General features: G+C 41.0%; 1 protein-coding gene across 1 annotated transcript; it reads right to left on the reverse strand.

Annotated features, from left to right (window-relative positions):
- Positions 1 to 16,133: 16,133 nt before the first annotated feature.
- On the reverse strand, positions 16,134 to 18,225 carry FAM216B (family with sequence similarity 216 member B; the record flags this gene model as incomplete). The annotated part of the gene is given in 2 exon segments (XM_060129568.1): positions 16,134 to 16,351; positions 18,060 to 18,225. Coding segments are annotated over 2 exon segments (384 nt in total), but the record flags the coding sequence as incomplete, so codon positions are not given.
- Between the last annotated feature and the right edge of the window lie 53,864 nt (positions 18,226 to 72,089).

A 72,089-nucleotide genomic window follows, 5' to 3' on the forward strand; every position in this document is an offset into this window, starting at 1 on the left:
AAACTGCTAGAAATTAATAGCTGTGTTTATGACCTTATCCAGTTTACCACTAAAGAGAAATAAGTCTTTTTAAACTCTGCTTCCCCCTTCTTCTGTCCCCTAAGAAATACTGTGTCCTCAACAGCTTAGTTCCTTGTTGGGGCAACAAGGAAAGAAAAGTAGAAAATGGAGAACAAGGAATGTATCAGAAAGGCTGGAAAAGTGTTTTTCTATTGTGGGAAAAGAAGAAAAAACAGAGATGGAAAGAAGGGGGAAGGGAATGGAAAGATGAGCATCTTAAGAAAGGGTGAGGTTTCAGAGTAAGACTTAGAGTTTAGGGAAGGTAGTTGAAAGTGAATAGAGATGGGCTGAGGGCAGATTCTGGGAGAGGAAATCTAAGCTGAGTATTCAGGAAAAACAAGACATGGAGAGAAGCTGAGTGAAATTGTTCTGATGTTGGATTGACTGCTTTAACAGTGACCCAAATAATAGTAGTGTAAAAAAGATGCAAGGTTTTATTTCTCTCACAAAAAGTCTGAGTTGAAAGCAGTCCAGGAGGAGAAGGGTGCTCTATGAGGTTGAAAGGCGGGCCAGGTTCCTTCTGTATTTTTGCTCCCACATACATTGTCCTTGTCTGTGAGATCAAAGTTGGCCCCTCCCTTCTACATCCATATTCCAGCCCAATGGAGGGAGGATAGACGAAGTGAGAGCACTGAGTTTTATTCCAAGAGCAGAAACTCTGAATTACACATATCACTCTGCTTACATTCCATTTGCCAGAACATCATCAGTTGGCCATACTAGCTGCAAGAGAGGCTGGGCAATATTGTCTCTAAGCAGGCAGTCCTGTGCCCAGCCCAAACTCAGGGGAGTATGTTACTAAAAGGAAGAAGAGAAGCCTGTAAACTGAGGAACAGTCGGTCTCTGCACTCTTAGTTAGATACCATAGTTAGATAGGCAGAAGATCTTAAATAAGTGAGCTTGAATAGGTTATGCAGAATTTGAGGGCTAATCTGAATTCAGATTATAGAAGTGGGGTATGTTGGAATAGAAGAGGAAAGCTTGGAGGGTTAATCTGTATATTGAGTATGATTGACATTGTAGGACAGCAGGACACATTCTAAGGTCTCTGAATCTGGCCCATAGTACGTCTGTAGTTCAGGGATCTTCAAACATTTTCTGGAAAGGGACAGATAGTAAATATTTTAGCCTTTGTGGGCCACATGATCTCTGCCAAATCTACTCAACTCTGATGTTGGAGCATGAAAGCAGCCTAAACAATATGTAAGCAAACAGGTGTTTCCCAATGAAACATTATTTATAAAAACAGGCTGTGGGCCAGATTTGATCTTGGCTGTAGTTTGCTGATCCCTGCTCTAGTCTGTTGTTTTAAAAGTACAGTCTTCTGAAGTTAGCATCTGACCCCATTAATCATAACAATTCTATCTACCCTTCACTAATAAATTTATTTAACTGAGTGTGTTCTATGCTAGCTTCTGGGATACAAAGGAAAGTGAACCATAGTGACTGAACATATAGGGAAGTTATCGTCCAAGGAGATATATAAGGAAGTAGTTTCAAAATACCATGATAATTTCTATAATAGGTATATTGGTCAGATTCCATAGGAGCACAAGGGAAAGAGTACGAAAGAGGTTTCTCAAAGGCAAGGCTTATGCTGGAGCCTGAGGATTAATAGAAGAATCCCTGGCTCACCAAAGAGGGAAGGGTATTTAAGAGAAGGCAATCCAAGGGAATTTAAGGACACAGTGTGTGCATAAAAATGGGAAATAAGAGAATTTGGCATGTTTGGAGCACACAAGCGTTTAAGGAGCAGAGAGGTCAAGGCTTAGAAGTTCAAACTGTAAAACGCCATTTACAAGTCATTCTAAAGAATTTTGTTTTATCTCGACGGGAGAACCATTGAGAAAAAATGGAGCCAGGGGGACTTCCCTGGTGGTCCAGTGGTTAAGACTTCACCTTCCAATGCAGGGGGTGCGGGTTTGATCCCTGGTCAGGGAGCAAAGATCCCACATGCCTCACGGCCAAAAAACCAAAACATAAAATAGAAGCAATAGTGTAACAAATTCAATAAAGACTTTAAAAATGGTCCACATCAAAAAATCTTAAAAAAAAAAAAAAAAAAGGAACCAGGCAGTGACATGACCAGATTTGAGTGTTAGAGAGATCCCTCTTGCAGGAGCGTGTGCCATTGACTGGAGGGGAGTGAGACAAGAGCAAGGAAGCTGGTAAGGATTATTATATGTTTAGGCAAGGGAGAAGGAGGGCCTGAAGTTAGTTACCAGCGTTGGGAAGGGAAAGAAAGGAATAGGCTCAGGAGATTTTGGGGAGTCAATATGACAAGAATTAGAGGTTAATTGGAAGCTAATTGTGTGGGGAGAAAGAAGAATCCAGTATGGGACCCAGGATTCTGACTTGGGTTTCCAAGCATATAGGGGCACTTATCAAGGCAGAGTATGGAATACAGAAGGACTAGGTTTGGGGAGTTTGATATGCCTACAGAAAATCTAGGTGAAGTCCACAATGCAGATGGATGTTTATGTCTGTTGCTTGGGAGAGAATCTGGAGTAGAACTACAGACCTATTCGATAAGATGCTTCAATTTTGGGGAGATAATTACACTCTGATACATCCTGAAAAACCAAGTTACAAGACCAAAGCAGGCAAATACAGAAATCAGGGGAAATTCAAAATATGGATCTGAGATATAAAATCAAACCAAAAACTGCCTATACTGACAGTAGACTTCAAACGTTGCACTGAAATTCCTTACGACCAGTACAAAGAATGAGGCAGTAGCTTGAGTCTATAGAATAAACAATCAGTTATGTAGGGGAAGCCAGTTGGTCTTGGTACTGAAAGTTGAGTTTCCCATGTTATGTGGTGAGCAATTTCTCCAACGATATCCCCATAACAAATAAAATGACTTTCATTGAGCTGTTTCTTCTTTGGCGCTCGAAAGGGTCGTACTAAAGCAAAGCTGTACCAGAGCAGTTTTATACGGGTCAGTCATTCTCAACTCATCTGTCATCTTCATAAAGTCCCTAGGTCAGTAACCCTTCTCTGGCTGTGACAGAGAAATTCTGAACCAGTAGAACCTATATGTCCTTCTGGTTCCTAGAGTGGGCAACATCAAGTAAACAATGGCCTTAGTGACGTCTTAAAAACACAATTTTCCTCTCTTATTTTATGGACTTTGTTAACTTCATTCTTCTAGATGTATACATTGAAGAGATTTCTGAGTTAGGTCAACATTATAGTGCAGGTATTTTCAATGTCAAACTAGGTTTAGGCCAGAAAAAGCTTTTCTTGTTCAAAATGTTACAAATAGATCAGCAGAATACTGTTGCTTTTAGCCATTATCTGGAATATGGGAATGAACTTGTCCTGAACCTTTATTATCCAGGACTTTTTCCTGTCTCTGTAAAAAGGTGAGCTAAGTACACTTAAGAGTCTGAAATAGAAGCGGAGCAGATTATCCAAATTAGAACATACATTTGTCAGTTTTCTTCTCAAAGAGAGCATCTCGCAAGAGTATGTTTCATCATCTTGATGATCCAGGTTTTATTCTTTATATCTGTCAATGAAAAAATTAATTAGTTGATCTAAGAAGGAAATGGAAAATTCTATTAGAGCCAAATTGAGGATTATAACCTGGGAATAGCTTATCAGACAGCTCCAAGAATTGTTCTGCCCGTTAGAGGTCAAAGCACAGTTATATGTTGTTTGTTCTTATTGAAGTATAGTTGATTTACAATATTGCATTAGTTTCAGGTGTACAGCAAAGTGATTCAGTTACAAATCTATCTATCTACCTATCTGTTCTTTTTCAGACTCTTTTCCCTTATAGGTTTATAAGGTTTTGAGACAGAGGGCTGTGCATTAAATGCTATATTATTGGCAGTTTACACAATCCAGATCTACATGAACAAAGGGAGTAGTGGGTCATGGGTTATCACTGCCCCTTACAAGATTAAGAAGGAAGGTTACCTCTTAAGGAGTTGTGACCCTTGATGAGATTAAGAAGGAGTTGTACAATACATACAAAGGGCGAGGGAGGAGGCCCAAACAGGCAGACAACAATTTTATGTTTAAGTTTTTCTCATCTTGCCATAAAATATGTATTTTCTTTCCTTACATCTAAGAATCAGATCCCTTATGCATGCTGTGAGAATATCCTTAGGCATTGCAGTAAGCTGGATTTATTTATAATTATCCTTCAATCTTTTATGGTTGGAGGTGCTGGGAATTGAATTGGTGAAGGGAACAAAAGATTTGGAGAAGTAAGTGCAGAAAATGATGCTCAGGGTGGAGTATATGCATATAACAAAGAGACTTGCTTTGCTCACATCCAGCTTAGGTTCCTAATGTCTTTCCTCATAACATTTTTATTTCCATTTATTAAAAAATTCCAAACTTACATCTGGGATTTTAAAGTATTTTTTTGTAAACTATGGTGCATAGAAAGAAAAATGATCAAAACATAAATACATAGTATTACAAATTGTTATGAGCAAATAGTTAAGTAGTAACCAGCCCACAGACCAAGAAATAAGGTATTGACAGAATTCCAGAAACAAGCTCTACACACACACCTGCCCCTTCCCATCACCAACTCCTTCATTCTGTGGTAGTCATGGAGTATAAGTGCCTGGCATTAAGCTTTTGATTGCCAAGGCATCCCTTTCAAAGACATCCATCTCAAATAAACATACTGCCGGCTACACAACTAGATGTAGAGCGCGGCTGCCTTACTCATGGAGTCCCCTTTTAGAAAACCCGGGGTAACGTAGATAACTGACCACTTGAGTGACTTCACCTTTCCCATCCTGTGACCTAACTGCCCCTCCTATGCTTTAAATTTGCCAATAAAGAGTGAACCAGTGAAACCGTAAGTATCCCACACTTGGATCATTGGATCACTTGGGTACAGCAGAGCTCCGGGTCCTCACTCCCTCCTTCTCTCTCAACCCACAGTCTCACTGTGGCCCTTGGGCATGCTGTATACCCTTTAGGAGCTATGCGTAATAAATCTTGTTCTTCAAAGTTCCCTGATCGTTTTTTGGGTGAGGTGTGTTTTACAATTATAATAAGAACCATAAGGGCTGGTCCCTTGTGGGACATTATGGAAAAACCCAAACGAACTTTTTGGCCAACCTAATATGCCATATCATATCATATATATGTCATATCATATCATATATATGTCATACCATTTTTTGTGTCTGATTTCTTTGACCCAATGTTATGTTTTTATAATTCATCATGGTTTTGTGTGCTGTAATTCATTCATTTTCATTGCTATGTAATATTCTACTGTCTGAATAAACCCCCATTACTTATCTCTTCTGTAATTGATGGACAGCTGGGTTGTTTCCAGTTTGGATCTTCCCCGCACCCAATTTCTCAAGTCACTTCTATTGCTTTTCCTTCGTAATGTATTTTCCAAAATATAATAGTATTTGAAAGAGGAGATGATGAGAATTTACCTACAGAGAGACATTACAAACTTTTTCTGGAAAATTACAATATATTCAATAAACTCATTTACCCAAACTTACCTTTTAATTAAGTGTGACACATATAAATGTGCCAAGTAAATGGTAAAACATTAAAAATATTGAGTATTAGTTGTTCTGTTACCACAATTAGTATACTTTTTAAACCAAGGTAATTAGTTAGCTAACATGAATGAACACATATAATGTCGAGGATTTTGTGTTAATCGGCCCAAAACTCTACAAAGTAGGAACTGTTACTTTCACCATTTTACAGAGGAGAAGACTGAGGCACGGAGGTGGAATCCTTCACCTGCAGTCACATAGCTGGTAAGTGACGTAACTAGAATTCAACCCAGATGATCGGACTCCATAGTTATGCTCTTCATTATTGTATTAAGTACCTTAACTAAAAACAAACATGGGGAGAAAAGGTAAAACATACTTCTGACCAGTTTATGTTTGCAAGATCATATGATACTTAGTTCTGATCCAAAACAACCCTGTCTGTACAGCCACAATAACCTGTGTCAGGGCAGAAGGATTTGTAGGTAGGCACCTCTGCAGCTTGTTTGGAGTCTTCCCTTTGTTCTCCCGCTGGCCTTAGTCCTGCACAGGTAGAGTGGCTACAGAGGATGGCCTCACTGAGCCCTCACATGAGTCTGCAGCTGCCACTCCCCAGCACCTGTGGAGAAGGTCACCTTGGGCTTGGTCACAGCCCATGGTCTGAGAGTGGGGGCCACAAAGCTGCAAGGTAAACAGCAAAGACAAGCTAAGCAGAAGTATTTCATTCCATACACAATTTTCAGTGCCTTCCCTAGGACCTGCTTCCTCACCGACACTCAAGAAATGTTTGGTGGTGGATAAGCTAGAATAAAAAATAGGAAGCTGCTTTCACTGGTGTTTATGAAACTGGGTTCTTTTGCCGTTAATGAGCATAATCAGAATGTCATTCTGAGCAAAGCTCTGATTTCCATGCTTCCCTCCTCTTTGGAAACATTTTATTCTTTGGAACCTGCTGTGGGCATGCTCATAAACAGGGCTGCACACGGGGTTCTCTGCCAATGCATTTGTTTGTGGTGGTACAGGCACAGCCATGAAGGTGTGGCGTTGTCTTTTTGCATCCAGGAATGAAGGCAGTCAGTTAAAACCCTGATTTATTTATATAAATAAATATAATTTCCTTCCATTGAATATCTTGTTCAGAAGAATTCTGTTAATATGATTTATCACAATGAACAGCACGGTTCCTGCTTTAATTGATTTATTTTTTTCTCCATATAAAATTTCCCCTGTATCTCTCTTCTGCACCAACTTTTATTGTCCTTTTCACCCCCTCCCCTGCCCATATCTGTGTTGGCTCTAGGGACTAGATTTTTTATACAGTCTGCATCCTAAATCATTCATTTTCTCATCCCTTACATTTACTGAAATTAGCATGGGTTTTAAACCATTAGTCAAAAAAGAAGGGGCTTCTTTTCTAAAGCTTCCTGCTGTTCTTTGTGGATGAAACAGTTGACATTTTGTTAAGAGATTTTTGTCTGACTTCAATTCTCTAGCTTTAATGTATTCTTAACAGTTATAAATGGAATGGTTTGTCCTAAATGGAAGTATATCTATGGTAGCATAGTTATATCCAGTCTTTAAAACGGATCATTGCATTTCACACATGCTATAGAATCTTGAATTTCACCTTTACTCATGTCAATTTCTTTACTAAAAATGACACTGTTGCTCCAAATTCCTACCTCAATGGATTGGGTATCTCACATTGTGGTAGTAATTGTTCATAAGTACATATTTCATAACATGTACTAACAGAGTAATAAAATATGTTGCAATAACAATGTGCTCTGCCTGATAGAATTTCATCATGAGACTCCATTAACACATTCAGCTGGTATCAGCTTTTGAAAATGCCTTCCATTTTGGTGGAAGAGAGATACTCTGTGTAAATGAATGGAGAAAATGGGATTCAAATAGGAATTTCTAGGAAGGCTGAGTAGAATGAAAAAATACAGAAACTTGAATGGATGCTGACCAAGCATTTTTTGACATTGCTTAAAAATCTGAATTCATTCTGGCTCCCTGTACTCTCCTAACACCAGTCCAGCTGCCCGCCTCGTGCCTGAATGACACTGCCTTGCTAAGGTCACCAGCAGGCTCTTAACTGGATACCCCAGTGGTCATATCTCAATCTTTATCTTCCTCATGCAGGCATTAGCTCTTCTTTTTCCAGTTTCCCCCTTTTTTTGGCTACTTTCTGAAGGATCCCTTTCAAGCATACTTTTGTCCTCTAGGGTAACACACTGCACACTCCTGCCCCATTGCCAGGGTCTGTCCCTGGCTCTGTTCTTGCACATCTGCCCTCCCTCCCTGGGAATCTCCCCTCTTTTCACGTCTTCACTGCCCCCAGGATTGACTTCTCACTCCATGGCAATACCCTTGAAATGCAGAGACCTCAAACTCAACTGGCCCAAAGCCAGACAATATTTCACTATCCCTCAAATCAGCTCTTCTTCTGAGGGCCATTTGCCCTCAGAAAAAATTTGGGTTTCCCCTGTGATACCCTCATTCTCTTCTGTTACACCAGACAAAGTCACTGATTCTTCAGTCACCACATCTTTTGCTTTTGTTCCCTGTATTTCATTCCTGAGTTTAGTCCTCCTCATTTCTGCTCCTGGAATATTGGGACAGATTCCTGAATTGTTTCTCTAATTCCTTCCTCTTCTTCTCTGTTCCAACCTGCTCAGTATTGGAAATTGGTCCTCCTAACGTGTACTCAGGCCAAGCTCCTACTAAAAACAACTCCAGTGATTCCCTATTGTATGCTAATTAAAGTTTATTAAAATTTATCTACAACTGGGCTATAATTTCTTCCTAGACTTATTTCCCACTACTTGTGTTTATATATGCTCTGCACTTCAGCCAGAGCGTTGTGCTTGTAAACATAATCATTAATTGCTGGTAAACATAATCATTAATAAATACTATTCCCACTAGCTCTCAGGTACTGCAAATATGTGAACATATAAATGACTAAATAGCATAAGAACTGCCTGATATAGCCCATCTCACCATGAGATATTAATCATAAAATTATAATTTTGAAATAATATGCAAAGTTTTTTTTAAAAAAATTCTTTACTTGTTCCAGTTAGGTAGGTTATCTTAAGAATTGTGGTCAATTCTAAAATGACTTTCTCTTTCTGTGTATGCCTGTGATATTGTGATTTATAATAAGAAATGCACATTTGGTCTTCATCCTATTTCTGCCACAGAGCTCCTAAAGCCCTTGGAATTTCCTGTGATGAGAGCAATAAAGGTATCTTTGGTTATGTTAATGAGGTGATTTTTGGAAAGTACCCAAGGAGCCTTTGGAGTCAATCTTGTGATTAGAGGGTTGGAGCTTTCAGTTCCACCTGCCCGTCCTCCAGGAACGGAGAGAGTGGCTGGGGATTGAGTTCAATCACCAATGGCCAATGATTTAATCAATCATGCCTACTTAATGAAACCTCTATAAAAACCCCAAAGGACAGGGTTTAGAGAGCTTCCAGTTTGGTGAACATGTGGAGATGCAGGGACAGAAGTACCTGGAGAGGACATGGGAGCTCTGAGCCCCTTTCTGTATACCTGGCTCTATGCATCTCTTCCATCTGGCTGTTCCTGGATTATATCCTTTTATAATAAACCAGTAATCTAGTAAGTAAATATTTTCCTGAGTTCTGTGAGCTGCTGTAGCAAATTAATTGAACCTAGGGAGGGGTTCATGGGAACCTCTGATTTATAACCAGTCAGTCAAAAGGGCAGGTAACAACCTGGATGCCTTGGGATTGGCATCTGAAGTGGGGACAGTCTTGTAGGACTGAGTCCTCTACCTGTGGAATCTGATGCTAACTCCAGGTAGATAGTGTCAGAATTGAGTTGAATTTGTGGGACAAATTCCAGCTGGTGTCTGAGAAGTGCTTGGTTTGGGGGAAAGTCCCACACATTGGAACTGGGAGCTGAATGAGAATACCCTTCTCCTTCTTTTGGAAAAGTGCCTGACAGCTTGAACATTAACACCTGACTTTCTCTCCCAAAATGAAAGGCCGTTTAACTTACATAGATCATACACTTCTCAGCTTTTTCAGCTCTCAGACCCTTCAGTTAGGAAATGGAGCCACATTTTACACCTAGTCCCTGACTTTTACACACAATCTGGCCCATCAGCAGCCTCCCCCTCCTCCCTACCTCCCCCTAACCCAATCTTAGATGTGCTTCAAACAGACCCCCTGACTTATGGGACTTTACCCTCTGATCTTTCCTTATTTACATAAATACACAATGCGACACATACTGCAATAGCTGATTGAGTTTAAATAAGGAAGATATTTACAATGGTGTGATATTGTTCCTTATACAGAGCTGGGCTTCTGAAACATCACTGACTTTCTATGATACCTTATCAAGTCATTTTGATCATTCTTCTGGAGTCGTTAGATTTTTTTTAAAGTAGGAAATTTCTTTCTCTAGAATCTTCTGTTTATAAACAGGTCCTCATTTCCCCTCAGGTCTGTGCTGTTCCATGAGCCAGAGGGGTGCTTGGGAATTCATACCATGTAGCATCTCATTGTTTGGCTTGGTTACGGTTGGGTAATTGCCTCTGACACTGCACCTAAGCTTTGATTTTCAAAGCAACAGGGATTTCCTCTCCTTCTGACCTGATGGAATCCACTGTGTAACTGGCACAGTATGAAAGCCCTAATATGAGAAAAATGAAGGACAGTTCTCTGGAGGCAGACAAGGGATTGATTTCTAACATAGGGATTGATTACATTTCAGACAATGGACTATAAGGGTCTGAATGCTGATATAATGGTTTCTTCTACAAGCACTGATGCAATTAACAACTCATTTTAATTGAGAAGGTGCAAAAACTCTTGGACAGGTTCCTATAGCCTTCGTCACAAAATAGGAAATGGGAGAGAAAATCAAGTCAGGATTCATTTTGGTGGAATTGTAAGGCATATACAGTAATACCAGGTCTAGGAAAACTAAATCATTTTTGTTGATTCAAGTACTGTTATACCATTGGTTTGACCTAGCTTTGAGTAAAAATAATAAGCAGTTTATTTACATGAGTTACTGCAGGTTACTAAGGGGATACTTCCCTAACTCCAAAAGTCTCTCTCATCATGGAGTCTTGCCCCTAAATTTTTGCTGAATTTGCCAAACAAAAATTCAGTTTATTAAGGTTAAAGCGTTATGTCTACTGAGGTCACTCCATAAGTGCAAAGGGTTGTTACACTTTAGTAATCGTAAGTATCACCTGGGATGCTATTGTTCAGATTCTGATTCACTGGGTCTAGGATGGGACCCAAGAATTTGCATTTTCCTTAAGCACCCTCAGTGAGTTTGGTATATGGATTGTATTTTGATTAATACTGCTCCAAATGTATAGATTATATATGAATTACATATTAATTATTAAATCTCTTAGGCTTATCTGAAATTACTTTTTCCTCAACAGCATGTTGGAGGATTTGGACAAAAAACAGCCAAGTTTTGTCACGAAACCAAACTTGGGTCCGCTCACCCATGTGCACTAAATTCCATCTACTGCCACCGGGTTGTGGTGAAGGAAAGTGCAGCATTTATTGCAGGGTGCCAAGCAAGGAGTGCTCAAAAGACCTGAACTCCCTGATGGCTTTCAGGGAAAGGTTTTTAAAGACAGGGTGAGGGAAGGGGGTTGTGGAGTAGACATTCTTCTGATTGGTTGGTGATACAGTAACTGGGAGTCAGCATCATCAATCTTCTGGTTCCAACTAGTCTGGAGTCTACATGCTTGTGGGCAGCATACAGGAGGCTAGAGATTTTCTACAGCATGGGACAGTTGTCTGAGAAGACAGGCTCAGACCAGATGTCTAGGCAAGGAGCCCTGACTGGGTGTTCAGAAGTCAACATAAAGGTATTGGGTGCGTGTGGCAGACAGCAGAGCCAAGACTAAAGTACAGCAATGAGGTGTCTAGGTAGGGACTACATGGGATTCACACGCAGGATCATGCAAGAACAAGTGTTTCTTTCAGTTTTGCACCCCAGGCACCTCACTCAACTTACCCTAGTCTTGGCTTCGGTAGATAGCTTCTTAAATGGTTCCCAGTGATTCCCCCCCCACAACCCCAATTGTGGTATGCCTGCCATTGTGTAATCCCCTACCCTTGTGTGTGGGCTGGACCTAGTGACTTGTTTCTAAGTAGTAGAACATAGCAAAGGTGTTGGCATGACACTTCCAAGATCAGTTATAGATGACTGTGACTTCCACCTTACACACCACTCACTCTTGCTCTCTTTTGTTTTTTAACTCAGATGAAACAAGTTGCTGTTTGTGACTTATTGAGGTGTATTGATATTTCTACCCTATTGAGGGACCTTTATGGCAGGAAACTGAGGGTGGCCTTCAGACAACCCCCAGTAAGTAATTGAATCACTGAGTCCAACAGCACCCAAGAAACTAAGTTCTGCCAACACCCACAAGTGTGAGCTTGGAAGTAAATCCTTCCCTGGTTGAACCTTCAGATGAGACCAGAGCCTCAACTCACACCTTGATTGCAATCTATTAGAGACCCTGAGTCAGAAGCCCCAGCTAAGCCATTCCCAGATTCCTGACTACAGAAACTGTGAGATAGTAAATATTATTGTTTTAACTCACTAAGTTTTGGAGTAATGTTTTCTGCAGGAGTAGGTAACTAATACAGTGCTTAAAAGATTTTGGTGGTGGTGGTGGGGTGCTGGTTGCTGAACCTGAAGAAAAATGTAAACAAGGAAAATGAAAAGGTACTAAGGACACACTGAACCACATCATGGCTTTGACCAGGGGTGGTCCTTTCTGCAGGGGTTGCTTCTTTTTCTTCTTCCTCATCTCCTCCAAACCCTTCCTCCTTTAAAATAAGCTGGAAAGATTGGTTCTTAAACTTTGAAATTTCTGCTATTAAATCTTCATGATTATTGCCATCACCACCCTCATGTCTATCTATGACTTCTTTCCCTGAAATTTGCCATGATTCCCAGTAGGATTGTGACCATAACTGATAGTGACGGTATGTCCCACTTATCCAAGTTCTCTTCTGCCCAGCAGCTACAGTCACTAAAATACAAAAATTAAAATGTCTGACATCGCAAGGGTATAGAGCAATGAGAACTCATACGTTGCTAGTGGGAATGCAAAACGGTGCCACCACTTTGGAAAACACTATGGCAGCATCTTATAAAGTGAAACCTAAATCTACCATAAGACCCAGTAATCATATTTTTAAGTATCTACTCAAGAGAAATAAAAACTTATGTTCACATAAAAGCTTACATTAAACTGTTTATAGCAGCCTTATTTGTAATAGTCCAAAGCTAGGAACAATCCAAATGTTCATAAACTAGTGAATGGATAAGCAAAGTGTGATGTGTCTATACAACGGAATGCTACCTATGCAACACAATGAACCTCAAGAGCATCATGCTAAGTGAGAGAAGTTGTATACAAAAGACTGTCTACTCTGATTCCAATTATGAAAGTTCTAGAAAAGGCAACTCCAGTGATAGAAAGCAGATCAGTGATTATCATGGGCCAGAGTTTGAGGGAGGAGATTGTCTACAAAAGGACACAAGGAAGCTTTTAGGGTAATGGAAATGTACTATATCATGATTGTGGTGGTGGTTTCATGACTGTATGCATTTGTCAAGACTCACTGAACTTTAATTGACTGCATTTACTGCATCTAATTTGTACCTCAGTAAAATTGTTTAAAAGAAGAAAAATGCTAAGTGGCCACATAGAGTAAAGAATGAAGTAATTCAAGTTCTTTTTCTTGTCTTTACGGTGATGGTGTAACCATTGTTCATTCAAGAATACGTAGTACCACAGTGGTTGGGGATATGTGAGCTGATATGGTTTTGAAGTTCTCTGAAATACTTTCCATGCGGAATAAACTGATTATTAAAGGAAAAGCAATAAGAATGTGTTACTTTGAAGCTTACATATATATTATTAAAACTCAACGGTAACTTCAGCAATTATTTAGACCCTAGGCCAACAAAAGATTTTTGGTAGAGGAATATTTCATCACTCATATTGTTTAGAATTGCTGGCTTATGATGATAATAGAAAGCGACCAATTTTATTTTTTTATTTTTTATTTTTTGCGGTACGCGGGCCTCTCACTGTTGTGGCCTCTCCCGTTGCGGAGCACAGGCTCCGGACGCGCAGGCTCAGCGGCCATGGCTCACGGGCCCAGCCGCTCCACGGCATGTGGGATCTTCCCGGACCGGGGCACGAACCCGTATCCCCTGCATTGGCAGGCAGACTCTCAACCACTGCGCCACCAGGGAAGCCCAAAGCAGACCAATTTTTAATGAGCTTTATTATTGTTTTAAAATCCTTTCCAGACAATTCACCCCTATTGCTGGCACCTGGATGAGCTGCTCCTGTGCACTTAATAAACTGCTTGTACTCCTCACTAGTAGTTGCAGCATCCTGGGACCCTAGAATAATAGCACAAATTCACAGGCCAGTCTGATTTGCAAAATCTTTCAACATTTTATAATTATTCAACAAGTATTACTGATTACCTACCACAGACCAGGTGCTGTTCTAGGTACTAGTAATTACACTGAAAATAGTCAGTGATCTCAAGGACTTTAAATACTGATGGTGTCCACTGACATTGTGAAGGCAAGCAATAGAGTCTCCAACAGGTCAAAGTAGTAGAGTTTCCTAAGAGTCACAGTTTGTCCTTTGTTTCCCTTTGATCGTCTTTCTTAGCATCCTCCCAGGTGAGCACCTTTCTTCCAGCACCACAACCAATCATATTCCTCATAAGCTTTGGGTGTGGGGCTCAAGAGGTAGGCCATTATCTTCTCAGAAGGGAGATCCAACAAGTGGGACCTTCTGCACCAACTTAGATTTATTCGTTCTTTTGTGCCTTGTAATATTCACCTGACAATTAGCTTTCAAAATCCTCTATCGGAAACAAGGTACTTCTGAAATTTTTGTTGTAGGGATGCAGCTCAGAATTATAAGTGGCCTCCTTGATATTCTGCATCAGTAGCTAAGGTTTACACAGCAAATATCTGTGCCCATCAAGAAAAACGTCTAAGATAAAAGCGATGCAAGAAGTTCAAAAGGATAAAAGCTCCATTGTGGGAACAAAGGGAAGGTTAATACAGGCCAAGTTAGGTCGACCACAAACCTCTATTCCTTAAGAGGGCTATGCTATCGCCCACCCCAGTTTCATTTGATTTTTTTCTTCTTTTAAGCCTACCTAACAATTCTTAACTTAGAACCATAGGGCTGCTTAGAGTACCTGAATTGGGGCCCGGATTTACAGAGGTCAAGAAGCTTCTTTATGATTAAGTGAATGAACCCAGCAACATCAGCATTGGCTTACCCAAGTCTTCCTGCCAACCATGCACCCTTGTCCCTCCCAAAGAAAAGTAGATCAGATATCACAGCCAGTACTGGGAGTTTTCAGAATCTCATGAGAACTTTTACATCTTCTGTGTTAATAGTTGCAGAGAGAAGATGATAATAATCATCAATGAGGTTTTTTTTCTTCTCGTAATATTGCAGCATCTTCCTTTCAGATCAGTGTTAGCATATTCCTTGTCAGGCAAGTTAATATTCCATCTCAACCAACTCCTTTTTAAAGTCTCGACAAAGTCATTGTATGATTTGAATGAGAGAAGAGGTTGAACATTTAGAACTTAGATGAAGAAAGGCATTTTTAAATTTTGACTTTCTGTGAGCTCTGGTTACTTATTTTTAACACAAAAAAATCACTAGTGATGTAACTAACATAATTTGTATGATGATCTGACTCACTGTTAATTGCGGTTTTTGCATATTTGTGTAGTCTTAAAACCATTAAGGCCAAAGAAAGGTTGGACTTGAGATCCGTTCTTTGGGGCTATTTCTTCTTCTGCTGAGAATGTATCTTCAGCTGCCAGGGGGAAGATGTGTGCATGAATCCTCTTACCTGTGTCAAGGTCAATTACAGCTGTGTAGAATGAAGCGAGCTGTAGCAGGTTGATAAGTCCAAGTTTCAAGAGGACACAAAGTGACTGAGTTAGGCAAGAACCAGAAGATTTGGGGCCAAGTTTAATGCTGTTGTTTGATGGGCAAGTTGAGAGCAAGGAGGCCATGGGAAGGTACAGTCCAGTAGCTGCTGAGGTGTTATGGTCCAGAAGCCCTGTGTGCCCAGTGTCCCATCTGTGTTGGTTTGTGTATTTTCAATATGCACAGTAGGGGGCTTGCAAAATATGTTCACCCAGTGACAGAGGACCTGAATCCTCTGGTCACTTGTCCCCTTCCACTGTTCTTGGGATTTCTCTGGGATGTTCTAATTCAAAGGAAGCTTTTACTTTGAAAGCTTCAAAAGTCATTTTACTCTACAGATTCTGTATGGAATGAGAGGCTTGCTGACTCTTAGCTCCCATTGCTCTTAAGCCACTCAGCTTGTTCTTGCTAGTAAAATGTATGTGAATTGGAGAGATTATTTCTAGGTATGGTGTTTGTATTAGATGTTATTCTTTTATTCATTCCTATTCAACAAATATGCACTAACTACTCACTAGGTGCCAGGGGTGTATGGGTGAACCCCCTGTTCAGAGCTTGTGCAAAGCCTTGGTCCTGAGGGATCGGAGCCCTGTGCTTTGGGTCCTGAGTGGAACCACAAACACAGGTAGTGCTGAGGGCCGTGTTCTTGTCCTGCCTGAGGCTATCTGGGAGACGGTTCTCTGACAACCTGCCTTGGCTAAGGCTCTTTTGGTTGAATCTCTAAGTAAGGCAGCACAAGCCAGGGCCTCCTGTTGAGTAATATAGCCTGGAGGGAAGAAATGAGATAAACCTCAAAGTCAACAGTTTTACAAAACAAACAATTCTGCAAATATCCACATCTGCACAAAATCCCTTCTACTTTGTAGGGCAGAAGCAATTAGGTTTAGCACACTCAGATTGTATACTTTTTCAGGATATGAAGTATATTTTTCTTCTATTGCATTTCTCATTTAATAAGTTAATAAATAGTCATTGATTAACACAACAAATTATTTGGAGAGGGACTTGAGCCATGTGGAATCTTCACATGAATTGCTTATCTTCAATATCAAAACTTTCTTCAAACAGAAACAGATATATTCAGTCTCTCTCTGTTTTTAAAGTGTAGTCCGCAGACCACGCACTACAGAATCGTTTGGCTGAGGCCACATTAATAATGCTTTTTAAAAATGCAGATTTCTGACTCTATTCCAAAGAACTTCTGAGTCAGAAACAGAGAGTTAGGCCTGGAAGTCTGTATTTTAATAACATAGACAGGTGGGTTTTACGTGCTCTAAATGTTGCATATCTCTGTTTACGGTTTCATTGGCCTCTATGCAATTTTACTGTACAAACAAAGCTACCAGATGATGCCTGTGTAACCCTTCAGTTCAAGCATGGGGACCAGGCTAAACCCTGGCTCTGCCACTTACTAGTTGCACGACCCTGGTCAAGTTATTTAACTTACTCATGTCTCAATTTCCATTTCTGTAAAATATGAGTTATAAAGGCACCATGTAGAGGTGTTTGAGTTTTAAATAAGACAATACATGTAGAGCACTTTGAACTATGCCTGGCACGTAGGAAGCCCTAATAAAAGGTAGCTATTGTTGTTATTGTTCTTGATATTAAATCATTTGCAAAAACCATGTTTTCCTTTTGTGGAAATACAGGAGCAATACTAATAAGGTTGATGTGCTAATGCCAAGTGAGTGTTTACAGAAGAAAGGACCTGTTGGAGTTAGAAGAGTGTAATAAGGGGGAACCGGAGACTGAAAACATCTCCTGGAAGAAAAGAGATTTAATAATAACTACACCTTTCTGTAGGTTGTTGCTTATGGTCTGTGAAAGTTTTTCACAACCATTCTTTCATTTGTGGTTCATAAAATCCCATGAGGTTGGTGGAAGAAGAGAGATGGTAGAGTATGGGGTGAAGGTGCATGGTCTTTTGGGGTGATGGTCCTAACTGACATTTACTATCTGTATGATCTTCTTCAAGTCACATAACCTGTCTGAGCTGCAGTTTCCCACAACAGTAAAGTGGGGGAGAAAATGAAATATTCTATGTAGGGCTCGTAGCACAATGTTGGAAACATGGTAAATACTCAATAAATATAAATATTATTGCTGTGAGTCAAACAAGCCTTTGAATCTGCGTAACCAGCAATGGGCTGAGCTGTGGTTTGAGCCCGGACCATCTGCCTAAGCCCATTGCCAGTTCTACTAGATCAAGTTCTTGCAAATCTCAGAGAGTTGTTGACATTTTATAACAAACCATACTCCAGTTTCTTTAAGTCCTCTCAATTTCCCCATAAAACCTTGCTTTTTATTGTCAGAGATAATCATTTTTAAATTGACCTGCCAACCATGCTGATGAAATATCAGGCTGACAGAGGTCATTCTACTTGAACTATTTACCTGGAAACTTGACTGCCAGCTGCAACATACGAGTCCCTTCCTGAGATGCCTGGTTCAGGTCGGGTAGTTAAACTCACCAAGCAGCTGCTGTTGCTGGAGGCCGTGAACATAGCAGGTCTGCAGGGCCACCCACTGGGCCCTGGGATTATAAATCCTCATGCTGCTGTAAAAGTAGCGCTGCTGCCCTTGGGTTAGGTCCTGTCAGAGGAGAGCAGTTGATTTTGATGAGTCGGTGGAATTTGATAGGATTAGAGTGGGATGTATTCAAAGCTGACTTCCACAGAAATAAGATGCTTCTCTCTCTCTGTCTCTCTCACCTCCCTTAGTTTACTTAAACAGTCTTCCACTGACATGTGTAATGGTGAAAATGAATTAAAAAAAGATTCTAGGTAAGTAGGTCAAAGTATTGGGCTGAGGGAGATCCAAGGATTTTCAATATCTGATAACTGTACTGATCTATTATAATCCTTGTTGAGGAAGGTAGGCTATGAGAATCTACACAGGGCCTGAAGTGTGCCAGGCTCTGGAGGGTAAAAGAGAACTTTCCACTGAGAGTTCTCAGTGAGCGGGGAGAGAGCTAGGTAGATAAGTAGATGGGTAATGTGATAAGGGTGCAAGGTCATTAGTGAAAAGGTGCTATGAAAACAGAGAAGGAAAACAAGCTCTGTGTTAGCAGTCAAGGAAGCTTCCTGAAAGAGATGACCAACACATCTGAGTCTTCCAGGTAAGGAGGGATTCCCTAAAGGGACTAGAATACTGGTTCTCAAAGGGCATCAGCATCACCTAGAAATCTTTTAGAAATGCAGATTCTCAGGTTTCACCCCAGACCTACAGAATCAGAAACTCTTGGGGGTGGGGCCCAGCCCTCTGGTGCCCTCCAGGTGCTTTTGATACACGCACAGTAAAATTTGGGGACCACTGGACCAGAAGGAAAAGAAAGGCTGATTAGAGGGAGAAAGTGGTACAGATTTTCTTATGGGACACAAAATATCTGAATATATTGGGAACTAGACTTTCGGCATTTTTTTTACTTTAATCAGCATATAGAGTCTGAGCTGGAAAAGCCTCTAGAGTAAGTAAGGCAGGGGAAGATCATGGAAGCCTTTTCTGCTATACTAAGGGTTTAAAGATTTCCTTTTATATGAGGAACATTGGTCTTTATTTAAAGCAGTGGTTATCAACACGAGTGATTTTGACCCTGAAGGGGCGTTTGGCAATGTCTGGAGAAATTTTTGGTTGTCACAAATGGTGGGAGGGACGATGGATGCCACTGGCATTCAGCTGGGGAGAGGCCAGGGAGGCTGCTGAATAGACTACGGAGCATGAGACAGCCTCCCAGGGTCCTGCAACCAAGAATTACTCAGCCCCAAGTGCCATTCTTTAAGCTGACCAGATCTGCATTTTACAAAGATCGCTCTGGCCCTGCTGTGGACAATGGCCTCAAGGGAAGACAAACCACTGGTAGGGAGACGATTTGGGAAGCTACCATGTAGTGCTAGGGAGGAACAAGAAGGGCTGGACTACAATTACTTTTATATACCTGATATACCGTAAGTGCTCACTGTATTGAGATGGGGAAACAGAGGTAGTGGCATCAACATTTTAGAAAAATCAAAATAAAATAAGTTCCCCTTAGGCTAAAAAATTCAAAACAATGACAGAATTTCAAAACTAGTTGATAACCATGTAATACAAACTAAACTTAAGATAAATATATATAAGCTAAGTGAATTTTATCTGCTAGAAATTTTGTGTGAGGTTGACATCTGTGAGTCAGATTTTTTTGGTGTCTAGAGACCTTAAACTTGATATTAAAAATATGTTCAGAGGGAAAGTAGCTGAGCCAAGTACTTCACACTTTGAGACATCATTTCAGCTTTACAGTTTCTGAATTAGATGTTTTAAAAGATAATATATTTGGGCTTCCCTGGTGGCGCAGTGGTTGAGAGTCCGCCTGCCGATGCAGGGGACACAGGTTCGTGCCCCGGTCCGGGAAGATCCCACATGCCACGGAGCGGCTGGGCCCGTGAGCCATGGCCGCTGAGCCTGCGCGTCCGGAGCCTGTGCTCCACAACGGGAGAGGCCACAACAGTGAGCGGCCCGCATACCGCAAAAAAAAAAAAAAAAAAATCATCCATAATTTAACAGTGCATAACTATTGTTGGCATTTGATTGATTCCATTTTATAATTTTTCCCCATGTACATTGTGTGTGATTTTAGAACAGGGAGATAATTCTCTATGTGTTATGCACCTTCCCAGAACATTAAATATCCTTTGAAAATATGATTTATCTTGACAGTATAGTATATCTTTACATCACTCTCCATTTCTTGCACATTCAGATTTGCAATTTTCCAGCCTTGTACTATAAAAGAAGCTATTAAATCTAGTCATGCTTCTAACCTGACAAAGATACAGAATGAAGGAGCCACATCTGCTATAAGTCTCGTTTCCTTTCCATGTAATTTAGGGTTTAGAATCTGAGGTGTATAGCATAATTTAAAAATTAACAATCAAGGAAGAATGGACATATTGGAATAGGGTTGCTAAGGCAGAGTGGAAACCCCTAACATTTTCTCCTCTGCTCACTCCTTTGCCCTTGTTAACAACGCCTACCTCATCGGGTTGTTTGATTACCTGAGAGGTTTTTAAAAATTTATTTTATTGAAGTATAGTTGAGTTACAATGTTGTGTTAATTTTTGAAGTGCAGCAAAGTGATTCAGTTATACATATATATACATTCTTTTTCCTATTCTTTTCCATTATGGTTTATCCCAGGGTATTAAATATAGTTCCCTGTGCTATACAGTAGGACCTTGTTGTTTATCCATTCTATATATAATATTATTAACTGAGATTTGAATACAGAATGCTCTCATTAGGCCAGTTCCTCTTCTCTCCTCTACCCTACTGAATGCGCTTAAGAAGGATTTTAATGCATGAGAAAACTCTGGTTCTGAGTTCACAGAGCTAATTGCTCAGATCTTCCAGAAGAGAAATTTATCTGATGAAAACATCAGTCAACATCTTTGTGTGTCTTGTTTCCACAATATAAACTTTAAATTAAACTATAAATACTGCTTTCCTTCCATGTGCACTCCAGAAACCATACCAACCAAGATATACTCTTTTAATATTGTCCATGATTAGAAGCCTACACTCTATCCTGTAATCAAATCATCTCAGTATCCCTCTTCCCATTTTCCAGATCTGTAGAGCAGAACATAAATATTCTTCAAAGCTGGGAAGATTTCTTCTCTCCTCAGACAGCGTAAAGAAATGACTGATGATCTTTCTTGGGGCGGCAATTCATGTGTGATTTTCTTGGACTGTTGCTGAGGAAATCCATCTTACCTATTCAAGTGGTCTGTACTTGATAAAGTTTGATTAAAATGCTTGCAGAATTCAGGGAGGAAATATCTACCAAAAAAAACTTATATCTGAAACAAAAAGATTTGTTTAAAAGAAACTTAGCCTGTATTGTAATCTCCCCTTTTTTAAAGGCTGGTATTCATATTCAATGTAGTTTTCTTGCAAGGTCCCTCTCTTCATGCAGTGGTGGCGGTAAAATTCAGTTTGTTGATAAGCTGATATCCAAACAATGTCATGTGATGAAGCAAAGAGCTGGGGGAGTTTGGCTGCATGCCTTTCCCTGCTTCTGGACAGCATGGAACTGCACAGTTTAATCGTTTTTCTTCCAAACTTTGTATCTAATCAAGTGTCAACTTTTAAATCTACCATATCTGCATTATATGCAGACATGGGGGAGAAAAGTGCATGGAGACAGACACTCTGGCCTCTGCCGCCGCAGGCTCGCCGTGCATGGAGACAGAGAAGCTGAATATTAAAGGTCAAGAAATCCATCAGGGTAACAGGCCATTACATGTGTTCTTCTCAGATTTGGAGTCAGTAACCGCCATCCCCGTTGCTCAGAATGATGAAGGAATAATTCCTAAATATAGAGGTACAGGCATACATTTGACTGTGGTAATCTATGGAGTTGTCCCATATATTAAGATATTGTTCCTTTCTTAATTTTTGGAGGAGTATGATATTCTCCATATTTGATCTTGAATAGAGGCCGCATGATAATGAACTTATGGCACAAGATTCTTGCTCACACTGATGTCATCAGCATAAGCCTCATTTTAACCTGACTCATGAGAGCAATCTTATCCCTTCCTCTGGGCTAGCATTATTATTACAGACTTCTTTCTTTCTTGAGAATCTGCTCTCTGAATGCTACATTATCTGTAAAAATGAAGAGTTCCTAGGGAAAATGGAAGAAGAAGTACCAAAAGAAAACCACAAATTGAAAATTCTTAGGAGACTAAGGGGAAGAAAAATATAGGGAGATAAAAGTGATGAACTGTATAGCTTAAAAAAGAAAGGACTCAACACACAAAAAAGTTTGCATTTTTTCCCAATAATTTAAATGCAAACCTTCTGGGGAATAAAAATGGCACAAGTAAGTGTGTGTAAATGCCAGTGAATACCACAAAACCTCTCAGATCTGGATCTCAGAGGTTGGTGATTCTCTACTGAGAAATAAAGAACAGTTGTCTGCAGAGTTGGCATTGTCAGTTGAGTCTCCCTTGAATGTTTTTCCAGGATATGATGAAATGCCTTCTAGAGCAAACCACATCTGCTGACTGTTACACACACATGCTGATTCATAACAGCATGCATTACTCCCTGCTCAGTCAGGAAAACAGAAACAAATCTAGGTGTTTGACAGAGAGGGAATTGAACATAAGGAATATAAAAGTTTTGGAATGGGCTGTACAGGAGCAAAACAAGAAAGGTTAGCTTATCCAAAGATTGGCAATTGCACTAAACTACTACCACACCGAGAGCTGGGGGACAAAAGCGAAAATGATTTCACCCAGAGTCCATGAACACTGTGCCATTGAGCCTGCTTCTGTTGGGACATTGCTGCCTGAGTAGCACCCCAGGACCTGGTACACACCTGCTATTCTTGCTTCTGTGTTCTTTCCAAAACTTTAAATATTACTGTTGCTATCACCACTGTTATTGCCTGGCTGCTACTATTGCTGATGCTGCCACTGTTACAGATGCAAGCAGAAACCATTCTCCTTCTCCTTTCCCCCAGCCTTCCATATCCTGCATCCCATTGGATGCCAGCTCGTGAGGAATTCTGCAAAATGTATTTTGCAGTCTTCCCACTACTGTGGTAAAGAGAAGGATATAGAAGGGTAAGCGTGAAGCTGAGTGATAATGGACACCACATACAGCCAATGTTTGCCTAATACCACTAAAGTTTGGAATTTTGTTAGAAAAGACAAAATAAAAGATAATTAACTAGCTCTATAGATGGTATCAAAGAATAAGGTATAAATTTTGGGACAATAACTTAAGACTTAGGAATGATGAAAAAAATGTATATCATCAATTTTGGACAAAGAAATTGTCTTCCCAATGACTAGCTAGACTTTTCAAAGAGAATTAAAACTGACTACAAAAAAAAAAAAGTAGAAACACCCATCATATAATTACTATAGAAAATACAATTTTGACTAATGAGGAAGGTGCATACTATTTCATAGATGAAACATTGGTACAACAATGGGACACAATGCTTACGACATTGGTATGTCTACATTCCAGTGCTTAGAACATGGGTCATAAAGTGTCTTTATAGAATAGTAGGGTAGATATGACCTCATGGGCATTACCAAGTGAGAAAAAGGGACCCATGATTGGAATCCAAGATGAGGTTAAACCCTAATTCAAAGAATCCAGTCTGCTAGAACAAGAGGCAGAGTATCACTGTATATTACAGAGATAAGTACTTCCCAGGAAAACCATGAACCCAAGAGGAAATTATCTGCTCATATCCTTCTGCTCCTGCTGCTTCTCCAGGATCCTTTTAGCTGCAGGGCTAATTCTGCCAGGGGATAATTCTGCCAGGCACAGATGTCCTCCCTTGGCTACCCCAAGCCCTCAGAGGGCATCAGTGAACCATAATAAAGTGAAAGAAGTATCCTTCCCCCCACTCGGTGCTGCTGTTTATCACTTGGACTCCTGAGTGTTTCCATTCAGAGCTTTCACAGTCTTTGTTGGACTTTCTTTCACAAAGAGCTGTGTAGTCCACTGGGCGCAATCCTGTTTGGTGGGGTTTTTCATGGAGGCTGATTATTCCTCTGTTATCCTTTGTTTTTTTCATGCCATCTCTTCACAGAAAACTCCTATTTCTCCAAGATCCCCAAACCAAAGCTCTTACACATACCGACCACTTTAGGGTCACTGGTCTCAATAGCAAGAAAACTAAGAATCCCGGTTTGAGCTGTAAGAGCCACTTTCAGTGAGTGAAAACTACTTTGGACACTTAGAAGCAGTGATTAGCAGCAAAGGAAAAGCTGGGTATGGTCATATATGTGCCAAGGACTTTGGGAAAACAGATTCATAAAGTTCAGAAAATAATCTAAAATGGAATAGAACTCAAGGAAATACCCAGAGATTTAACTTTGACTCTATAATCCCAAATAACTCTATGGAATAAAAAGGTAAGAGGTCAAAAGGAACTAGAGTAGGTGCCCTGGGTACTTGTAGACAATTCTAGACTCAAGGGCATGTTATTTTAAAAAATTCTAAGAATTTACAAAAATGTCTTTTTCACTGGGGATTAGCGCTGGTCCTCTGAAAACAGATCCTGTGGCATAGCTATTAAATAGTAGAGCCAGGACTCAAACCCATGGTTACCTGAAGTCTATGATTTCTCCCCTTGGACTCCGGAACTAAAAGGGGATTCAAGCAACGTATATGTTGCTGTAATAGAAAATTATTCCTCTTATCCAGCCATTACCCACAGACAAAATTCATGCATCTTGATTCTTTCTGTCCTTGGAGTATATTTCATTTCCATCTTGAATACTACTTGGTTGAACAAGGGGAGGCTTTAGTTTCACAAAGACTTATGGTCATAATTCTGGAGCAGGATATTAGTCTTATTATACTGCATCATTGACCTTCTAATAAGGCTCCTGGAAAGGCTTCATGGAAATAGGTGTCTAGCTGGCCAGTCCCATCAGCCCTCAAACCGGCCCAGTCATTTCCCAGTTCACAGAAGATGTGGGTGTAAAGCTTAGGTCCTTACCCAGGAAAACACTCTTTGCATGTATTCTGATTTTTTAAAAAGTGGACTGAATAAAAATACTATCTATCACTTGACAGTGAATTAGTAGAGCAACTTTCATTGATATAATTAACATATAATATTAGTTTCAGGTGTACAACATAATGAGTCTATATTTGTATGTATTGCAAAATAATCACTATAATAAGTCTAGTTAATATCCATCTCTATAAACATTTAGAAGATCAATACTGACAGCTATGTTTTGAACAGTCATTTCCTTTTTTGTTGTTAGTAGGGATAGGATTCTGAGACTTTTAGATGTTGTAGACCTGGTATTTCTGCAATTACCAAGGTGCCTTATGAAATCCTCATGGACAGATAAGTACAATTTGAAACTTGTTAAAAAGTAATACTAGAGGGGCCAATTAAAGGGTCAGTGACAACCTAGATAGGGTTTTGGTGACATGCCCTGATCTCTTCCACAGTTTTATCAAGGTCTTGAATGAAGACATAGTAGGCAATCTTACTAAGTTTTCAGATGACAAACATCTAGTTTCCAAATGACAGAAATCTATTCAACAGGTGGGATAGAAAACAGTGGATGGCAGAATCAGGACACAGAAAGATCTTGACAAGTTAAAGTGATGGATTGAATCTAATAGGATAAAATGTAATAACAATAACAGCAAAAATTATATTCTGCATCAGAGTTTGATTTCTAGTTGGAAAAACACAGAAATAGAATTTGGAGTTTAGTAGCAGTTTAGGCATAGGGAAGTAAATGCAGAATGAGGCTGCTAGAGGGATTCATGAGTGTGTAGGCTACATCAACAGAAGTATAGTTTCTAAAATAAGGGAGAAATTGGGATTGCCCTGGTGCGCTTTGTGCTGCAGTGTTGTGTCCACACGAGGGACATAGGCAAGGTGGAGTGTGTGGCTAAAACAGAGGTGCTGTGTCATAGGATGAGCTGGCACATGCATAAGAGCTATTGAATCTGGAAAAGATCTATGGCAGAAGGGGGTGGGGTGGGCAATAAAGCCTCACAAAATATTTGAAGGGCTCATGTGTTAAAAAAAACTTCTGGACAGCCATCCCCCTCTCTGCAGGAGACCCTCCAACACTAGCAGATTAAAAGTTAAAGAGAAGGGAGGGACCTTCAAGATGGCCGAAGAGTAAGACGTGGAGATCACTGTCCTCCCCACAAACACATCAAAAATACATCTACATGAGGAACAATTCCTGCAGAACACCTATAGAACTCTGGCAGAAGACCTCAGACTTCCCAAAAGTCAAGAAACTCCCCACGTACCTGGGTAGGGCAAAAGAAAAAACAAAAAAACAGAGACAAAAGAATAGGGACAGGACCTCCACCTCTGGGAGGGAGCTGTGAAGGAGGAAAGGTTTCCACACACTAGGAAGGCCCTTCACTGGCTGAGATAGGGGGTGGGCAGGAGGGAAGCTTCAGAGCCATGGAGGAGAACACAGCAACAGGGGTGCGGGGGGCAAAGCAGAGAGATTCCCGCACAGAGGATCAGTGCCAACCAGCACTCACCAGCCCGAGTGGCTTGTCTGCTCACCTGCCAGGACGGGTGGGGGCTGGGAGCTAAGGCTCGGGCTTCGGAGGTCGGATCCCAGGGAGAGGACTGGGGTTGGCAGCGTCAACACAGCCTGAAGGGGGCTAGTGCACCACAGCTAGCCGGGAGGGAGTCCGAGAAAAAGAATGGAATTGCCTAGGAGGCAAGAGACCATTGTTTCGGGGTGTGCGAGGAGAGGGGATTCAGAGCACCGCCTAAACGAGCTCCAGAGACGGGCGCGAGCTGTGGCTATCAGCGCGGACACCAGAGATGGGCGTGAGATGCTAAGGCTACTGCTGCAGCCACCAAGAAGCCTGTGTGCAACCACAGGTCACTCTCCACACCTCTCCTCCTGGGAGTCTGTGCAGCCCGCCACTGCCAGAGTCCTGTGATCCAGGGACAACTTCCCCGGGAGAACGCACAGTGTGCCTGACGCTGTTGCAACATCACTCTGGCCTTTGCCGCTGCAGGCTCGCCCTGCATTCTGTACCCCTCCCTCCCCCCGGCCTGAGTGAGCCAGAGCCCCCGAATCAGCTGCTACTTTAACCCTGTTCTGCCCAGGTGGGGAATAGATGACCTCAGGCGACCTACATGCAGAGGCGGGGCAAAACCCAAAGCTGCACCCCAGGACCTGTGCGAACAAAGAAGAGAAAGGGAAATCTCTCCCAGCAGCCTCAGGAGCAGCGGATTAAATCTCTACAATCCACTTGATGTACCCTGCATCTCTGGAATACCTGAACAGAAAATGAATCATCCCAAAATTGAGGTGGTGGACTTTGGGAGCAACTTGGGGTTTGCTTTCTGCATCTAATTTGTTTTTGGTTTTATGTTTATCTTAGTTTAGTATTTAGAGCTTATCATCATTAGTAGATTTGTTTATTGATTTGGTTGCTCTTTTCCTTTTAAAAAAAAATATATATTTTTTTCCTTTCTGTGAGTGTGTATGCATATGCTTCTTTGTGTGATTTTGTCTGTATAGCTTTGCTTTTACTATTTGTCCTACGGTTCTGTCTGTCTATTTTTAGTATACTTTTTAGCACTTGTTCTCATTGGTGGATTTGTTTTTTGGTTTGGTTGCTCTCTTCTTTCTTTCTTTTTTTAATTACTTTTATTTTTAATAATTAAAAAAATTTTTAATTTTAATAACTTTTTTTTTCTTTCATTTTTTTCCTCCCTTTTCTTCTGAGCCGTGTGGCTGACAGGGTCTTGGTATTCTGGCTGAGTGTCAGGCCTGTGCCTCTGAGGTGGGAGAGCTGAGTTCAGGACGTTGGTCCACCAGAGACTTTCCAGCCCCACGTAATATAAAATGGTGAAAGTTCTCCTAGAGACCTCCATCTCAATGCTAAAACCCAGCTCCACTCAATGACCAGCAAGCTACAGTGCTGGACATCCTAAGCCAAACAACTAGCAAGACAGGAACACAACCCCACCCATTAGCAGAGAGGCTGCCTAAAATAATAAGGTCACAGACACCCCAAAACACACCACCGGACATGGTCCTGCCCACCAGAAAGATGAGATCCAGCCTCATCCACCAAAACACAGGCACCAGTCCTCTCCAACAGAAAGCCTACACAACCCACTGAACCAACCATAGCCACTGGGGGAAGACACCAAAAACAAAGGAAACTATGAACCTGCAGCCTGTGAAAAGGAGACCCCAAACACAGTAAGTTAAGCAAAATGAGAAGACAGAGAGACACACAGCAGATGAAGGAGCAAGGAAAAAACCCACCAGACCAAACAAATGAAGAGGAAATAGGCAGTCTACCTGAAAAAGAATTCAGAGTTATGATAGTAAAGATGAACCAAAGTCTTGGAAATAGAATGGAGAAAATACAAGAAACGTTTAACAAGGACCTAGAAGAACTAAAGATGAAACAAACAACAATGAACAACACAATAAATGAAATTAAAAATTCTCTAGAAGGAATCAATAGCAGAATAACTGAGGCAGAAGAACGTATAAGTGACCTGGAAGATAAAATAGTGGAAATAACTACCACAGAGCAGAATAAAGAAAGAAGAATGAAAAGAATTGAGGACAGTCTCAGAGACCTCTGGGACAACATTAAACGCACCGACATTCGAATTATAGGGGTCCCAGAAGAAGAAGAGAAAAAGAAAGGGACTGAGAAAATATTTGAAGAGATTATAGTTGAAAATTTCCCTAATATGGGAAAGGAAATAATCAACTCCAGGAAGCACAGAGAGTCCCATACAGGGTAAATCCAGGGAGGATCATGCCAAGACACATATAAATCAAACTATCAAAAATTAAATACAAAGAAAGAATATTAAAAGCAGCAAGGGAAAAACAACAAATAACATACAAGGGAATGCCCATAGGGTTAACAGCTGATCTTTCAGCAGAAACTCTGCAAGCCAGAAGGGAGTGGCAGGACGTATTTAAAGTGATGAAAGGGAAAAACCTACAACCAAGATTACTCTACCCAGCAAGGATCTCATTCAGATTTGATGGAGAAATCAAAACCTTTACAGACAAGCAAAAGCTAAGGGAATTAAGTACCACCAAACCAGCTTTACAAGAAATGCTAAAGGAACTTCTCTAGGCAGGAAACACAAGAGAAGGGAAAGACCTACAATAACAAACCCAAAACAATTAAGAAAATGGTAATAGGAATATACATATCGATAACTGCCTTAAATGTAAATGGATTAAATGCTCCAACCAAAAGACATAGACTGGCTGAATGAATACAAAAAAAAGACCTGTATATATGCTGTCTACAAGAGACCCACTTCAGACCTAGGGACACATAGGACTGAAAGTGAGGGGATGGAAAAAGATATTCCATGCAAATGGAAATCAAAAGAAAGCTGGAGTAGCAATTCTCATATCAGACAAAATAGACTTTAAAATAAAGACTATTACAAGAGCCAAAGAAGGACACTACATAATGATCAAGGGATCAATCCAGGAAGAAGATATAACAATTGTAAATATTTATGCACCCAACATAGGAGCACCTCAATACATAAGGCAAATGCTATCAGCCATAGAAGGGGAAATCAACAGTAACGCAATCATAGTAGGGGACTTTATCACCCCGCTTTCACCAATGGACAGATCATCCAAAATGAAAATAAATAAGAAAACACAAGCTTCAAATGATACATTAAACAAGATGGACTTAATTGATATTTATAGGACGTTCCATCCAAAAACAACAGAATACACTTTCTTCTCAAGTGCTCATGGATCATTCTCCAGGATAGATCATATCTTGGGTCACAGATCAAGCCTTGGTAAATTTAAGAAGATTGAAATCATATCAGGTATCTTTTTGGACCACAACACTGTGAAACTAGATATCAATTAAAGGAAAAAATCTGTAAAAAATACAAACACATGGAGGCTAAACAATACATTACTAAATAACCAAGAGCTCACTGAATAAATCAAAGAGGAAATCAAAAAATAAGTAGAAATAAATGACAATGAAAACATGATGACCCAAAACCTATGGGATGCAGCAAAAGCAGTTCTAAGAGGGAAGTTTGTAGCAATACAGCCCTACCTCAAGAAACAAGAAACATCTCAAATAAACAACCTAACCTTACACCTAAAGCAGTTAGAGAAAGGAAAACAAAAGAAAACCCCAAAGTTAGTAGAAGGAAAGAAATCATAAAGATCAGATCAGAAATGAAGGAAACAATAGCAAAGACCAATAAAACTAAAAGCTGGCTCTTTGAGAAGATAAACAAAATTGATAAACCATTAGCCAGACTCACCAAGAAAAAAGGGAGAAGACACAAATCAATAGAATTAGAAATGAAAAAGGAGAAGTAACAACTGACACTGCAGAAATACAAAGGATCATGAGAGATTACTACAAGCAACTCTATGCCAATAAAATGGACAACCTGGAAGAAATGGACAAATTCTTAGAAAAGCACAACCTTCTGAGACTGAACCAGGAAGAAATAGAAAATATAAACAGACCAATCACAAGCACTGAAATTGAAACTGTGATTAAAAATCATCCAAGAAACAAAAGCCCAGGACCTGATGGCTTCACAGGTGAATTCTATGAAACATTTAGAGAAGAGCTAACATCTCTCTTAAATTCTTCCAAAATATAGCAGAGGAAGGAACACTCCCAAGTTCATTCTGTGAGGCCACCATCACCCTGATACCAAAGCCAGACAAACATGTCACAAAGAAAGAAAACTATAGTCCAATATCACTGATGAACATAGATGTATAGATGTAAAAATACTCAACAAAATACTAGCAAAAAGAATGCGAGGTTCCTTAAAAAACTAAAAATATCACTACCATATGACCCAGCAGTCCCACTACTGGGCATGTACCCTGAGAAAACCATAATTCAAAAAGAGTCATGTACCACAAGGTTCGTTGTGGCACTATTTACAATAGCCAGGATATGGAAGCAACCTAAGTGTCCATCAACAGATGAATGGATAAAGAAGATGTGGCCCATATATACAATGGAATATTACTCAGCCATAAAAAGAAATGAAATTGAGTTATTTGTAGTGAGGTGGATGGACCTAGAGACTGTCATACAGAGTGAAGTAAGTCAGAAAGAGAAAAACAAATACCGTATGCTAACATATATATATGAAATCTAAAAAAATAATGGTCCTGAAGAACATAGGGGCAGGGCAGGAATAAAGTTGCAGACATACAGAATGGACTTGAGGACACAGGGAGTGGGAAGGGTAAGCTGGGACGTAGTGAGAGAGTGGCGTGGACATACATACACTACCAAATGGAAAATAAATAGCTAATAGGAAGCACCCATATAGCACAGGGAGATCAGCTTGGTGCTTTGTGTCTGCCTAGAGGGGTAGGATAGGGAGGGTGGGAGGGAGAGGTAAGAGGGAGGGGATATGGGGATATATGTATATATATAGCTGATTCATTTTGTTATACAGCAGCAACTAACACAACATTGTAAAGCAATTATACTCCAATAAAGATGTTAAAATTTTTTCTGGTTTTATTGAGATACAATTGACATACGTTCCTGTAAAAATGTAAGGTTTAGGGCTTCCCTGGTGGCACAGTGTTTGAGTCTGCCTGCCGATGCAGGGGACACAGGTTCGTGCCCCAGTCTGGGAGGATCCCACATGCCGCGGAGCGGCTAGGCCCGTGAGCCATGGCCGCTGAGCCTGTGCGTCCGGAGCCTGTGCTCCCGAGGCCACAGTGGTGAGAGGCCCTTGTACCCCCCCCCCAAAAAAAAAAAATAAGGTTTACAGAGTAATGGTTTGACTTACATGTTTTGTGAAATGGTTCTGCAGTAAGTTTAGTTAGCATCCATCATCTCACATAAATACAATAAAAAAAGAAAGCAAGAAGATGTTTTTTCTTGTGATGAGATCTTTTAGGATTTACTCTCTTAGCAACTTTCATATATGACAAATAGCAGGGTTAACAGTAGTCATCATGCTGTACATTACATCCCTAATACTTCTTTATCTTGTAACGGGAAGTTTGTACCTTTGAACCACCTTTCTCCAATCCCCCTATCCCTGCCCCCAGCCTCTGGTAACCACAAATCTGATCTCTTTTTCTATGCATTTGGTTGGGATTTTTTGGTTACTGTGTTTTTGTTTTGGTTGGTTTTCAGAGTCCACAGATAAGTGAGGTTGTACAGCATTTGTCTTTCTCTGTCTGACTTATTTCATTAAACATAATATCCTCGAGGTCCATTCATGTTGTCTCGAATGGCAAGATTTCCTTGTTTGTTTTTTTTATGGCTGAATAATATTCCTGTGCATACATATATATACCACAACTTCTTTATCCATTCTTCTGTCAGTGGACACTTAGGTTGTTTTCGTGTCTTGACTGTTGTACATAATGCTGCAGTGAACATGGGGTGCAGATAGCTTTTCAAGTTAGTGTTTTCATTTTCTTTGGATAAATACCTAGGAGTGGAATTGCTGGATTATATGGTAGCTCTATTTTTAATTTTTGAGGATCCCCTATACTGTTTTCCATAGTGGCTGGTAAGGAGACAGAGGAACATGAGAGACCTTGGAAGATGGCCAAATCAAAAATTAACTTCTACTACACATGGAATATTTCACTGTGGACAGTAGGTGCACACTGAAAGTGAAGGAAGATTCTCTGAGAGAAATTAAGCTTTGTACCCATCCGTGTGGTTACAGGGAATATAGTTCCCTAGGGGACATCCTAAATGCTCGTGTATCTGATGAATTAGCTGGTAATGCTGACTGTATCAGCCACTGAACTCACAAACAGCAACGTAATACATGACATCTATTCACAAACCAGAAATAATTCTGTGAATTGTTAAATATGTTAGCGTATGTTATGAAAACTAGAAATCTTAGCGTTAAGTATCACTTAGGATACATTTCAGCTGTAGATAACAGATGCCCAGCAAATCCTGGTATAAACAAACAGGGATTTATTCTTGTCACTTTGCAAGAAGTGAAGCAAGATGGTTGGTGGTATTGGTTCAGGAATTCTGGGCTGGCGTCTCCAATTCTCTTGGTCTTCTCTTCGTTGTCATAACCTGGCTATGTCAATATGTGGCAATCAGTCAAAGTACAAATGTGGCACTGAGGAGAAAGTTTATCTTCCCACAACTTTCTCTTATCAGAGACAAAAGCTATTTCTCAGAAACTTCTCTGCTAATCTTGCCTAATATCACTAAGGCAGGTGTTATCAGTCAGTTGTTTTGATTATTGCTGAACAAACAACCACAGCATCATCTCAGGGACACACAGTAACACACATTTACTTCTCTCTCGTCAGCCAGGGCAGCTGTTCTATGGGTCTCTCCTTCTTATGAGACCTGGGCTACCCAGGGCATGTCTCCTTATGGTAGAAGCTCCTGAGAGGCAAGCCTTGGCTTGGAATTGGCACGTTCTTCCTTCTGCCGTATTCTAAGTCCAAAATCAATGCTGCAGGAAAGGATACTTTTCTCAAGGAGGTCATGGGGAAGGAATGAATATGCTGAAAGGTAATGTAATCTGCCACAAAAAGTCTGGATTTAGGCCAGCTCCTAGACCAGGGGCTGGGTTGACCTTCCTGGAAGCCAAAGGATATTTATCCAATCTTAAATAAATACGGAGGGCTGCTATCCAGAAAGAAGAAATGTAAATGGCTTTTAGATAGGTTAGGAACGGTGCCAACTGTGTCTGCCACAAAGCAAGGGTTTGATCCCGAGGGAATTTTTATAGTTCTATCCACACCTTAAAGTATCAAAGTATTCAGAGGTAGTGTGTTTAAACAGATAATTGGCTTTTTCTGCTTCACACCTCCAGGGACAGGAAAGAAGATAAGGAAGGAAACTCATTTATTATGTGTCTAATATATGCCAAAAACAGTGCTAGGAATTTAAGATAGACTATTTTATTTATTCTTCATAATGCTTTGAGATAAATATTATTAAACTAGTTTATGGAAGAAAAAAACGAGGCTCTGAGAACTTGACAGTTTATATATATCATACAAGGTGGAGCCAGGATTTATGCCCAGGTTTGTCTGGCACTAAGGCTATAAAACCTTTCTGTTATACCGTGTTGTCTTTTCTACATTTTGTTCAATTTGTTTAGAGCTATTTCTAGAATATTCAATGTGAATTCTCATAGAGGAAACTGAATTATCCTCAAACAATATAATTCTTTATATGTGTGAAATCAATAATTCTGTCCTCTAAGTCATTGCCTCTCCAGGTTAAAAAATAGTTCCTTCAATAATTCCTCTTATATATGTGTAAGCCCTGTAATGGTCCCATTTTTCAGAAGGTCCCTAGGCAGTCAGATGTAGAAGAAAAACTCTTAACCAAAACAATCATGACTCATGGCTGGCTGGCTAATCACAGAAAAGCAATCGAAATAAAAAATCATCTAAAAACGATACTTACATGTCTTAAACATATATATTCTTAAATTTAAAATATGTAAGTCCATTTTCTAACTTTTTGAGGTAGGGCAAAGCCTTTTATTTTAATACAAGCAGAAATTCTTGGCGGGGGCACTAAAACTCTTATGTTTATTTTAAGAAGTACTTGGAACTGTGCAAAGAGGACCCTTCAATTGTCACAATGACTGGGGGCCACCACAGCATTTAGTGGGTGTGGACCAGAGATGCTGAATGTCTCAATGCTGTGCAGTCCTGCAAAAAAAAACAGCTCACCTAAGATGTCAGTAAGACTCCTGTTGAGAAGATTTGGGTCATTTAGCTGATGGAATTTCATGTTAACTCAAATAAAACAAGCTCCTAATGAATTATCCATGATTTCCAATCTTGTTTCTTTAAAATTGAGGGACCTCTTGGAAGACACTTGTGAAGCAAATGGGATACAGAATCCTCCTAGCTTTTTCTTTTTAATTTATTTATTATTTTATATTTATTTTTGGTTGCATTGGGTCTTCGTTGCTGCGCGCAGGCTTTCTCTAGTTGCGGTGAGAGGGGGCGACTTTTCGTTGCAGTGTGTAAGCTTCTCATTGCAGTGGCTTCTTTTGCTGCAGAGCGTGGGCTCTAGGCACGCGGGCTTCAGTAGTTGTGGCACACAGGCTCAGTAGTTGTGGCCTGCAGGCTCTAGAGCACAGGCTCAGTAGTTGTGGCACACGGGCTCTGCAGCATGTGGAATCTTCCCAGACCAGGGCTCGAACCCGTGTCTCTTGCATTGGCAGGCGGATTCTTAACCACTGCACCACCAGGGAAGTCCCCCTCCTAGCTTTTAATTATTTTTTTCCTCTTACCTTTTGCAACTGTCTTACTCATATCTAACCGGGCAGCACATATTTTTCATTACTCTTTTTTTTTTTGCTTTCTAAGCATTCAACTTAGTTTTTGTAGAAACTACTCTCGTAATCAGTCTATGTAATATTTAATAAAAGCATACAATTGCAATTAACACATGCAGTACCATCAACGGGTTTGGGAAGTATGCAGTAGACCTGAGAGCATCATTAGTTAACCAGGAGATTCCACAAAAATAAAATTGGTTCAGAGAACTTCCATTAAAATATGTTTCCTGGAATTGCTAACAAAGGCCTAAGGAAAGTCCCTTGCAGCCCAAATCGCAGATATAATAGACTGAAATCTATTTTAGGGTTAAATGTCCACTCAGGTCTGTTGCTTATTTTCCTTCTTTCTCACTCTAGCAGGTTCTTCTGCTTTTCTATCCTTTGTTTTGGTCTTTTAACCCTTTATCAGTTATGCAGTATGTAACCCAAAGAAGAGTAACTTAATGAAATACAGATTTATTATTATTTTTTGAAGGTAATGATAAAGAGATTTCCCTCCTTGTTTATCCCCCTCATATTGCTGCATGTGGATCTAATGATCCAGTTCCTTCTGAACAGCTCAGCTTGGTGAAGCTGACTTAGCAACTGTTTATGATGTTGCCTTTTATAGTTGTCCCTCTGTCTTTTCCCCAGCACTCTGATCCTTAACTATCAGCACAATCATCAAAACTGTGGCCTCTCACTCCATCTAATGTTGGAGGTTACACCTACTGGGCGTAATCCTCACCCTTCCAAAACCCACAGGTGATATTACCTTCTCTACTTTGGTGGTTTGTCCACAGTTGTGATTTGGGCTCTCTAGTTACTTTGAGATCAGGTTAAAAACAGTCAAGTCCAGAGATTAAAATCTCTGAATCTTGAATCAGAAAAACGTGTGTTTGCAGAATGGTTCCACAATATTCTACCTGTGTAACTTTGGGCAGGTTCCCTAACCTTTCAAAGTTTTAGCCTCCTTATTTGTTAAAAGGTTATTTCAATAGATTCTATATACTAGGGTTGTTCTGAGCATTAAATGAGGTAAAGAAGCTTGAGATACAGCAAGTATCCAATCCATGATCAACTTGCATAGTGCTTATCTGTCAAGCATGAGTCTAAGAACTTTACATATATCATCCTGTTTAATCCTCACATCAACCCCGTGAGCTAAGTGCTGTTAGTCCCATTGAACAGATTAGAAATCTGAGGCACAAAGAGATTTAACAGCTCAGAGTTATGTAGTTATTAAGTAGTAGTCCCAGGATTTAAACTCAGCCTGGCCGACTCCAGAGTTTGCCCCGTTGGCTGCTATGCTATGCTGACTCTTCATGAGTAGCTCTGACTATGGGTGTTACTGCCCATACCTGCATAGCACTGAGAGACCAGAACCTGAAAAAAGACTGAGGTTCCTGTTTGTGCATGAAGTCATTCTTCCTGCTCTCTTTTACCACCAATGTGTGCTCTCCTTTCTCCTTTCCTGTGCAGAAGATAAATTTCAAACCTCTTCCCTCTGCCCTGCTCCTCACTAGGAGCTTCCTTTGTCACTCCATGCCTCTAATTTAGCTTTAGCACCTGACAAAGCATAAACTGACACCTTTCTAGGTTATGGCTAATTAAAGGAAGGCTCCATTTGGTTTCTGAATTCCTCCAAACTCTCATCGCGCTCTTCTGGACTACATTGGTTTATCAGGAGCCTTCAAAACATTTCCTCCTGTACTAGATTCCACGTGAATTACCAGAGCAGATTCTGGCAAGCCCAATTACTTCCAGTGACTCAGATGTTATACTCCTTTTTATACCTTCCTAGAGAGTGTTGGTTCCCTTGGAAGCCACGTATGGATTAACCATGTTGAATCATACTAAATTCACAGTCACTAAACCATCAAAGATAATTCCCAAGGATGATCACCTTCCTTCTGTAATGGTAAAATAGATATTTTGCTACTTTATTTTTTTGTGTGTGTGTGGTACGCGGGCCTCTCACTGTTGTGGCTTCTCCTGTTGCGGAGCACAGGCTCCGGACGCACAGGCTCAGCGGCCATGGCTCACGGGCCCAGCCACTCCGCGGCATGTGGGATCTCCCCGGACCGGGGCACAAACCCGTGTCCCTTGCATCAGCAGGCGGACTCTCAACCACTGCACCACCAGGGAAGCCCAATATTTTGCTACTTTTAACCCTGCTAAATTTTCGTACTAATTTTACACTTGCTTTCAACCCTGTCAAAATAATTTTGATTATGGATTATATTATCTTTTATATTTGGTACTTCCAAATGTTTGCACCATCTGACATTCTTATGCGTGTGATATTCTTAGCAAAAGTCTAGACTTTCATGGCAAACAATCAGCTCATGAGCATCTTAGAAAAGAAGATGGGGGTCAAAAGGTACCATCTTCTAGTTATAAAATAAATAAGCCATGTGATGTAATGTACAGCATGGTTAACTATAGTTAGTAATACTGTATTGCATATTCAAAAGTCGCTGAGGAAGAAAGACAATAAATAGCATAACCAGGTGAGTTATATCATATATGATAAGATAAGTGTAGTGGAAAAAAAAAGGAGAGCAGAGATTTAGAGTTCTGGGTTAGGGTGTGAGTTGCAGTTTTAAATAGAGTGGCCAAGAAAACTCAGTGAACCAATATCCCTTGAGCAAAGACTTGAAAGAGGTGAGTAGTGTGCTAACCTTTTGTGGTTCATATTAATTCCATGTCTCTTCTCTCCTTTTTTAGACATAGGTTCTTATGTTCTGAATCAGTTATAGAAAAAAGAGTGTCACATTTTACCACTCCAATTTCCATTAACACCTCCCCTTTTTCTTTTAGAAAATCAGGGACTAAAGATCTACAGACTAAAACTGTGTCCAGTTCTTAATTTCAGCTGTCAAGTAATCCTGTCTTGCCACATAGTAGGCACTTAACAAATATTTATTAAAGGAATCAGGCCACTAACTCATAATAGAAGATGGTAATTAATAACTGATTTTGAAGCCTCCAGGAATATAGTCTCTTGAGTGGGATTGCAAGCAGCCTGGAGTAACAGCAGGTGGAGGATCTGTAGTTTGCGGCTGGCGCCCTCCCTATGCTATGCCTTCAGAAACACCTTTGGTTAGGTAGGCACAGAAGTTCACTCCAGTAGCTGCTCCTGAACTTGGGAACTATACATTCAGACACTGATTCTGTGAGAGTAGGAAGTGGGAAAATCACCCATGAGGTATTTTTCCATTTAGCTTTTAATCATCCAAGTGAGCTTTGCTGCCAGTCACCACAAAACAAACAGTGAGCACTTTTTCCCAGGGTCCCACATCTCAGGAGGGCTGAATGCAAAAGGCCCTTGCCAAGTGCCTTCAGTGAGTGTGCTTTTCATAAGGAAAGAAAACCGGAATTCACAAACCATGAAATTCTGACGTACCGTGCAGGAAACCTTCTGGGACACAACTTCTTTTCCGTGGTTCGAAATATGCAAACTGTGGAAATCAAATGCATTCTATATTCTGTGAACATAGGTAATGAGCAAAAGAAACTTTAGAAAACGGGTGACTGTATAAATTATTGTCCCAACTAGGAAACTCTTAAGAGTGAAAAGGTTTCTCTGAATCATCACACTGGGAAAACAGGCACAAACCAATATTTTCTCAGGTAAATCAGAATATATGGTGACCCTCTATGGAAGAAAAGTATTGTGAAAAAAAGTGTACAGAGAAGTACAGGTAAAATGTAATATTTCCCCCAGACTGCCTATTTTACATACGTTTGATGCTGCTGTCCTTAACCATGGAATCACCAAATCATATAATTTTTTGTGGAGCACAGGCTCCGGACGCGCAGGCTCAGCAGCCATGGCTCATGGGCCCAACCACTCTGCGGCATGTGGGATCTTCCTGGACCGGGGCACGAACCCGTGTCCCCTGCATCGGCAGGCGGACTCTCAACCACTGCGCCACCAGGGAAGCCCCAAATCATAGAATTTTAAGGCTCAGATTGGGCTTACAGATCATCTATGCCCTTCTACTTAAAAGACCAGCAGCATCAGCATCATCTGGAAGCTGGTTAGAAATGCAGACTGTCAGGCCATACTCCAGACCTACTGAATCAGAGTCTGTGTTTTAAAAAGATCCCTGGGAGATTCGTATGTGTATTAAAGTTTGAGAAGCACCAATTTGAGCCACTTAACAAATAAAGAAATTGAGGCTCAGGGAGATTAAAAAGCTTGAGCAAAATCCGCTTGTTATATCAAGAGCATCCTCTCCTATCTCCTCCCAGGCTAGTTTCCCTTCCAGTATGCATTGGTTCTTTCTTGTCTATCAAGCGTAAAGAGCACCGAGGCTGGCAGAACAGACCTGAATTCTATTCCTGCTTCCACCTCAAATTCAGAAACTGTCACCGCGTCCAGTTTCCTCACCAGTAAAATGAGGAAATTTGACTAAATTGCCCCTCAAGTTCTAAAGTTTCATAATTCTATGAGTTGTGGAGCATCTGAGAAGGCTGAAACTTAAATGGGAAGAGTTGCAAAAACATGGTGTAGGACAAGTGTTCTCAATGACTGCTTTTCATCAGGAAGACATGTTGTTTGTGACAATGAATAGGAAAGGTGTCCTGGGAGGTTCAGTGGTAGAAACAACTGTCTGATGGCAGGAAGGAGTACTTGGGGACAATGGAGAGAGGTGGTATGGGATGTCTAAGACAAGGAAAAAGAATATAAGGCAGCTTTAAGCATGTTTCTTCATAAATTTAGACCATGGCGTACAAAATAGCCCCTAAGGTAACGAAAGTTTTCCTCAGTTCGAGGTAGTTTATATATTCACTGCCTCTGAGACTTTCCCTTCTCAACCATGGTTAGCTACGGCTATGGACAGTGTGATGGTTAATTTTTAACTTGGCTGAGCTCCAGTGCCCCATTGTTTGGCCAAACACTAGTCTAGATGTTGCTATGAGAGTATTTTTCAGAAGTGATTAACATTTACAATCAGTAGACTTTAAGGAAAACAATGAAAAGTCTGCGCATCACAACAAAGAGTAGCCCCCGCTCGCCACAACTAGACAAAGCCCGCGTGCAGCAATGAAGACCCAACGCAGCCAGAAAAAAAAAAGGACATAGACTTTGTTGCAAGAATGTCTGGGGTCTAATCCCAGCTCTGCCGTTTGGTATCTGTGTGACCTTGGGAAAATTCCTTAAACTTTCTTAATCTCAGTTTATCTATATGAGAAATTGGCATAGAAATGTGCCTGCCGCAAAGGGTGAATGGGGAGGTTAAGTGAATTAATATGAGTAAAATTACTCAAAATGGTGCCTGGTATCCAGTGAGCACGATAGAAGTGTTAGCTGTAATCACTGTTATTATCTCCCGTGCAACTGTGCTAACTGCTGGATACAAAAAAAGTAAGACAAAATGGCAGCCTTTGAGGCGATCAGTCAGACAAAATAATTAAACACAATGTGGCGAATGTGCGAAAGACATATGTAAAGTGCTTGGCAACACAGGAGGCAGCTAATTATCGAAACCAAGTAGCTCATGAAGGCTTTAGGGAGGAAGTAAAATTTAAGCTGAATCTTGAAAAATGAGTAGGAGTTCACAGGGCAGAGAAGTGGGAAGGGCATTCTGGTGGAGGAGGCAACATATACAAAAGCATAAAGTCATGGTTTAGGAAATGATGAATTCTGTTTTGAACCCGAGGAACGTCTAAGAAGAAATACTCAAGAGCGGCAAGAGGGTCTAGAGTTCATGAGGAGGAAAAGGCTGGAGGAATAAATCTGGGAAGTCATAGAGTCAGCAAACTTGTCATAGCAGTTCTGAGCTGTGTGCAAGAAAGAGCATATGGGTGAGAGAATACGAGGGTCACCGAGGACCACAGTGTGTAAGGAGGGGTGATGGCTGACATACTTGAAACCAAATCAGTCAGAGAGGTAGCAAGGAACTCCGGAAGAGAATGGTATTGTGAAAGCCAAGAAAGGAGATCATTCCAAGAATGAAGGCATGCTAATCTTTTTGCTGTCACAATGGATTTGCCTTTTGTGAAAATGGAATCATTAAAATATGTGGTCTTTTGTGTCTGGCTTCTTTCACTTAGCATAACGTTTTCAAGGTTCATCTGTGTTGTAGGGTGTTATTGGTGCTTTGTTCTTTTTTAATTTCATGGCAGAATAATTTTCTATTCTATGGATATTACACATTTTGTTTATCCATTTGTCAGTTGATGGTCATTAGTGTTGTTTCCACTTTTTGGCTATTATGAACAATGCTGCTGTGAATATTCATGTATGAGTTTTTGTGTGAACGTATGTTTTTAATTCTCTTGGGTCTAACAATTGGAGATTAGCTAGATAATATAACAAAATACTACATAACCATCAAAAAGAGTGATATAGTTATATATGCTCACATGGACAGAATCATTAAATGAAAATACAAGGTACAGTACAATGTGTATTGAATAAACACTTTTTTGTAATTAAATACATTGATAAATATGAAAACAAAGAATTAAGGAATACTGGGAAGAAAATAATTGTTTCAAGTCTTTCCTTCTCCCCCTGTACAAGCTCCAGTATGTAGATGCCTTTAGAACATTCAAAAGGGGATATACCAGTGTGCTTGTATTTAAAAAAAAAACAGTCAAAAAAAAGCCTCACCAATAGCACAACTTAAAGGTAATCTTATTCCACCTCTTTGTGAGTTTTCCATGAATGTGTAATTAAGATAATTGTCAGTAACTATGTGAATTTAGTCAAAGTGGAAGTAGGCTGTTCTAGAACTTGTGTGGGCACAATTAAAAAATAAAAAAGGAAAACATCTGTGAATGCTCTCGAAGAACTTCCAGTGCTTTCAGTCCTAGGATTCCACCCCCCAAAGTTACCACAAGTCTTAGTTTTGTCCCTGTAGAGCCGTCTGTTAGCAGGGGAGCTTTCCTATTTACCTATTTTCCTTTGGTTTTATGGAAATCTTTCCCAGATGCTGCCCTAACCCGTGACGTTGGTGTCTCCCCCTGGAACCTGGACTGGCCTGTCCTTCTCCATCACCAGTACAGTGTGGCTGCCATGGAAGTGATGCTGTGCCGGTTCTGTGCCTAGTCCTTAAGGTGGCCTGGCAGCGTCTGCTTTTGTGATCTCGGGAGCCCTAAACCACCGTGTGAGAAATCTGGCTACCCTGCTGAACCCAGCCCAGTTACCGAATCCTGAGCAAAACCGAGTTACTGTGTTTTAAACCACAACGTTTGGGGATGGCTTGCTATGCAGCAATAGAGAACCAAAAGCGGTAACTTTCTCCTGAGAAAGTGGTTCTTTCTCAGGAGAGAAGAGAAAAGCGGTTCTTTCTCCTGAGAGAGAGGGGTGTAAGAAATCCCAAAGGAATTTAAATAACCTTACTTCAAAAGGTTAAAAACTAATGTCTTCATGTGTCCAATTAGCCCTTTTATAATCAACCCTTTCTTATCACAGGTAGAGACACTGAGACTGTTAAAAGCCAAGTGAAGCAATGAGCTTGAAGGAAATTTGTTTCCTTCAGTCCACACATCTTAATCAAAGCAGTGTCCCTTTCCATCATAGTTGTAGATCTTTAAATTTTCTCTCCGTCTGCACTTTTCCTGTGTGTGCTTGCTGAGAAGTATACTCAAACCCACATTCATTCCCTAGAAAATTCCTTTCCCTGTCTCTCCAGCTTTAATACTCCCACGGAACCTACTCTCCTCAGCGTCTCCTCTCATTTTCTTTGTACCATCTGTGTCCCTGGGAGTACACTGGTTCTCAAATTGTGGACCCTGGGCCAGCAGCAACAGCATCACCTGTGAACTTATTAGTAATGCAGATTTCTGCCTCCACTTCAGCCCTACTGGAGCAGAAACTCTGGAGATGGGTCTTGCGATCTGTCTTAACAGGCCCTCCAGGTGATTTCTAATGTACACTAAAGTTTGAAAACCACCGCCATGGAATACAGGTTGGCAAACTATTTCCATCGAGGGCCAGGTAAGAAATATTTTAGGCTTTGGGAACCAGATGGCCTCTGTTGTGACTACTCAACTCCACCATTGTAGTATGAAAGCAGCCACAGTCAATATGTGAATGAATGAGTGCAGCTGAGTTTTCATAAAACGTTACTGATGGGTACTAATATTTGAATTTCATATAATTTCATGCATTACAAAATACTGTTATCCTTTGATTTTTTTCACCCATTTAAGAACATAAAAGTTATTCTTAGCTTGAGGGCTGCACACAAGCAGGCAGTGGGCTGAGTATGGTCCACAAGCTTTAGTTTGTGAACTCCTGCCTTAGGCCATCTCTGGTTTGCTCTTACTTAGGACACATTTGTTAAAGCATCCATCTTCAATTCAGCAGTCTTTTCTTTCTGCAGCCCCTGCATGGTCTCCCACACTCTCCAGGGCATTGACCTTCCCTGAGGCCATGTCTTGAGGAAATGATTTGGGACATGGGGTCTCACTAAGAAGAGGTCTGTATGTGGTCTTCCAGCCAGGGCCTTCCTTCACCATCAGGAGAATGGACCCAGCCTCAGGTCAGCCTTCATGGGAGTGGATTCAAGCCCTCCACTCCACGACTGACCGTCTAGTCTGCGGTCTAGTCTAGTCTGCGCCGCACCACCACAAGCCCCAAATAAGCCAGAAGTGTGGAGAAGAGATGGCCTCTCCAGAGTCCTCCTAAGCAGGGATGCTCTTGGGCCAGGCCACATCCTTCCAGCCACTCCCCTCTGGAGCCTTTTCTGGGTCTGGATGCTTCCCAGGGGGCCGGAATCAGGGTTGTTTGTTTAGTGCCATTCCCAAATCACACCTTCAGGTTGGTCCAGAGAAGGAGAAATATGTGTCTTGGCAGAGTTGGGAGACAGAGAGCCCAGGGAACAGTGGGCTGGGAAGATAGCAAGCATTAGAGTCTTCTAATTTTAAAAGAAAAAAAAAATAACACAGAACGCTGCTGCTCTCTGGAATGCCCACACCGTTCCTCTCTTCCCTTCCCTTCCCCTCCCTGGGAGCGGAAGGCACAGACACCTTAGTGGTGGCTGGTTTTTATTTTCCCATGCTATACACAGGCACAAACCCTTGCAGCCATTAAACAGCTTCCTCCATCTCTGCCCCTGCTCTGAGAATTGCAGCGCTTCCAGACTCCGGAGGTAAATGGCAAGCAGATGGGACTTTTCTTTAGTACTATCAAAAGAAGCAAAACATTTCTGGGCTTCTTGTTTCTGGCAAAACTGAGGATTTTGTTGTTGTTGTCGTTATTGAAGTAAAGCAGAAAGGAGTTACATAGCTGAACTTCCTCTCCTGCTTCAGAATCGGAACAGAATCTGTCTCCTGGAAAAGATCAGGAACAGAGTACAGGTTTCATTGTTTTCAAGCTTCTTCACATGGAGCTTGGAAATTGCCCTTCGGCACAGTTCAGGGTACAACTCAGCCTGAGCAAAGGGGTGGGTTCCTAACCAGTGACTGTGTCACAGTGTCAGGGAGAAACACAGGGAGGGCTCGTAGCATGGTTGGGACAATTGTCATCATTAGCAGGTAGCATGTTCAGGACACTTGACACAAGAGATAATGAAACAGAGGAACAGAGAGATAAGTGACTCGCTCAAGGTCACCCAGTTAAGTGGCCAAAATTGATTGCATTTGGAGATGTATTTGGCTCCGTGATATACCTGCCAGCACCAACCAGTAGGGCCCTTTTCCTAAGGCTGGCACTTAGGGTGCTACCTGTCACGTATTGTTCCAAGCGCCTTAATAATTCACTCATTTAATTCTCATCATTACGTAGTAGACACCGTTATTATACAAATTTACATAAGAGGCAATTGAGATACAGAGCAAATCACTCCTCATACACAGCTAGCAAGTAGTGTTACCGAATCAGGTCCGGCTGCTTGCCACTTGAAAATCAATGCTCAGAGAGAGGGACAAACGCTGGCAGAAAGGGAAGGTGCTTAACGCCGGCAATCTGGGGAGATGGTGGACTCAGTGTCCCCAAAAGCCACCTCCGAAGGTTTTGCTCAGCCATGAAGGCTTTTAAAGGGAAACAGGGGAGTAACCTCAGTTGATCATTGAGGTAGGGGGTCAGAGTCATTGCCGTCCCCCTCTGTGTGCAGGCTTGTCGACTTGTGATTTTTCTTCAGAGGCTATCTTGTTCCAGTTTGTCCAGGAGATTACTGAAGGGGAAGCTAGGGAAGAGATCTGGTCATCAGTTAATTACTTATTCTTCATTTCTATTTCTTTGATCTATGGAAAGAACCAACAAGTTAGGCAAAGTATTGTGCGATCAGAAGATTTGAAAGGTGTGCTTGGGCTGGAGACGAGTAGAGCATTGGGGTGCCTGGTTTAAGGTTAGTGTCAAGGCAAAGGGGTGCCTTCTGCAGAGACCTCTTTCCTGCCAGAAGCTACTTACAGTAGCTCAGGAATCTGAATCCAAACGCACTGGTTTTTAGATCCTCATTCTCACCACCAATTGCAGGGCACCACACACTCTGCAATGACATGAAAGGTTAGAGTCCCAGCCCTGCCTCTTGGCTGTGTGATCTTTGGCAAGTTAACTCTCTGTACCTCAGTTTTCTTATTCGTAACATGGGTGTATTAGGGTTAATAGTGACAAATGAACTGTCCCTTAAAAAGGGACAGTCTACTTGCCAGACAGGTAGCAGATGCTTTAATAAATGGAGGCTGTTACCTATTATTATAGATCTAGAGTTCATCCAGGCTAAAGGAAGGGAAACATGGGCTTTTTCATCCTTTTTAGTAATTTTGTTTTCTTGCTAAAAAAATGCATGATGAAAAAATGCATGACATTACAAAAAAAGGCAGTAAGAAAGAAGATAGTCTTGAAATTCTAGCAATAAAGGATTAACACTATTAACATTTTGATATCTATTCTTTGGATCTTTTTCTATGCATGTGTATACAGTTATTTTTAAAAAGTTGAGATATTGTGCATTACGTTGTAGACTAAATTGTGTATTATGAACATTTCTACATCATTAAATATTCTTCTACAATGTTTTAAAGAATATATGCGTTTTTCACTGTATGGTTACACTATAATTTTAAAAATCAATTCTCTATTGTTGCATATCCAGGTTGCTGTCAGTTTTTCCCTATGATATAAGTAAAGCTTAGATGAAAATTCTTGTGTTAACTGTAAGATCACGGCCTTTCACATCATTTGAGATTTAAGGATCACATTTGAGATCTGCATTTTGTCCCTTTCCGGCCACATATTTACTGTGTAACCTTGAACAAGTAACTCACCCTTTTTTGAGTTTCAGTTTTCTCCTTGGTAAATGAGGATAACAGTAATAATAACTACCTCACAAAATGATTCTGAGATTAAATTTAGAGACTTAGCATAGACCCTCAATGTGTAACTGCCGGGTCAAATGATATGCATACTTTCAAGGCATAGGATAAAATTACTCTATTACCTTCCAGAAAGGTTGAGCTATTTATATCCTTGCCAACAGTACCCATTTCCTTTGAAACTTGGCATCATTAGGTATTAACATAAAAAGAACTTTGCAGACTTGATTGGCAAGAAAATACCTGTGTTGTTTTAATTTGCATTTCTGATCATGTAGATTTTTAAATAAATGTTTACCTATGTGAGTCACGTGATACCACTGTCTGAGGAAAGAGAAAATGGAGGAGTGAACAGAAATACTCCTAATAAAGGATGGCAAAAGTTATAAGATATGTAGGTAATGGGGACAGACAGGACTTGGAGGAATAACACGTCATAAGCATATTAACTGTGCCTCCAGAGACCTGAACTCAGATATGTAGGCAGCACTTTACACTGGGTTGTCTGGGGATTGAGGCAACCCAAATCCAATGCTTGGAAACGAAGTCTCATGTGGAGGACGGAGAAGAAAGATGAAACTGCTCTTCACGGGCTGGTTTGCAACACACCTCCAAACACCACTGAACCCTGTTCCTTGCGTGACGGGAGGATCATGCCTCTGCATCTGGTGCCCTCTGCTTCCCGATGTCACAGTCATGGGTTGGAGGAGGAGAAGGACAAGACTGTCATCAGTTGATGATGCAGTTCCTCTGAAAGCTGCCGGTGAGAAAGGGCAAACCAACCTCTGTGCATTAAGGAGCATTAGCTTCATCTGGGAGTTAGTCCTTGGCTCTTCTTCGTGGCTTTATTCCAGCTTGGAGGGAAAAAAGTAAGCAACAAATAGAAACGGGGATGAATTCAGCCTTCATGGTCCTATTTCACCAGGCTTCTAGGTTATCATACACACCCACACACAAACAGTACTGGAAGTTATTTTCAATTTTGCCAAGTTCATCTACTGATTTATTTCTCACCTGAGGTCTTCTGCAGTGTACTTGTTACCCCAACCTAAAACCAGGACTCATTTATTCACTCAGTCGTGCTTGACACTATGGATGCAGAGATACACAAGGTATGGTCTTGTCCTGAAGATGCTCTTTGTGACCTGGCGAAATCCCCACTCACTTGCGAATGTTTCCAGCTCAGTGCTTTGGAAATCTTGTAAGTACAACAACCTAATTGTCCATCATCGGATGAATGGATAAAGAAGATGTGGCACATATATACAATGGAATATTACTCAGCCATAAAAAGAAACGAAATTGAGCTGTTTGTAATGAGGTGGATGGACCTAGAGTCTGTCATACAGAGTGAAGTAAGTCAGAAAGAGAAAGACAAATACCGTATGCTAACACATATATATGGAATTTAAGAAAAAAAAAATGTCATGAAGAACCTGGGGGTAGGACGGGAATGGAGACACAGACCTGCTGGGGAATGGACTTGGGGATATGGGGAGGGGGAGCGGTAAGCTGTGACAGGCCGGGAGGGTGGCATGGACATATATACACTACCAAGTGTGGAATGGATAGCTAGTGGGAAGCAGCCGCATAGCACAGGGAGATCAGCTCGGTGCTTTGTGACCACCTAGAGGGGTGGGATGGAGGGGGGAGGGAGGCGCAGGAGGGAAGAGATATGGGAACATATGTATATGTATAACTGATTCACTTTGTTGTGAAGCAGAAACCAGCACACCATTGTAAAGCAATTATACTCCAATAAAGACTAAAAAAAATTAAAAAAAAATTTTTTAATGTAATTGTTAGCAAGTACCAAGGATCTTCTAGTAGCTCACCCCATCTTGAAGGACAACAAGTATAAAGCTAGGGCAGATACAGTCCCTGGTGGGAAAGAGACTTTCCTGCTCTGAGAACCACAAACCAGCCTGTGACCTTCCTCTGACATGTGTTGGCCACATTGAGCGCTTCTAGTGGCCACTTGTCAGACCCTCAAAGAACTGCCCCACCGTGTGCCCCACCACCTCTAAGACCTCTTCCAAGCCTGTTCTCTCTGCCCCACTGGTGGGCAGGCCCCAATATTCTCACTGCCAGCCTTCTTTCTCAGTCTCCCAGGACACTCCAGCACTTTCTTAGCAGAGGAGGCCAGAGGATTCCCTTTAGATTGTAGATTCCCCCTTCCTTGCTTTTCTCCACTGTCCCCCAGGAAGATCTTGGGTCCCTTGTTTACCCAAGGTTTCCCCTGACTATCCAGCCTCTCAGGTCATTGGCCTTCCTTGTCACATTTGTCTTGCTTCCTTGTTCACCTCCAATAAGTAATCTACCCCCTCATCTTTCTGAGTCTACCTCCCAAATCTCTCTCAAGTCTGCTCGCCTCTGATCATCACCAGCACTGTCACCCTCTGTCAAGCTAGCATCCTTGCTCTCCAAGACTCTTGAGACTTTTGGTCTCCACATTTTCAGTGTTGTTCCACTTCAGTGTGTTCTCCCCACCAAGCCTGGGAGACCTTCAAATACTTCAGTGGCTTCCCATGTTGCTTTTAGGAAAGTCGCAATCTTTAACACGGCCTCTGTGTTCATCTTTAGCTGCATCTCTCACCCTTATTCTCTGGATGTCTGCCACCTGGCCATCTGCCACCTGGCCATGTCATCTTTCAGTTTCTCAGACCATCTCTCTTCCCTTCTGCCTTGGGGCCACTGCATTTGTGTTTCCTTCAATCTGGACCACTTTTCCCATTCCCCGTTGAATTCCCCTGAATCCTTCAGATCTCCCCGCAAGAGTTACTTCCTCATAGATGTCCTTCCCCACTTCCCTGACCAGATCAGATCCCATACATGTTCTTACTTCTCCATGTAATTTGTCCTTCATAGGCTTTTTCACAATTCATAAATTTGTATTTGCATACTTATTTAATTTACATCTGTAGTCCATTAGACTCTAAAATATGTGAAGGAAGAGACTATGGTTTTCTTACTCACAATTATATTTCTAGCACACATTCTATATAGTAGATAATCAGTAACTTACTTATTAAAATGATTTAATAAGACCAGCTAGCTTTCTCAAGAAACCCTGAGATTTTTCCTCAGAAACAGACACATCCCCTCTGTGTGTGAATGTTCCTGGTTCTATAACATTGGGGAACTTTGGGCAATGGGATCAATGATGCCATGGGGTTCCATGAATAGGGAGAAGGTTCTCAGAGTCTTTATCCTTTTATGTCAACTTCGTAGGTTATCATTGCTGATATAGGGTGGGCATAGTGTAGGGTAATACAAGAAATGTGTTTAATTAGCTTATTCTTCCCTAACACCTCCTACCCTTGGCCTACTCATCAGCCCTCATCACAAATTTATGCAGGGATCCTTTCAGCATTACAGGAACAAACTCTTCTTTCTGCCTCCAATCATTTTATCATTAAAAACAAGTTTCATTATCATTACTTTGTTTTCAGAAGCACTGGTCAGGCAGTCTATAGAATGCCTCTCAAGTTCTATTTACCTGATGTTTTCTTCCTTCCTTCCTTCCTCCCTCCCTCCCTTCCTCTCTTCCTTCCTTCCTTCCTTTCTTTCTTTCCTCCTTTCTCTTTCTTTCTTTTCTTTCTTTTTCTTTCTTTCTTTCTTTTTCTTTCTTTCTTTCTTTCTTTCTTTTTCTTTCTTTCTTTCTCTTTCTTTTTCTTTCTTTCTCTTTCTTTCTTTCTTCCTTCCTTCCTTCCTTCCTTCCTTTCTTCCTTCCTTCCTACCTTCCTTCCTTCTTGAAATATATTTGACATATAACACTGTGTAAGTTTACAGTGTACAGTATATTGATTTGATACTTTTATATATTGCAACATGATTGCCATCATACCTTTAGCTAAAGAGCATGTACTGTCTTTGCAACTTTCTAATAAATATAAAATTATTACAAATTTTAAAAAGGTCTTTCTTGAGCATATACAGGGTTAAGAACTGAACATGCATATGTGTGAGAACTGTGTACTATATTTCCTGTACGTTCTGTGCTTGGAATATGATCCTTTTCCCTATCCATCTATCTTAATCTTACTTAAATTTCTAGGTCCAGCTAAAGTCCCATAGTAATTGTCTTCTTTATTGTGTAATTACCAAGAACCAAACATTGTGCTGAGCATATTACATAAATTATTTAATTTCATCCTTAGTACATGGTGGGGTGGGTATCACTTCCCTTATTTATTTATTTTTTTTAAAAGCTAAGGGCAGTAAATCTTGGAGACTCTGAGTGACTCCTTCAGTGCCATCTGGCTGGCTCCAAAGCCACACAGTTCATCTCTCTGTGTCCTGCTGCCTCTATTTACCCAGGAAGCATGCTTGGTCATTTTCACTCTCACTGACACCCTCTTCCTCCAAATTGCTATATAGTTCCTTCTGACTTGTGACACTCAACTCCAGATTTTATTATGTTCTGTGCTAACTTGTTTGGGCTCCATGAAGATTCTCCTTGTCTCCCCAGTTGTCCTTGTGCAGCAGGAGAGTGATGGCTGCCATCTCTGAGCCTCCCCACACTGGGCAGAGGTTCGTCTGCATCAGGCACTCTTTATAGTTGCTTATAACCCCACCATGGCTTGGAAGAGTGGGAAAAAAGGAGCAGGAGTTCACTGAGGGAACAAGCTACATGAGAAGGATGGTTGAAGGAACATCCTGGACCAAGTGGGGTGCCCAGTGAGGCAGCCAAGCCCTTGGCAGTGCTGTGGTAGTTCTGTTCACATTTGCACATGTCCCAAGCAGCTAAATAATTGTGAAAGGAAGTACTGCATCCATGGAAAAGGCAAACATAGACCCCTTTGAAAATAAAGTGTACATCTTACTGACAGGATGGCATTCTACAAATTAGAGAAACATATGCTATTATGGTGGTGAGTGTTAAGATAACAAACCATAGCCCAGTGTCGCCTCCCAAGCAGCTTGGTTTTTCGTAATTACAAGTTGCTCTAGTTCTTTTGCTTTCTTGAGTGAGCCTCTATCCTAATTGTCTCACAGGCTTGTAGTAAGGAGGCTGTTCAGCCTGTATTTACATCATTACCCAGACACCGCCATAGTGTCTCGCTAACTGGCTCTCCTTCCACTTGCTTGTTGGGTTTTGTTTTGTTTTGTGTTCTTAGCTGTATATTCCACTGCTTACCTACTTTTTCTTCACATTAATCCAAACTCCTACTTCTGCTTTTGGTCATGAAGTCTCCCTCTCCCAAGTCCTTGGGGTTGTCATAATCAGGTTAAGTTGCTCTCTTTTCCAGGCATTTTGAATGACACTCTCTTCTCTGAGTCCATTTTCAGAAAAGTAGGTCAAAGTCAGAAAGAATAGACTTCCTGCACGGAGACTTTCTGACTCATCATTAATCACGTCCTTGGGAACAATCGGGAGAATAAATTTCATGTGACTCCAGGCAGGTATCAAGCAAGATCCTCTGTGGTGTCCTGTGACGATATAGGTAATTTAATGGAACTGGAAAAAAAAGTTTTCCATTTTTCAAACCTGAGATTTCTCCTTTTATTGTAAAATCTCAGTAGCTTCCACTTTTCTCATTTCAGTAAATCCTGGGAAATGATTCCAAGGAGCTTATTTGTACAGTTGGAAGAGAGTTAGTGCTTCAGTGTGGGAGGGACATAAAGAGATGTTCCCAGTCCACCACTGGCACAGACTTTTCTCAGAAATAATTCCTACCCTGTGGGTTGGATTTATTAAACCAGAGGTCTATGGCTCAGAGGAAGGTAATGAGCCATGTGGACCCTTTAGTTCTAAATTGCCTTTCCCTAATTGTGACCCTTTGGCTACAACCCATAATAAAGGGATATTCACACTACAAAAGAAAGTCTCTAGAAGGTAACCCCAGACTTGACATGTACTTATTACCACAAGGTGTTTCAAAGCTCTGTTAGAGATTTTGACTTGTAATCAAGGCTAGAATCTTTTCTTGGTACACTGTGCAATTGTCCTACATCTTTTAGGAGCAGTTAACTCAGAAGCAAGGCAGAATACACTGCCCTTCATCTGGCATGTGGGATTTCAAACAGGGCTGAGCTGGACGTGCAGAAGTCCAGCTTCCACAGGGCAGCATAGCTAGTAGCTGATGGACATCAACAGCCTAACTTCTCATATCTCCTTCAGAAACCAGGCCCCTAGAAACTGAGCCACCAGCAGGGACACCCCCAAAGCAGCCAGCACAGCTACTGAGCAAAGAAGCCTAAGTGTGTTCTCACTGTGGAGAGACCCTGGTCTTTCCAGTCACCTCCTTACTGACAGAAAACAGCATTATCCAGCCCTTCAAGAATAATCATGGGGGGACTTCCCTGGTGGCGGAGTGGTTGAGAGTCCGCCTGCTGATGCAGGGGACGCGGGTTCATGTCCCAGTCCGGGAAGATCCCACATGCCGCGGAGCGGCTGGGCTCGTGAGCCATGGCCGCTGAGCCTGCGCGTCCGGAGCCTGTGCTCCACAACGGGAGAGGCCACTATGGTGAGAGGCCCGCGTACCGCAAAAATAATAATAATAATAAGCATGGGGCTGTTGAATGCAGGGATGGGGCACCATAGGCAAAATATGCCTATTTTATTGGTGAGAGCGATTTAACATACTGATAAGAAGAGACAACTAGAAATGTGATAAAGCCACGAAGTGAACTCTAGCAGCAAGTCCTCCTCAAAATGCCACACTGTATTTCCACAAAGTCCTCACCCAAACACCCGGCAGAAGACAAGACTGCTGTCAACCATTTCTGCTCTAAGTGAGAAAGTGGGTTGGAAAAATGTTCGGTGATGTGGTTCTCTCAATTGTATTCTTCGGTTAAAATATTGACTTGAACGTTAACAGGCACCACTGTTTGTTTTAGTGTGGTTGAGAAGGATGGAAAATTACAGCCATTTCCTCTTACAAAAGCTTTCTGGAAGGTTACTGGTAGACGCTTACCTTTGTCTGGGGGGAAGCTTCGAAGGGAGTCTGGGGATGTGAAATTGAAGGAGCTGTGTGAGCCTTCGCCTCTGTGAGGAAAGCCCCCACATCCCTTTCCTACAGCTCCTCACCACATGGCCACTCCAGGAACTGTGTAATCCTTCCCTCCCTTCCCTTCAGGAGTCACAGCCAGAGATATTGGCACCTTTTATGAGACAAGCTTTATTTTGTGTGGTTTACACATGTAGGCAGTTCTGGGATGTGAAATGCTGTAAACCTCATTTCTTGGTCATCTGACAAAAATACTTTACTGAGGTGAGATTCATACATGGTGTGACCTCCTTGGGCTCCCATCTCAGGGCTCACAGCCTGACAGGGTCACCCCAAACCTCACCACGTGCAACTCACGGTCTCTGCTTTGACCACGCGCCCCCAGCAGGCGCGCACAGCACTCGTCACCACCCAGCTCCAATCCTGGGGGCAACAGTCACCTTAGGCCTTGTTTCTGGAGGTGGGCATCCTGGGATGGCTTTGACAGAGCTCTGGGCATCTTTCACTTGGGAAACCCTCGACCCCTCCTTCCCAGCTGTGTGAGAATAGAGACTTAACAGGCTGAGAAAATTAACTTCATTTGGATTTTGTTTCTGGCCTCTGGATCCTTTTTTTCTCTGTGGTCTGAGTCTCTAGGACCAGCGAAAGCCACAAAGAGCCATGCATGAGCAGCCCCTGGGGAGCAATTTGGATGGAGCAGCTGGGAACATCCGTCAAAGGAGCCAGGATGCTCTTCAGTTCAGAGAACACATCAAGCTGCATTAGCATCTTCCCCCAAGCCAGGCAAAATGGGGTGTGACGGTACAGTAGGCTGTCTTATCTCCACTCCACGCTATAGAGAGTGAGATCCTTGTTGCATACAAAGGGAGATTAGAACCATGGGATTAGAAACTTTCAAGATTTAAGGGCCTTTAGTCTAGCGGTTTTCAAATGCTCTTTAGCTATGAACGCTTTATTCAGGGAAGCCGTCATGGCAGCATATTACTGGAAACAGAGAAAGGCAGACGTGTTCTGATTGGCAGGAGTGGGGCAAATCCTGGACCCTGTCCATTTAGACCCCAACTCAAACCCTCCAGAGTTACATGGTCCAGTATGGAAGCTGTGCGCCACATGGGGCTATTTAAATTTAAATTAATTAAAATGAAATAAAATGTAAAATTCAGTTTCTCAGTCTCACTAGCCACATGTCAAGCACCCAACAGCCTCTAGTGGCAAGTGGCAAACTTATTGGACAACGTGGATAGAACACTTCCATTATAGCAGAAATCTCTATTGAATAGCACTGTTCGAGAGTCTAGGAGATCCCTAAGGGAACTCTGGAACTTCTAGGACTCTGGGAAACAAGGTAGAAAACCACCGATCTAAGCTAACACCTGAGCAAGAAGAGAAGTCCAAAGAAGTGAGGCATAGTTTGCCAGCCATGTGACTGGTTCTTAAAGAACTAGAACTCTACCTCAGGTCTCTTAGGCTACTTCTGCCTGCCCCCAAGCACTCATCACCACCTTAAACCTTCTTCTGACATCTCTACCGTTGAAAGAAAGGGGACCCAGGTCCTAGGCATCTCTGATACTTGGGAAGGGGTTTAAATTTTGTACGTGTTCAGTCAGCCTCAGGCACATAAACAGAGACATTTAAACTCACATCAGGCCCAAGCAGATGTGAAGGGAAATACTGTCAATTAGTGAGAGGCTAATTAATCTTTCTCTGCCACATACACTCTGGCAGGATCTAGAAAGTGTTGTTTTGCCCGGAGCTACAGGATTGCTTGCTATGGAAACAATGCGTGATTATGATGTTGATTTCTTGGCTTTGTTCTGAAGCTGGCAGTGGAGGGCAGAGCTTGCCAGCAGTCACCCTGCAGTTAAATATTTTCTATTAGAAAATAGAAATATACTTTAATTCATGAAGCAGGGCATTTTGGATTCTTCTTTTCATAGAATAGGTATATCTTATCCTGCATGACATCTTCCAATTCAGGTATTTCAAAGTGATTTTCTAATCACATCTTGTTATTTCTCAATCTAATATTATTATTATTTTGATTATTATTATGTTGCAATACACAGAGGCTTGGATAAGGGTCTACTATAGATGAAGCACTTCAAGGGCAGAACATCCTCCAGGACCTGGTAACTGGCTGTGCTCTTTCCAAGGGCTCAGAACTTACTCAGTTCTACCACATGTCTGGTAATGTCTTCCTTCCTGTCCGGATCACCCTGTGGCTGCCACTGAGAGATGGCTGTTTACAAGGAAATTCCGTAAAAGGGGCCAAGCTGGAAATGGCATCTCCACGTAACTATCCAGCTAGCAGTCTCATTAGCCACGTAAGCAGCTTGAAATTAAGGAATGTGAACTCAGTGACAGGCACAGGGCTGGGTACAAAGGGAGTTATACAAGGGAAAAGAACAGTATCTAGTAATGGAAACTGACACCTGAACTCACAGTTAGAATACTGTATGATGTTTGCGATAGAAGCATTTGCAAAGAGTAGTGGCAGCGGTGAGAAGGATTAGCTCCCATCACTACACTGAAATTTTTCTCTCTATTAACCATGCCACTGAACTTCTGCATGGGTTATTTCCTTGGCTTCTTCACCTGTCTAGGTAATTTCCATTTATTCATCAAACTGCAGTTGAGATCACCTTTATCTGTGAATCCTCTCTGACCATACCACCCTCCTGTATGATAGGCAGAGTTGAGTGCATTATCCTCACTGTCCTTAGGGCAGCCCATAGATTTCTCTATACAATACATCACATTGTTTTGCAATTATCTGTTTATATTTCTATTACCCCTTTAGAATATGAGCTTAACCCCTCTGAGACCCAGTTTCTTCATCTATGAAATGGAACATTGTGAGGAGAGTACAGAAGTTCTCAAATAAATAACCTTAATATATACATGAGTGGATTGAGGATGTGATGCATGACTTGGGTCATGAAAAATGAAAGAAATGATCAGGTAGAGAAAATACCTTAATTTTAGTAGTTTCCTCTTTAAAGTTTGAAATATATCTAAAACTGGGAACTAGTTTGTTGAAAGTTTATCACTCACATTACTAGGGTACCTTTTAATTTTATTTTTTTCATTCATTGATTCAAAAGTATTTATCATAAACGTATATGTGGGATGTTTGGGAAATTTTGGGCAGAGGAAGGACTCAGAACTCTCTCTGGAAGAGTGTAAAGTCAAAGACACATGAAATAGTTAACCCTGAAGGTAGCTAGAATAGTTAACTAATGTGTAGTTAACCCTACACATAACTAGTAAATGAAAACATTAAGAATATATGTATAAAGGACATATATAATGAATGAAATAGGTTTTCAGAAGGTGTGGATTTTGTTGTCTTTCACTGAGAAAAGTTTCATGAAAGAGGGGAGGCTTGAATGAGCCTTTAAAGATAGGTAATATTTGGAAGGATAGGTAACATTTGGAAGTGGTTGGGAAGGGTTTGCCAGCAGTGGTAGACCAGAAGGACAAGAACAGAGGCAGTATGGACAAAGTAGATGCAGGAGACAGCAAGTAACCCATCTACCTAGAACAGAGGACTTGCACTGTGGAACTGCAAGAGAGAAGATTCATCCATTTATTCAACAAATACTTACTGAATTCTTATTACGTGCCAGGCACTGTTCTGGGCATGGAGAGTATAATAATAGACAAGATGAGTCATGATTAAAAGGAACTTATTTTCTAGTGAACAAGATAGTTAATAAAAAACAGCAACAATGAATACATAGTAATACCAGGAAGTGGTGAGTGCCATGAAGAAAAATAAAGTAAGAAAAGGGGAAAGAGAGAAATTTCTGGGCTGCCCTAATAAGAACTACTGTTTTGGGGAATGAGATCAAGGAAGTCTTCATTAATGTTGTGCCATTTAAGCACAGACCTGGATGAAGTGATGGAAAGAGCCACACAAATATTTGGGGAAAGTCATTGAACTGGAGGAAACATCATGTGCTGAAGCTCTGAAGTACCAGCATGATTGCTGAATTGGAAATGAACGATGCATAATGTGCAAAGGGAGAGTACTGAAATATGGTATCAGAGAGGTAGGCAGGGCATAGCTCTACTGGATAAAGACTTTAGATTTTATTCCAACTGTGCTTGGAGGCCATTTGGGGGCTTGGAGTGTTCATGACATGATTATGCTTTAAAAGGATCCCTTTGAGTGATATGTGAAGTACAGAGAGTAAGGAAGTCTTTTTTTTCTTTTCTTTTCTTTTTTTTGCAATCTTGGGCACTTATCCAAGAGACTTGAAAACATATTTATACAGAAACTGAATGTGAGTATTCATAACAACTTTGTTCATAAGACAAAAAAAACTAGAAACAACTCAACTGTCATTCAATGGATAAATGGTTAAACAAACTGTGGAACATGGATGGCACAGAATGTTACTCAGCAACAAAAAGGAAAGAGTTATTGATGTGACAACTGGATGGATCTCCAAGGAATTCTGAGTGAAAAAAAGCCATCTCCCACTTGGTCGTGGTGTATAGTCCTTATTACATATGCTGTGAATTCAGTTTGCTAGTATTTTGTTGAGAATTTTTATATCTATTTATATACTGGTCTATAGTTTTCTTTCCTGTGGTGTCTTTGTCTGGATTTGGCATCAAGGTAATACTGGCTCTATGGAACGAGTGAGGAAGTGTTTCCTCCTCTTCTATTTGTTGGAAGAGTTTGAGAAGAATTGGTATTAATTCTTTAAAGTTTCACAGAATTCAGTATTGAAACCTTCTTGTTCTGGACTTTTCTTTATTGGGAATTTTTTTAAATTACTGATGCAATCTTTTTACTTGTTGATGATCTGCTGAGATTTTCTGTTTCTTATTAAGCCAGTTTTGGTAATTTGTATGTTTCTAGGAGTTTCTCCATTTCGTCTAGGTTATCCTATTTTTTGGCATGCAGTTGTTCGCAGTATTCTCTTACAATCTTTCTTATTCACCTAAGGTCAGTCTTAATGTTCCTACTTCCATTTCTGATTTTAGTTAAGTCTTCTATCTTTTTTTTTTTCTTAATAATTCTAGCTAAAAGTTTGTAAACTTTGTTGATCTTTTCTAAGAACCAACTTTTGATTTTATTGATAATATCTATGAAAAGGATAGATAATTCTATTAGAGAGTAAGGAAGTCTTAAGCAGTCTTAAGCAGAAGCAGAGATAATAATTATTAGGCCATTGTGATGATGATGATAGCGATGATGATGATAACAGGCAGAGTACTACATACTGTTTTAAGTGCTTCACATGTATTAACTTATTTAACCCCAACAAAACTCTATGAGGAATTTACTGTTGTAATCCCCACCTTATGGATGAGGAAATTGAAGCGTGTAGAGGTGGAACATACATGGCAAAGCTGGGATTTGAGTTCGTGCTCCACCCACTTCCCTAAATTGCCTCTCCAGTTTTCTTCTAGGCTTGTACTAGGTGTGTCAGTGGAGGTGTGAGGAAAGGTTGAACTTTGGATATATTTTGAAGGTAAAGCCGATAGGATTTGCTGATGGGTTAGATATAGGGGGTAAGAGAAAGATCAAGGGTAATTCCAAACATTTTGACTGTGCCAACTGGATGATTGGTAATTTTGAGATGGGAACACAGAGAGAATCAACCGATTAGTGCTAATCAGGAGCGGACTGGTTATCTAGGTATAGATTTCAGAGACAGGTTGGTGCTGTAGATAAAAATTTTGGAGTCGTATGTAGATGGTATTTCAAGCTATAAGGCTGAATGAAATCATCTGGAGAATGAGTATACAGTGAAGGGAGAGAAAGGCTGAAACTTGGGGGGAAGTGACAAGTCAAGAGTCATTTGAATGCAGTGAAGACAAATGCTTGATGGAAGTGGGTTCAAAAGAGATTGGTACCTTTTTTTTTTTTTTTTGGAGAACAGTTTACAATATCTAGTAAAGATAAAAATGAAGGTACTCTAGATCCAGCAACTCCCTTCTTTTCAAAGGCAAGGTTGAGGGTTGAGGCTATGGAATACTTTGCTGATTGCAGACAGTGCCTTTCATGGGCATACTGAAGGCTTGAGTTGTTGAAAAGCTGTGGGAGCTTGAGTCAGATTACGTGACAAGCAGGGCCCCGCATGGATGGGAGTCTGGGCGATCATGGTGTGCGGGTTTCAGGTTTCAGGGGAGTGACTGCGATGAACACGGATAGGACATGCGGCATGATGAGGCTGGTGCCGATGCTGTCTCAGTGGAGGCAGATGAGCAGCTCTGAGTGTCACATTCCCTTGTCCGGCGTCTTCGGCCATTTATAGTGTGAGTGGAGACCAACAGGGGCAGAAAGGCTGAGGTCTCACCCCATGCATGTGATGTGCTGAGATCCTCCTGCAACCTTCCACAGTGGCGTAAGGCTAGAGAAGAGCCACCTTACCAGGAGGATAGGACAAACTATCCAAGGCCCTGATTGTTGATCTGAAAATTCACACTCTGTCCTGCAGGTAATGGTGAGAGATCGAAGATTGTTTTGAAAGGGAATAGGCTGAGTGCTGCCACATTTAAATGATGAAACATGCAATCAGACTTATGCAAGAATTTACCTAAAATGAGCAATTTTAAAAGAAGGTGTTTTTTTAAACTGTTCTTATGATTATTTATCTGATTCACAACCAGGCTCAGTCAAGGTGGTGTTCTTCTTTAATGCATTAAGTAATAAACTCATGGTGAGGGTACCAAATGCAAAATGCAGCTGAGAAAGACCCAAACTACCTAGAGAGCAACAAAGCAAGATTTGGCTTTCCACACTCAGTGGACATGGAGGTTCAAAACTTAAAATACTTTCTGTAGAGATAGATAGTTGCCATTTCATACCACTGAATTTATATTCTTGGAGTGGTCAGAATAAAAGAATGGTATGGGGGAGTGAATGATGGCCTCCAAAGATATCCATGTCCCTATCCCCCAAAACTGTGAATGTTACCTTATATGGAAAAAGGGACTTTGCAGATGTGATTAAAGATATTGAGGCAGGGAGATTATCTTGGATTATAAGGATGGGCCCTAAATGCCGTCACAAATGTCCTTATGAGAACAAGGCAGTGATGATTTGACCACAGAAGAGGAGAAAGCAATGTGACCACAGAAGTAGAGATTGGAGTGATGTGGTACATGCCAAGGAATGCCGGCAGACACTAGAAGCTGGAAGAGCCCAGGAACGGATTCTCCCCTGGAGCCTTCAGAAGGAACCAGCCTTGACATCACCTTGATTTTATTTAGCTCCATCAGACTTACCTCGGACTTCTGGTCTCCGGAACTTCAAGAGAATACATTTGTGTTGTATGAAGTCACTAAGGTTTTGTGGCAATTTGTTACAGCAGCGACAGGAAACTAATACAGGAAGGTTGCAGAGGGTGATTTGTCTATTATTTTTTCACTTGGAAAAATGAGAAAGTGGAATGATTCTTTTACAGTCAACACACTTACTCAAAGGGAACAGAATACCAATCCTTCTGAAGAGAAGAAAGTTGGCAAGTCCATGTGCTACAAGAGCATGGACTTGGAATTCAGATTCTTGCACATACACTTACACAGACTGTGGGAGCAAGGGCAAGTTCACACCCTCTCTGAGCTTTATTTCGTTATATGCAGATTGAGGAAGGTGCTTGGCACAGCACAGATATTCATTAAATGTGAGCTGGAATTGTACTTTCTTCCTGCCTCTCCCTTCAGCCAAGTACCTAAATAAGCAGCAGATTTTTTTTTTTTCATTTAGATGAAATCCAGAAAGGACTGACTTTTCCTTTTGTCACCCATCCCTACCACCACACACACACAAGCACAGGAAAGACCTGGAGTTCAAATGCATTCATTGTTTGAGGAAGAATGAAGGAAGGAGAACCAACAAAGACAAAAAATTGATTCAAGAGGCTCCTGGGAACAGAAGTGTCTGCCTCTCCATGGGCTCTTCTTTGGGTGTTACAGACCAAACAAAAAGTTATTTTTTGTTTGTTGTATCTTCAGAAACCAGAAATTGATTACACTAAGATGAGTCATAGCTATATTATGTCTGCTTTTAATATTAAGTAAATTAAAGTCAATTACACTGGATTATGTATCATTTACATGTCAGCCTTCTAGTGGTAACTGAGGAAGAACAGTCCTTAATCACCGTGGTTTCTTTGGTTTGCCCTTTATGTCGTGACTGCATGAAGCACATAGGAAAGAACTGACCAGATTTCTTAATGCTAACCATAAACCCCTTCCCACTCTTTTTACCTTTGAGAACTGCTTTGTTCCTCCAGATAGAACTGATTTTTGTATTCTGGGTTCCTGCCTCTTTTTTTTTTTTTTTTTTTTTTTTTTTTTGGTGGTACGTGGGCCTCTCACTGTTGTGGCCTCTCCCGTTGCGGAGCACAGGCTCCGGACGCGCAGGCCCAGTGGCCATGGCTCACGGGCCCAGCCGCTCCGCAGCATGTGGGATCTTCCCAGACCGAGGCACGATCCCGTGTCCCCTGCATCGGCAGGCGGACTCTCAACCACTGCGCCACCAGGGAAGCCCTGGGTTCCTGCCTCTTTAACGACCATGTCATATCTGTGAATTTCAGTGAACTGAAGCTTGGACTTAAATCCTAATGAACTTGGTAACTACTTTAGTATCTTCTAAATCTCTGATTGGTTGTAGGTTACAGAGAAACACAAACAAGGGCAGTTTATTGGCCAAAGATAATTTATTGAAAATTAAAACTATAAATTAAATTATATATATATTTACATATTCAAAATATAGTTATTATTTGTAAAGTATTGTGTAGATTGCATGTACATTTCTACATGAGAAAATTCACATGTATAAAAATATAAATATTTCATGTTGCATATTGACATTATATTGCTCTGTTTTGGTTGTTGATTTCCATCTTTAGATCTCTGGACGCTGAAGGACTGTTGAAAATAATCCCAGGTAACGTCTAGTGAACATTAAGGGGCACCAGGTTAAGCCAGTCATGACTTTTTCTATTGAGTGGTCCAATGATTACTGGAGAATTGATGGCAGCTAAGCCTTCTTGGCTTCCATGATGCAGTTACACATCTCTAGCTGAGAGAAGAAGTGGATTTAGAGGAAAAGTCTTTCTGTATCTCACATGGTTATTTTAAGGATTAAAGCACTTAGGCCAATGTCTGACATTGGGCTCAATAAGGGCTCAATAAAACAACCATTTTACGAATCTTTATTTAGTGTGTACTATGTGCAACAGTGACTAAGGCAGGCAAGATTCCTGCTCTCTGGAGCTACAATCTGGTAAGGGAAGCCAGGTAAAATATGCTAGGTGATCTAGTCACCTAGTAGTGTATTTTGTGTACCCACCATGTACTAAGTACTATGTTAGAGCCAGTGGGTGGTGGTGCAGAGGGGATGGGCCATAAAGGTGAGTAAGGCATAGTCCTGCCCTTAATGAACCTATAATCTGTTTAGAAAGATGAGTCCGGCACACAAGAAGCGCTATTTTTCTATCTGTAAATGATTCAATTTATGTATGTGATCTATGGCCACCTCTATCTTTTAATTCTAATTTACAAGTAATAAAGGACCATATAGTTTTAAGACTGCTGGAGTATGAGGTCTTGGTGCAGTAGGATTTTGGCAAAAGGGAAACTGTGAAGACTAGAATCATAGGAGAAATCCTGTTCCAGTGGGGAAGGCTGGTTGTGGATGCTGGGTGGGCATTGGCTTACCTAGAGGACCGTCTTCTATTGCAGACTTTTTTCCTCTTTGCATGGTTAGATGCCTCTTTTCCTCTGGGTTAAGCATGGCTGAGGTTCTAGTCTTCCATCGGTGAGCGCAAACAATACTGTTTGAGAGTAGGAGTTCAAGTTGGAGATTACAAATAGATATAAATAAGTAGGGAGGCCTGTTGTCATTTTGTATTTTACTTTGGGGTCCTGCATATAGACGTTTTGGATGGCCTCTTTTTCATTCAAGTTGAAAAGAAAAAATCTAGGGCCTAGAGTGAACAGGTCTAGATTTCTTTGACCAACTTCACTGCCTATTAGCTATGGAATGTGGACAAGTTGTTGGTCTTCAGCCTACTTACTAAAACATGGGAATTACTGCGGGAGGCTATGCACGTTTAGGGGCAGAGGGTATATGGGAAATCTATGTACCTACCTCTCAGTTTTGTTGTAAGTCTAAAACTGCTCTAAAAATAATTGTCTGAAGAATGGGGGAAATAACTACTTTGCAGCATTATTAAATGGGATGAAGATAAAGGACATATATTAGATACCTAAGAAATTGAAGCCATTAGTTTTGATTATTATTCCAACTCTAAGCTGCTCTTTTCTCCTCTAGGGTAGGTCCAGATCTGGAGGTGAGTAAGACCTTCCTCCTGTGAGGGTCTCCTCATCCTTAGATTGGTACATGGCATCACACCTAGTTATAAGCTCTCAGGGCTAATCTTTGCATTTCCAATTTATGTTAATAATAATATTAATAATTACAATGACCCTTTCTTGGTCACCTGCTCTCTACCAGGCCTTTTGCTAGCAGCTGCATAAATTAATACAACCAATAACCTATAATTATGGGTACAGTCTTAAAACATTTTATTCACGATTTTCTTTTTAATTTTTATTTATTTTTGGATGCATTGGGTCTTTTGTTGCTGCACACAAGCTTTCTCTAGTTGTGGTGAGCAGGGGCTACTCTTCGTTGCGGTGCGTGGCCTTCTCATTACGGTGGCTTCTCTTGTTGCAGAGCACAGGTTCCGGGCATGCTTCAGTAGTTGTAGCATGCAGGCTCAGTAGTTGTGGCTTGCAGGCTCCAGAGCACAGGCTCAGTAGTTGTGGCACATGGACTTAGTTGCTCCGCGGCATGTGGGATCTTCCCAGACCAGGGCTCAAACCCATGTCCCCTGCATTGGCAGGCGGATTCTTAGCCACTGCGCCACCAGGGAAGCCCCACAATTATTTTTGATTTCTTTATCGTAGACAGCAAAACTGAAAAGTTAAATGACTTGTTCTAAATCACCTCACATAATCAAAACATACACAAAATTCTTTTTTGTGTCTCAGCCATATGCTGGGCATCATACAAGAGAAATCGATGAGAGATAATTTCTGTCATTAAGAATTTACTGCTTAAAGGAGGCAAATCAATATCTTATGTCACTGAGGACAGGCCCATAATTATGAGCTGCGACAGCCAGAGTCAACCTTGCAGAAGAAGAAAGAAAGAAAGAAAGGAAGGAAGGAAGGAAGGAAGGAAGGAAGGAAGGAAGGAAGAAGAATATGTAAAACCTCCATTAAGAGGAATCTAACTAATTGTAACAGTCAAATAACAAGGCTCCTTTCCTCTGCTCCCCCCGCCCTCATTTTCTACTCTGTATTTTAAAACGAAGGAACAAATGACAACAAAACTTCCTATCAGGGATGTAGATGATGTTGTTGATGTTGATTTGTATTCCAAGGACGTGCTGGTGGGTGGTTGTCTCAGGGGGATAGTGACTGACATTATGTTGTCCACAGACACAGGCAAGCAATATAAATTCCTTTCCTTAAATGATACAAGCAAGAATTTAGCTGTAAGAAACTTGCTGCACAGAGCAGGAGATCCTGCAGTGAGCTCGTGGTAGATGCAGCTTCCTTACCCACTTCCCCACCACACCCCCCATCCCCTGTATTTCCTATACCAGGCCACACAACCAAGGACATCACCACCTGGGGCTGATGATTTGCTCAGGCCCTTCCAGACTGTATGGTGGGCCTTCCCAAGTTGATGGGGTTGGAGGTGGGAGTGTCTTTATTCCTCTGTGGCATTTCTTGACAGCTGTGAGAGAGGAAAGTAGCAATGCTGTCCAGAGCCAATTATTATTCAGTTGTATCAGCAGCAAATTATTATTCAACTGTATCAGGGTAGGAATGCATTTTGCCCTAGGGATATTTCCATCCCTTTTTCTTCCGGCTAGGAGCTAGTATGAGCCAGTTTTGCACATTGCTGGGTGAAGGATGCAGATTGTATTAAAGATTGTATTGAAGATTGTATTACAGATCAATCCAGGAATCTCTGACATCTGATCATCCCAAGCAGGCTCACACTTTCTTTTTGCCTGAAGTCCAGTCCTCACTGTTAGGACCAGCAGTATCCAGGACTGGAAGATACAGTTGCATAGGTTATGTACTGCACAGCTCTAAAGGACCCACGGTTTTATCATGGCCCTGGATTCTGCTCAGTCTCCTATCCTTTTGCCTTCCTAGTGACCACTGTTCAGTGATCAAGAATATTCAGGATAACGTTGCAAGATCTCAGTAATCAAAAAGAGTAAGCTCTATTTTCTATTTTATTCAGGTAGAAAATGGACAAACACAAATAAATATCATATTCTAATATTTTTAAAATAAGATGTAAAAGAAAAAGTATCTCTACTTAATAAAAAATTTTGATTCCACAAATTCCATTTATTATGGATTTTGCAAACAACAATTTATATATCCTATTGTAATTAGAGCAAAGAAAAATAGACTGTATCTCTTGCCTACCTTCTTACTTTATCACACTTTTCACATGGGAAAATAGTTTTATGAGGTTTTCATTTCAGTAAGAATTGACTTTTAATATCTAATATGCGAATGAACAACCTATTAGCGGAAAGAGAATAGTGGTGGGAGGTTAATTTGTAATCTGTGCCTATCCCCAGATAATTCAGGAAGGTATGAATAAAGATTATACAGGGTACATGCAATATTAATAAATTTTAAGGAGAAATGTAGATTGGATTGAATTAAAAAGGGTTCAGGTATGCCTGTCTTCAGTCGAGGTTGAGTATAAACTCTCTCACTAGATTCCTGTTAGATTAGCTGAAGCAGCAATGTCTTTGATTCCAAAATATGAGTGGTAATTATCTCCTACCTATTTATTTGAAAGCCTGCAGCAAAAACAGAGGTTAATGCCGTTTGCAGTTCACAAAAGAATAGGATTGAATTGGAATTACATTGTTTACTACAGCGCTTTCTTATGAACACAGGATTTCCACATGGGATGACAATTTTTTCAGCGTTCTCAAATTCACGTTACATGAACCATTTAACATCAGTATCTCTCACCATTTCTTCTTCCACTGAGAGGACTCCTGTGAAACCTGCTCCTCATCTAAGCAAGGGAAAGATTCAAGGACCGAACACCCTGAGTGGGAGGAAATGACAATTGAACCAACTAGCCATTTCACAACCTCCCTCTAGTTTGAAGAGTGTTTTGTTCTAGCTGCTTTATGCTTGGAATTTTTTTTACAAATGGTAATAATTATTCTAAAATTACATTAAATGCCAGCTTCCATGATCCTTCTTTTTTTTTTTTTTTTTTTTTGCTGTACGCGGGCCTCTCACTGTTGTGGCCTCTCCCACTGCGGAGCACAGGCTCCGGACGTGCAGGCTCAGCGGCCATGGCTCACGGGCCCAGCCACTCCGCGGCATGTGGGATCTTCCCGGACCGGGGCACGAACCCATGTCCCCTGCATCGGCAGGTGGACTCTCAACCACTGCGCCACCAGGGAAGCCCCGTGGTCCTTCTTGAACTCTGTAAAACTGCAAAGCAATTCACCTAGGTGATGTCTAAATTGGACTCAATATACTGATTTAATGTGGATACAGCTAAAGCCCAGTGGGGGCAGCTGATTACTTATGGTTATAAATGTTAACAAAATGAGCGAGGAGGGTTTTAGTAATTCTTTCACACACACACACACACACACACACACACACACACATTTCATTAGCTAAATTGTGCTCAAGTATAATCTTCAAAATGATAAAATCATAACTTACATAAATTGAACAGAAATCAAATATTTTCTTTGTCTCTGTACTTAAAGGGGGAATCAATAAGATGTTACTGGAGAATTCGAAGATCAGGCAATCAGGAATGTGGAAATGAATTTGCTAATAGAGGCAAAGAGGGTTGAGGCAATAAAATGTACTCTTTGGGGTAACCTTTTCTATAGGTCCAAAATCATTTGTATACCTAGCAAATAAAATTTATTTACATTGCTATGGATAAGAATCGTGTGCATTACTCTCAATTTTCTACATCTTCATTCTACTACTACAGAGTTCCAAAATAGCTCAGTCAATAGAAACCATCCAAAGGTGAAACCTCTGTAGAATCCAGTAATCCCTGGAGGTCAGCCAGACGATGTCCCACACACCCAGGGTGAACACCCGGCCATCTCTTTTGCCCACTTTTAAGAATTTGACCATTTTTTTTCCTGACAGTCAGCTAAAGTCAACTGCTTCTGTTTCAGAGGAAGAGAAACGGTAGGGTGGCTGGAGAGAAATCAAATGGATCATTCAGATTCACACAAGCAGGGGCTAAACAAAGCCAAGGCCAAAATTCAGGAACATTAGAATCCTGGAAATTAAGAGCTAGAGGGACTTTAGGTATGACCCAAGACTTTCATTTTAAAGAAAATAAGTCTGAGACTGCCTTCTTGGCAGTGTAAGAAATGTTAAACCACTTTGCTCAGGTGCCTTATGTTCTGTGGAGTCTGTCTCTGGAAATACCTCTCTTCCGTGGTATAAAGAATCTCCTTTCTACATTCCCTTCTCCCTCCATCACACCCTGTGCTACCCCTGAGATATTTCCCTTTGTATTTGGGAATAATCAGAATTAAAATACACAGAAAAAAATTGTATATCAGGGTAATATTTCTTTTTAATCATTAATACATGTTCTAAAATTGTTTTCTACTGGAGGGATGGGGTATTTAAAATGGGATTTAAAGTAAATGTTATTTCAGGGCTTCCCTGGTGGTGCAGTGATTAAGAATCCGCCTGCCAATGCAGGGGACACGGGTTCAAGCCCTGGTCCGGGAAGATCCCACATGCCATGGAGCAACTAAGCCCGTGTGCCACAACTACTGAGCCTGCGCTCTAGAGCCCGTGAGCCACAACTAACTGAGCCCACGTACCTAGAGCCCGTGCTCCACAACAAGAGAAGCCACCGCAAAGAGAAGCCCACGCACCGCAACGAAGAGTAGCCCCCGCTCGCCTCAACTAGAGAAAGCCCACGCGCAGCAACAAAGACCCAACGCAGCCAAAAAATAATAATTAATTCATTAATTAAAAAAATAATAAAGTAAATGTTATTTCAAATAAATGATATGGAATAATATGGGACAATAGCTTCATAGGCGGGAAATAGGATCCAAATGTCAAGCTACTTCTTTGACCAGAGAGTTGAAAACCTCTGCACCTCATAGTACTAGAGGATTATGGGGTCCCCACTCTCCACTCTGGTCCTCACTCACTGGAATATCTTTGCTGGGTCGGCAGTCTAGCATCCTCTGTACCCTAAACAGAGCCACTAATCCCCCCAAACTCTTACATGCTTGGAAAGAACAAAGCATCCCCCCACAAACAAAATATCCCATTTTCATTTCTGTTTTGTTTTGTTAATTTCAAAGTGTATACTTTAAAAAGTCATCCTTTTCTAGGGCTTTTAATGTATAACTAACTCATTCAGACCAGGGGTAGAGTCTATATTATCAGTTCCTACACATTTAACATTGCTAACATTGACAACATTAACAACACAGGGTAGTGTTGTTCTGTGTCATTAGCTACATGCTATCTAATTGGTAGATTACAGATACTTATTAGTTATTACATTGATGCCAGTAGGAATAAACAGCTTCTTCAGATTTATAGCTCATAAAAAGTCAGATTCCGATTACTGTAATTATTCCTTTCAAAAAGTAAAGTATATGAATTATTCACATTAATGAGAGAAAAACCAGAAAGGAAGCAGGGAAAGAAATGAATCTGGTCTTTGTCTTCAGTTCTTAGGCTAAATAGCTATTATTTCATTTCATTAAGTTCAGTTCATTTCTGTCAATACTGTAGAGATGTGTATGGAATGAAAAAAAAACTGCATTGTCACCTTCCAATTCAACCTGGAAATTTCATAAAGAAAAATATTTATGTAAATGTAGAGTTCTGAAGGAGCTGATACCTGTCATTGTGCTTCTTGGGCGTTTGGAATGTTTTATTCTGAACACTTCTCATTTTGTCTGCACACCTCCAGCCCATCCCCTACATAATAATCATTAAAAGCCACAAAGACTTGAAGCCTGCCTTTGTGTCACAGCATTCACCATCCTATTACCTTGCTTTCAAAGAGAGATTTTTGTTGGCCTAGTGCTTTCCACAAGAGACTCTCCTTTGAGCTTCACCACTGCGCTGCCTGGGAGATAAGGCAGGTACTGCTAACTCCCTGTCAAGGCAGAAACCGAGCTGTTCAGGGACTGTAGAGGCCACATTCCTGAGAAATAGTGGAGCCAGAAGTTCTGGCCCATTCTTAGTCCACATCTTATGCTCCTTTTTTTTTTTTTTTTTTTTTTTTTTATCTACAGTCTCTATTACTAGAAAGTGTCATTGAAATAGTTAAATTACAAATAAGTATTTGTGATTGTTAACAGCATTCTCTAGCTTTGGTTTTTATGATAACTTCCAGGGATCAATACTTTCTAACCCTGTGCTCTCCTTTGAAAACAATATAGTTGTTGGACCCCCAAACTTAATGAGGCTCCCCAAAATGGAATGAATCCTAATAAAGAACACCTTCTGCACAGAAGAATGAAATTTGTTCCAAATTTAATTAATAAATGCAAATAGACGTCCTTCAGCTCTTAAAGGGGACTCATATAAGAAAGACAATGAAGCAAGGCTTTTTTTTTGGTCTGTGAAGAAATAAGCCTGATTCAGAGACAACAAAGATATAAAGTGGAACAAAAAATGTGCACTTACATTGTTCAGATAATAGACATGTCATATGTTGGATTCAGAAGAGAGGAAACCTTAGCATATTAGGAAACCAACACAACTATTTTCTCTTCTCCATCACATTTGAGTTAATAAGAAATGCTTACCATCAGACATCAGACTGACAATCTTGCACAAATTGCTCTTGACTGCTCAGCAGGGGCGAAGTGATGAAATTTTACAACGCAAGATGGAAAGACCTCTATTAGGATACAGAGTAAGGTTGCTGGGGCAACCCTCTCCCGTTGCTTTCACTTCTAAAGATGAAAATTCTATTTATCTGAAAGGTCCCTGGACAAACAACCTAATTACCTTCTGGGGAGTCCAGTCTCAGGAGTAGTCACTTGTGTCTCAAACCCAGAATCAACAGCTTTCTGACTTTCACAATTGCCTTTTTCAGAGTATGTCCTTTGCCCATATATAAAGCATCAAAATGCATTGCCCGGCATACAGTGCTTAAATGAAAATATTGTTAAATGATTACATTTGACTGTCAAAATTATGAATTCACATTTTAATTTTGCCTATCTAACTCTGTCCTTTGCCTCATCTTGAGGAAATTGTGTTTGTTTAGGTTCTTGCAAATGCAAAGAACAGAAATAGACTCAGGTTATCTTCTTTAATGAGGTACATGGAGAAGTATGGAAAACCGGGTGCTGTCTCAAAAACACAGCCAGCGGTCACAGAAACATGGGACGCCATTCAACGCCTGCAGCGTATAACACCAGCTCTAATTGTCTGACAGTAGCTTGAGGGCAAGAACGGAAATTTTATTTCTGGGCCAAGTTTCTGTTTCAGTCCCTGCATCTGCTTTCCCCTTCAACTGCTTCTTTTTGCTATTTGATATCAACTTATTTCTTCCCTCTCCTGCTCTTCATGTGCTCTACTTATTCACGTCTTCCGCTTGCTGCTGGCTTTGGTGCTTCACAGCTCCTGCTCACTGCCTTTGTGGTCTGTCTCTGCATGCCTGGAGCACTCTGTACTCTACTGACTTGGTAGGTCTCTCATTCAGACTCCCCAAAAGAGAATCTATCCAAGGCTGCTAGTCCTTGTCCATAGAGCAGGTCCTTTTTGTGGAACACTCTTGTGCTAGGTACCTTGAGGACTCCCGGCCAGCTCACAGATGACCGAGACCTATCCTTGGTCCAGTCTACTGTGGCCAGAGTAACAATGACATACACTACCAAAATGGTGACCTATATGAAGGGAAACATTCAGAAGAGAGAATGGAGTGGGTTCAGCACTTGGACATCTCAGAAGAGGTCAGTGAGATCTGCAGGTATAGAATGTCTTCTTAAAAATTCTTCAATCCCAGGGGCTTCCCTGGTGGCGCAGTGGTTGAGAGTCCGCCTGCCGATGCAGGGGACAGGGGTTCGTGCCCTGGTCCGGGAAGATCCCACATGCCGCGGAGCGGCTGGGCCCATGAGCCATGGCCGCTGAGCCTGCGTGTCCAGAGCCTGTGCTCTGCAACGGGAGAGGCCACAACAGTGAGAGGCCCACGTACCGGAAAAAAAAAAATACAAAAAAAACCTTCAATCCCAAAATCTATGACTTCAAAATTTTGACGAAGACAGAGATGAGGCTAAGCCAATTTGACATGATACTTCAGATACTTGGATTGGACATTTTACCAAAACATGAACTAGACACTGAAGAAGGAAAGAGCTCATGGA

This window comes from Lagenorhynchus albirostris, chromosome 18 (assembly GCF_949774975.1).
Source record: "Lagenorhynchus albirostris chromosome 18, mLagAlb1.1, whole genome shotgun sequence".
NCBI lineage: Eukaryota > Metazoa > Chordata > Mammalia > Artiodactyla > Delphinidae > Lagenorhynchus > Lagenorhynchus albirostris.